General features: G+C 39.7%; 1 pseudogene; it reads left to right on the top strand.

The window, feature by feature from the left end:
* Positions 1-49,995: 49,995 nt before the first annotated feature.
* On the top strand, positions 49,996-50,610 carry LOC112848789 (MICOS complex subunit MIC26 pseudogene; annotated as a pseudogene).
* Positions 50,611-72,089: the final 21,479 nt, after the last annotated feature.

Below are 72,089 nucleotides of genomic sequence, written 5' to 3'. Positions count from 1 at the left end.
CATTACTCTGTCAAGTTAAAAAGGGGGTCTAGAGCAGGCAGTCTTTCCCTTGCTGTCCTGCCTGCTGCTCCCTTGCAGTGTATTCGATAAACTTCTATCTCTTTTAAAAAAGGCAGGCGTAAGGGGCTCTAGTACCTGAATTGAGACTGAATAGGTAATGGAAGCAGTTCTTGGTGCCAGTATTTTTTTAATGTTTATTTATTTTCAGAAAGAAAGAGAGCATGTGAAGCAGGGGCAGAGAGCAAGAGAGAGAGAGAGAATCCCAAGCAGCCTCCACGCTGTCAGCACAGAGCCCCACGCAGGGCTCCATCCCACCAACTGTGAGTTCACGACCTGAGCTGAAATCAAGTGCTGAACACTTAACCAACTGAGCCACCCAGGCACCCCTAAAAATTTTCTTAAATGGAAAATTATACCTTAAAAAATAAAAGACCACTGATAAAAACAGCAAAGGTTATTTAGAACAAGACCATTTAGAATCCCATTTCAGTATTTAAGTCAATTAGTTATTTTGCAGAAAGCCCACTTTACAATTTCTAAGAGGTTTTGAACCCATTTTCTACTTTTTAAAAGAAAAGATATTTATTTTTTGGCCATCAAGACACTGATCCAAAATTATTCAACAATACAAGCTTCGTAATAAATGAATTCAGTAAATTTACAGGACAAAAAGTTAACACACAGCAATTGGTTATGTTTCTATACACTAATAATGAAGTAGAAGTAAGAGAAATTAAGAAAACAGTTCCATTTACAATTGCACCAAAAAGCATAAAATACTTAGGAATAGGAATAAACTCAGCTAAGGGAGTGAAAGACCTGTAATCTGAAAACTGCAAGCATTGATGAAAGAAACTGGAGATGACACAAACAAATGGGAAGATATTTCATGCTCCTGGATTGGAATAATTAGTATTGTTAAAATGTCCATACTACCCAAAGCAATTTATAGATTCAATGCTAGCCCTATCAAAATACCAACAGCATTTTTCACAGAACTAGAGCAAATAATACTAAAAGTTTTATGGAAACACAAAAGGCCCTGAGAAAGAAGAACAAAGCTGGAGGTATCACAATCCCAGATTTTAAGACATACTCTAAAACTATAGTAATCAAAACAATATGGAACTTGCACAAAAATAGAAACAGATCAATGGAACAGAATAGAGAGCCCAGGAATAAACTTACATTGTCAACTAATCAAAGACAAAAGAGGCAAGAATATAAAATGGGGGAAAGATAGTCTCTTCAATAAAGGGTGTTGGGAAAACTGAACAGTTACATGCAAAAGAATGAAACTGGGCCACTTTCTCACACCATACATAAAAATAGACTTAAAATGTATTGAAGACCTAAAGGTGAGACCTGAAACCATAAAACCCTTGAAGAAAACAGGCGCTAATCTCTTGGATGTTAGCCTTGGCAACATTTTTCTAGATCTGTCTTCTCAGATAAGGAAGACAAAAGCAAAAATAAAACTATTGGGACTACTCTAAAATAAGAGCTTTTGCACAGCAAAGCAAATCATCAACAAAATGAAAAGGTAGCATACTGGATGGGAGAAGATATTCACAAATGATATATCCAATAATGGGTTAATATCCAAAATATGTAAAGAACCTACACAGCTCAACACCAAAAAAGCAAATAATGCAATTAAAAATGAGAAGAGGACCTGAATAGATATTTTTCCAAAGAAGATATATAGATGACCAACAGACATGAAAGATGCTCAATGTCAGTAATTATCAGGGAAATACAAATCAAAATGAGATATCACATTACATCTGTCAGAATGGCTAGAGTCAGAAACAAAACAAAACAAAGAAAAAATAGGAAATGACAAGTGTTGGCAAGAGTGTGAAGAAAAGGGATTATTGTGCACTGTGGTGGAAATGTAAATTGGTGCATCCATTGTGGAAAACAGTATGGACGTCTCTCAAAACATTAAAAATAATACCAGGACACCTGGGTGGCTCAGTCGGTTAAGCATCTAACTCTTGATTTTAGCTCTGGTCATGAGCCAAATGAGTCACACAGTTTGTGAGTTTGAGCCCCACATCCAGCTCTACATTGACAGTGTAAAGCAATAAAGACTACAAAGCATCAGAGAACATCATCAGAAACACCAACTCTACAGGGAACACAGTGGCACTAACTTCATATCTTTCAATAATCACTCTGAATGTAAATGGACTAAATGCTCCAATCAAAAGACATAGGGGATAAGAATGGATGAAGAAAAAATACATCTATATGCTGCCTCCAAGAGACTCATTATAGACTTGTAGATAGAAAGTGAAGGGATGCAGAACAATCTATCATACTGATGGACATGAAAAGAAAGCCAGAGCAGCCATAGTTATATCAGACAAACTAGATTTTAAAACAAAGACTGTAACAAGAGATGAAGAAGGGCATTATATCTTAACTAAGGGGTCTATCCATCAAGAAGATATAACAAATGTAAATATTTATTCCCCCAACTTGTGACACCCAAATATATAAATCAATAACAAACATGAGGAAACTCATTGATAATAATACTACAATAGTAGGGGACTTTAATTCCCCACTTACAGTAACGGACAGATCATCTAGGCAGAAAATCAACATGGAAGCAATGGTTTTGAATGACACACTGGACCAGATTGACTTAACAGATATATTCAGAAAATTTCACCCTAAAACAGCAGAATACACATTCTTCTTGAGTGCACATGGAACATTCTCCAGAATAGATCACATACTTGGTCACAAATCAACCCTCAACAGGTGAAAAAGATCGAGATTACACCATGCATATTGTCAGATCACAACGCTATGAAACTTGAGACCACAAGAAAAAAATTGGAAAGCCCTCAAATACATGAAGGTTAAAGAACATCCTACTAAAGAATGAATGGGTTAACCAGGAAATTAAAGACATAATAAAAAATACATGGAAGTCAGTGAAAAGTAAAACACGATAGTCCAAACACGTTGGATGAAACAAGGGCAGTCCTAAGAGAAAAGTATATAAGCAATTCAGGCCTGTCTCAAGAAGCAAGAAGGGTCCCAAATACACAGTCTAACCTTTCACCTAAGGGAGCTGGAAAAGAAACAGCAAATAAAGGCTAAAGCCAACAGAAGAAGGGAAATAATAAAGATTAGAGCAGGAATAAATGATACAGAAACAACAACAAAACCCAGTAAAACAGATCATTAAACTAATTTGAAAGAATTAACAAAATTGATAAGCCCCTAGCTAGACTTATCAAAAAGAAAAGACAAAGGACATAAATGGATAAAATCATGAACAAAAGAAGAGATATAGCACCCAATACCACAGAAATACTAACAATTTTAAGAGAGTACTATGAAAAGTTATATGCCAACAAACTGGACAATCTGGAGGAAATGGACAAATTCCTAGAAACATACAAATTACCAAAGCTGAAACAGAAGAAATAGAAAATTTGAAGGGACTCATAACCAGCAAAGAAATTGAATCAGTAATAAAAAATCACCCAACTAACAACAAGAGTCCTGAGCCAGATGATTTCCAGGGGAATTCTACCAGATGTTTAAAGAAGAGTTAATACCTATTCTTCTTAAACTGTTCCAAAAACTAGAATGGAAGGACAGCTTCCAAACTCATTCTATGAAGCTGGCATTACCTTGATTCCAAAACCAGACAAAGAACCCACTAAAGAGTAAAATTACAGGCCAATATCCCTGATGAACATGGTTGCAAAAATTCTTAGCAAGATACTAGCAAATCAAATTCAACAGTGCATTAAAAGATTTATTCACCACAATCAAGTGGATTTATTCCTGGACTGCGAGTCAGTCAACGTGCTACACCATATTAATAAAAGAAAAGCCAAGACCTCTATGAACCACTCAATAGATGCAGAAAAAGCATTTGACAACATATAGCAAACTTTCGTGATAAAAACTCTCAAGAAAGTAGGGATAGAAGGAACATACCTCAACATTATAAAGGCCATGTACAAAAGACCCACAGCTAATATCATCCTCAGTGGGGAAAAACTGAGAGCTTTCCCCCTAAGATCAGGAACATGACAGGGATGTCCACTCTCACCACTATTGTTCCAATAGTACTGGATATCCTAGCCTTAGCAATCAGACAACAAAAAGATACAAAAGGCATACAAATTGACAAAGAAGAAGTCAAACTTTCACTCTTGGCAGATGACATCATACTCTGCAAAATCCAAAAGACTCCCCCAAAATCCCGCTAGAACTGACAACATGAATTCAGCAAAGTCGCAGGATATAAAATCATCGTAAAGAAATCAGTTGCATTTCTGTACACCAATAATGAAGCAGTAGAAAGAGAAATCAAAGAATCTATCCCATTTACAATTGCATCAAAAACCATAAGACACCTAGGAATAAACCTAACTAAAGAAGTAAAAGAGATCTGTATGCTGAAAACTATAGAAAGCTTATGAAAGAAATTGAATAAAGCAAAAAGAAATGGGAAGACATTCCATGCTCATAGATTAGAAGAATATATAATAAAACATCTATACTACCCAAAGCAATCTACACATTCAGTGCAATCCCTATCAAAATAACACTAGTATTCTTCGCAGAGCTAGAACAAACAATTCTAAAATTTGTATGTGACCAGAAAAGACCCCGAATAGACAATGTTCAAAAAGGAAACCAAAGCTGGAGGCATCGCAATTCCAAACTTCAAGCTGTATTACAAAGCTATAATCCTCAAGACACTATGGTACTGGCACAAAAACAGACACTTAGGTCTTAGAACAGAACAGAGAACCCAAAAGTGGAACCACAAACGTATAGCCAACAACAAAGCAGAAAAGACAGAAAAGATGGTCTCTTCAGGAAATGGTGCTGGGAAAACTGGACCATTTTCTTATTCCATACACAAAAATAAACTCAAAATGGATGAAAGACCTAAATGTAAGTCAGGAAACCATCAAAATCCTGGAAGAGAATACAGGCAGCAACCTCTTTGACCTTTCCTGCAACAACTTCTTGCTAGACATGTCTCCTGGGGGCAAGACAAACAAAAGCAAAATTGAACTATTGGGACCTCATCAAGATAAAAATTTGCACAGTGAGGAAACAATCAAGAAAACTAACATGCAGTCTATGGAATGGGAGAAGATATTTGCAAACAACATACCTGATAAAGGGCTAGTGTACAAAATCTATAAAGAACTTACAAACTCCACACCCATAAGACAAATAATCCAGTGAAGAAATGGGCAGAAGTTCGGCATGAATAGACATTTCTCCAAAGAAGACATCCAGATGAAGGACACATGGAAAGATGCTCAACATCATTCATCAGCAGGGAAATACAAATCAAAACCACAATGAGATACCACCTCACACCTGTCAGAATGGCTAACATTAACAACTCAGGCAATGACAGATGTTGGCGAGGATGCGGAGAAAGAGGATCTCTTTTCCATTGTTGGTGGGAATGCAAGCTGGTGCAGCCACTCTGAAAAACAGTATGGAGGTTCCTCAAAAAATTAAAAATAGATCTTTCGTACAACCCAGCATTTGCACTACTAGTTATTCATCCAAAGGATACAAAAATGCTTGTTCAAAGGGGCACATGCACCCCAATGATACAGCAGCATTATCAACAATAGCCAAATCATGGAAAGAGCCTAAAAGTATATCAACTGATGAATGGATAAAGAAGATGTGATGTGTGTGTATATATATATATGTATATATATGTATATATATGTATATGTATATATATGTATATGTATATATATATATATGTATATATATGTATATGTACATATATATATACACACACAATGGAAAATTACTTGGCAACCAAAAAAAAAAAAAATGAAATCTTGCCATTTGCAACAACGTGGATGGAACTAGCATGTATTATGCTAAACAAAATAAGTCAGAGAAAGACAAATATCACACGATTTCACTCATATGTGGAATTTAAGAAACAAAACATGAACATAGGGGGAAGGAAGGAAAAATAAGATAAAAACATAGAGGGAGTCAAACCAGAAGAGACTCTTAAATACAGAGAAAAACTGAGGGGCAATGGAGGTATGTGGGTGGGGGGATGGAGTAAATGGGTGATGGGCATTAAGGAAGTCACTTGTTGGGATGAGCACTGGGTGTTATAAGTGATGAATCACTGGGTTCTACTCCTGAAGCCAATACTAAACAGTACGTTATGTAACTTGAATTTTAAAAAGTAAAAAAAGAAAAGAAAAGAAAAAGAATACCATCTTGCCATTTGCAGCAACATGGATGGACCTAGAGGGTATTATGATAAGTGAAATATGTCAGAAAGAGAAAAATAAATGCCATATGATGTCACTTATATGTGGAATCTGAAAAACAAAAAGCAGAAACAGACCCATAAATACAAAGAACAAACGTGTGGTTACCAGGGGGGTGAGGGTATAGGCAAAATTGTGAAGGTGTGGGAGATAACAGGCTTCCGATTATGGAATGAATAAGTCATGGGGAGAAAAGATACAACATAGGGCATATAATCAATTGTATTGCAATAGTGTTGCATGGTGACAGATCACAGCTACACTTGTGGTTAGCATAGCATATATTTATAGACTTGTGGAATCACTATGTTGTATATATGAAACTGATGCGACATTGTCAACTTTAGTTCAATAAATAAAAAGGAATACAAGCTTTAAGTATGTTCTGCAGCTGGTACAGATTCAGCTAAATACTTCAGACTTTCAACTTGTATAGCATGGCATAAGAATTATAACTCTAATCCTTTGACTTCAAAAGGACTTAAATTATAATTTCTATATACTGTAAGTCTTAAAAGGTGAAAAATTCTAAAAAGAACATTAAAAGTGTTAAAATAAAAACATTTTTGAGCCTCATGTGTTCACTTCAGTTATTCAACATGATTAGGAATGTAACTTTGTGGCTATAAGAGAAAATTAATTATACGTTTGGCTGCCTTTTACTTTTTTTTTGTTTCCATTGTCCCCATTCTTAAGAACCCCAAGCCCCATTCTATCTCAGAGACTTTGTAATTGTTGACTCTGCCTAGACTGCTGTTTCTGTGTCGATGTGTTGGGTATTTTTATTTAAGTTCAATTTATTTGTTTACTTGGTTATTGGCAGTCTCCCCTACAAGACTAATTCTACAAGAGCAGTGAACTTTCTTTCTTGTCTGCTACTGTATCCCAGTGCAGACAACTGTGTATCTGCATTTAGTAGATAATAGCTAGCACATAGTACATAATAACTATGTGCAGTACTAAAAAGAAAGAGTGGCTCCAAATGGAGTCACTTGTGCTAAGCCCCACCAAGACTTAATACCTAACCTAACTGCAGTTTTAGCCTCTCTCAGGAGTGGAGTTTTAAACCAATCAGCCTGGAATTTCCTGATCAGCACTAGTGAGGTCATCTGATAAGATCCCCTGCTTTTCCCCTACAGAAAGATAACCTTGCCTGAAACAATTCTTTCTTTTCTTTTGCTAATAACCTCTTTGCCCTGCCCCATTTCTGACTATAAAATCCTTCCATTTTATACGGCTCCTCAGAGCTCCTTTTTATTTGCTAGATGGGATGCTGCCTGACTCAGGAATTGTTGAATAAAACCAATAAGATATTTAAATGTACTCAGTTGAAATTTTTTTTGTTTCACAGATTGTGCCAACAATGGGACCCAAAGCAAACTTCTGATGGTATTTGGAGACAATGAGAAACACAGGTGTGGCACCCTGTCAACCTTGTGAACTCACTGTCTTTCTCACTATTTATGAGGGTCATGGGTAAGTTTTCTTGGTTCTGAGCTCTGCTCTCTTTCCATCAAGCTCCTGATCTAATCGGCTTTCTGGTCAGTGTCCCATTTGATTGGAAACCCCAGACCTTGGTTATGTCCCCAGAATCCCAGATTTCATGTGGCAGCCATAGTTTCCCACTTGTTTGGAATTGGTTCACAGTCCCATTTGTTGTAGTCTGCTGATTCAATCCTTTTTCTCGGTCCAAAGTTCTACAGGACTTGTTGGTGGTTATGTTGCATCCACACGACTCCTGAAACAGAATGCTACAGGCACCAGTGACAGTCACAACAAAATTTATTGCAATGAGAGGCAAGGCCAACCGATCGGGACTGACACTCTTGATCAGAGTGCGGTCTCGAGAGCCAGGGTACAGAGTTTTTATAGCCAACCACATCGTCTGATCATCACCTGGGGACAGAACAAAGGAATAGTTCCCAGGTTGGGGTGGAAACAGTTCAGACACGTCCTTGCCCCAATCCAATCAAACACTAAACCAGTTGATTTCCCTTAAACTTTTGTTCCCTTGATTGATAGGACAAGGCTGTTATCTCTTAATCTACAGTGTTAAAACAAAGCTGTTATTTCTTAAGGCTACAGGTTAGCCCTACACTACAATTTAACCCTTACATTTCCCTTTTCTTGTCCGTGAATCAATCCCTTGATTCATCATTAGGAACTAAGGGGACATAGTTGGACCTAATCATCATAATTTTTATTTCACCAACTCACCTCTTGACATACTGTACTAACCAATTGATAATGCATAGGCCCATAGTTAACCTAAGAAGTAACAATAGCAGTGGCCCAGCTATGGTGGTGAGCAGAGATGTGAGCCAGGGGGACCAAGAGTGATACCAATTATTGCTGGCCTCCCTGGCACGTTCCCTGGCTCTAAGATTGTTCCTTACTAAGCTGAGAGTGTCTCTAATTGCTCCGGAATTGTTGGCATGGGACACTATGCACCAACCCTGCCCTTGGAGGTCCCCTAGGGTTAAAATTGGTTGCGAACCCCAAGGGCACAATGACATCATACATTCGGAGGCCCCAAGTGTGCCCGGTATCCCAGAATGAGAAGAAAGTAGATGAGCTGGTGTTGGGTTACATTTTCCTTGGGCCTCACATTGGGGGTTCGGGGTTCTAAGGAGAGTAATTAGGGGGTCAAGGTCCCGTCCTGTTAACCAGGGGGCTAGTGTCTCACAACCCCATTTGGCATAGTGGTATTGACCCTCTCCTTCACATTCAGTTTTTTTCCTATCTGCATCTTAAGCAAATTTCCCTCTAGTGCCCTATTTCCACATCCATAATTGTTCTCCCCAGTGTTCCTGAGAGCTCTTGCCCAGGTTTGCAACCCCCATCCTTCTCCTACCAGGTCACACAGGTCGAACAAGAAACAAGGCATAGTACGAGAGGCATTAGACGTTACCACCTTCCGTGTGACAATGTCTGAGTTCCCATTGGTATGGCCAAAAAGGCAAGGGCTGCAGTTCTGCACTGTCTCCCAAGCTTATCATACAAACCCAGACAGTTTTTCCAGCATCAGTCTTATCTTTAAAGGATCCTCTGGGTGCCTTTTGACCTTCCATCGCTGTTAGTTCTCTGGCCCCGTATCAGTCCTGGGTGTTTCCGCCTCCACGCAGTTTTTCTTAACCTGAGAGTGATGAATCCAGGTTCGGACGCCGTCTATGTTCACGGCCATTGATGTAGTCAGGATCACAGTGTGCGGTCCTTTCCAGTGCGGCTCCAGGGTTAGCTCGTGCCTCTTGACTCAGACTAAGTATCCTTTACCATGTCAGTTTAAGATGAATCATAAGTTCAAGGTTCAAAATCTCTACATTTCAATTCTCTTAAAACTATGGTAGAGATTACTAAATGAACGGCCAGCACAAATATAAATTAAATATCATTACTGACGCAGCGATATTTCATTCTCTTAAAAATGAAACCCATAAAGGAAAATGATCCCATTCTGCACAGCGTTCTTTCCCCAGAAAGAACCGTGACTCAACAAAACCACATTTTAACAACATGAAGATCTTGTTATTATAAATTTCAAAGCAAAATGGAGGAATCTCCACATAATATTTATAACCTTCAAAGTACAATATTAATACGTGTCTGTCAGTTAGAAATAACAGCAGTTTGTTAGGCTACAGGGTTTAACATAAAACCAATTTGCAAATGTGAAAAGCAACAGTGGTCCAATATTCACCATTACACATGAATCTGTTTCTTAAAATAACACCCAAACATGCCACAATCACTATAACAATAAACTACAAGATTTCCTGAACAGAAATGGTAGGACCCCTGAATGTTTTACAGTGAATATGAGGTAAAAGGGCAAAAGGCAGAACATCAACCCAATTTTCACCAGTCTCAAGGGACAATTTGGTTAAGGTCTCCTTTAGAGTCCAATTCATCCTTTTCCCAATGCTCGCTTGCGATACCTGTGCCGTGAAGGCTGGGCCATTGTCCAATCCTATGCTCAGAGGCAGTCCGAATCTAGGAATTAGTTCATTTAATAATTTCTTAACTGTGACCTGAGCCGTTTCTGATTTAGTGGGGAATGCCTCAACCCACCCGGAGAAGGTGTCCACAAAAACAAGCTGATACTGTATTTCCCTGGTTTAATTTCAGAAAAATCTACTTCCCAAAACCGGCCTGGCTCAGTTCCTCTATCTCTTTAAGCTTCCGAAACCTTCTTATTTGCACCCTGATTTACTTGGGCGCAACTTACACATCTTTCAACCATCTCCTCGATCTCTTTTCCCAGCCCTTGCATCCTGAACTTTTTCCGCACCAATTCCACCATCTTTGCTTTTCCCAGAGGAGTCCTTTGGTGGAGCAGACACACCACGCGTTGCCCAAGTGCCGCGGGTAAGAGTATCTTACCTTCAGGATCCTGAAACCACTTTTGTCCCGGTATCATACTTCCCCCTTTTCTTGAAATCCACTCCAAATCTTTAGGAGTCTAATTGGGCTCCGGCGGAAGCAGGGCGTCTATCAAGATCCGTAGTGCCAAAGCACTTTTACTTTCAGTTAGGGCAGCTTCCCAGGCTGCTGCATCAGCCAGGCAGTTTCCGACTGCCTCTAGAAAGTTGCCTTTTTGATGTCCTGGGCTGTGAATGATCGCGAGTCTCACAGGTTCCCAGATGGCTGTTACAAGGTCTAGAATTTCGGCTTTATTTTTGATGTCCTTGCCCTCCACCGTGAGGAGGCCGCACTCGGATAGATGGACCCGTGCACATGCTCAGTTGCAAAGGCATAGCGGCTACCCGTATAAATATTAACTGACTTGTTTTTTCCGAGTTTCAGGGCTTTAGTTAGCGCAGAAGAGCTCTGCACGCTGGCTGAGGTTGGGTCTGTTGGCAGGGGAAGGGTCTGTTGCCATAAAACCTCGAGGTCTGTCGTAACCGCAGCATCGGCATCCCTTTGCCCTTGAAACACAAAATTACTGCCATCTGAAAACATGTTGATATCAGGATCCTGTAGGGGAATGTCCGTGAGATCGGGGCAGAAGGACGAAACTGTCACTAAGGTCTCTGGGCAAGAATATAGAGGGGGACCTAGTCCTTCAGGCAGCAAAGCAGCTGGGTTTAAGGCTGCGGGGGCACAAAAACGTATCCAAGGCTGGTCGAGCAGCAATGCCTGATACTGGGTAATCCGAACATTTGACAGCCACCGTTCTGGGGGAGCCCACAGTAAGGCCTCCACTTCATGGGGCCCTGTAACAGACAACATCTGTCCCAGGGTTAGTTTATCTGCGTCTTTGACTAGTAGCGCAGTGGCAGGTATCTGTCAAATGCATGTGGGCCACCTGGAAGCAACTGGGTCTAGCCTTTTGGATAAATAGGCCACTGGTCAGCACCAAGGTCCCAGGCGCTGAGTCAGAACTCCCTTGGCTACCCCTCCCTTTCTTGGCTACAAACAAATGGAATGGCTTAGTGGGATCTGGCAGGGCCAAGGCCGGTGGGGTCATGAGAGCCTCTCGTAAAGCTTGGAAGGCTTTAGTTCGAGTCTCCCCCCATATGAAGGACTCCAGAGACCCCTTGAGAGTGGCATACAAAGGGGCTGCCAGTTCAGCAAAGCCAGGTATCCATAGTCTGCAGTAGCCTGCTGCCCCAAGGAACTCGCAGACTTGTTTGCGAGTTTCAGGCTGAGGAATATCAAGTATAGCACGAATTCTTTGTTCACCAAGATAGCGCTTACCTTTTTTTTTTTTTTTTTTTTTAAAGTGTTACTCAGCCATCATGTTTATTATTAATAATAACCTTTGGAATTGTGATATACAGGTTATTATTTTTTTTTAAGGTTTTTCTTCCTTTTGTTTTTTTTTTATTTATATATGAAATTTATTGTCAAATTGGTTTCCATACAACACCCAGTGCTCATCCCAAAAGGTGCCCTCCTCAATACCCATCACCCACCCTCTCCTCCCTCCCACCCCCCATCAACCCTTAGTTTGTTCTCAGTTCTCAACAGTCTCTTATGCTTTGGCTCTCTCCCACTCTAACCTCTTTTTTTTTTTTTTTTCCTTCCCTTCCCCCATGGGTTCCTGTTAAGTTTCTCAGGATCCACATAAGAGTGAAACCATATGGTATCTGTCTTTCTCTGTATGGCTTATTTCACTTAGCATCACACTCTCCAGTTCCATCCACGTTGCTACAAAAGGCCATATTTCATTTTTTCTCATTGCCACGTAGTATTCCATTGTGTATATAAACCACAATTTCTTTATCCATTCATCAGTTGATGGACATTTAGGCTCTTTCCATAATTTGGCTATTGTTGAGAGTGCTGCTATGAACATTGGGGTACAAGTGCCCCTATGCATCAGTACTCCTGTGTCCCTTGGATAAATTCCTAGCAGTGCTATTGCTGGGTCATAGGGTAGGTCTATTTTTAATTTTCTGAGGAACCTCCACACTGCTTTCCAGAGCGGCTGCACCAATTTGCATTCCCACCAACAGTGCAAGAGGGTTCCCGTTTCTCCACATCCTCTCCAGCATCTATAGTGTCCTGATTTGTTCATTTTGGCCACTCTGACTGGCGTGAGGTGATACCTGAGTGTGGTTTTGATTTGTATTTCCCTGATAAGGAGTGACGCTGAACATCCTTTCATGTGCCTGTTGGCCATCCGGATGTCTTCTTTAGAGAAGTGTCTATTCATGTTTTCTGCCCATTTCTTCACTGGGTTATTTGCTTTTCGGGTGTGGAGTTTGGTGAGCTCTTTATAGATTTTGGATACTAGCCCTTTGTCCGATATGTCATTTGCAAATATCTTTTCCCATTCCGTTGGTTGCCTTTTAGTTTTGTTGGTTGTTTCCTTTGCTGTGCAGAAGCTTTTTATCTTCATAAGGTCCCAGTAATTCACTTTTGCTTTTAATTCCCTTGCCTTTGGGGATGTGTCGAGTAAGAGATTGCTACGGCTGAGGTCAGAGAGGTCTTTTCCTGCTTTCTCCTCTAAGGTTTTGATGGTTTCCTGTCTCACATTCAGGTCCTTTATCCATTTTGAGTTTATTTTTGTGAATGGTGTGAGAAAGTGGTCTAGTTTCAACCTTCTAGCGCTTACCTTTTTTAATGTTGTAACCTAAATACATGACCGCAGTGCAACAGATCTGCGCTTTTTTGGTTGACACTCGGTATCCCAGTTTTTGCAGAAGACTCAAGAGTTCCTTGGTGGTGCTCAGGCATTCTGAATGAGAGGGGGCCACCAGCAAGATATCATCAACATACTGCAACAGAGTTACCTGCGGTTTGGAGATTTGAAATGGTTCTAGATCCTGGTGCAGGGCTCCATTAGAAAGAGTAGGGGAGTTTTTGAATCCCTGGGGAAGTCGCGTCCAAGTGAGCTGTCCGGCTTTTCCCTCTTCAGGATCAGTCCGTTCAAATGCCAACAGTGGCTGGCTCTGTGGGGCCAGTGGGATGGCAAAGAAAGCGTCTTTTAAGTCCAGAACTGTATAATACACCTGAGAAGGGGGAAGCAGACTAAGGAGAGTATACGGGTTGGGTATAGTGGGATGAATATCCATTACTCTGGTGTTTACTGCTCTCAGGTCTTGAACTGGCTGAAAATCGGATGAGTTAGACTTTTGGACAGGGAGAAGTGGAGTATTCCATGGCGACTTGCATGGGGTCAGAATGTCCGAGTCGTGCAAACGCTTGATGTGAACAGCGATTCCCCACCTAGCCTCCCGGGACATAGGATATTGTTTCAGTCTTACCGGAAGTGTGGACGCCTTAAGTTCCACAATTATCAGGGCTTGATGAATCGCCAGTCCAGGTGGATTGGTCTCGGGCCATACCTGGGGAAGTCCGCCTGGAGACTTTTAAGGAAGGGATCGACTGTGTGAACATTTTCATTCGGCACCAGGGTAAGTAGGCCCTCTTCCCCAAGTGGCACAGTCACCATTACTATTGTTGGGCCATCCTGGCTGACTTTAACAGGCATACCCCCTCAGTGAATCTCAAAGAAGCCGTTAGTTTCTGTAATAGGTCTCTGCCCAGTAATCCAGGGTAGGGGCACTCAGGCATGATTAAGAAAGAATGTGTAACCGTTTTATGGCCTAAATCTACTTTTCATTCAGTGGTCCATTTACAAGTTTGGGACCTAGTCGCCCCTTGCACCAGGGTTGCTCCTCGCCTGGTGGGGCCAGGATCTTTGTTTTAGGACTGAAAAGGTTGCCCCAGTGTCCACCAAGAAAGTCTTAGGCTGGCCCCCTATATTAACAGTAACCAATGGCTCAGAAGGGACCACTGAGCTGGGCCCCATCAGTCGGAATCGACTTCCATTATAGATGCCTGAAGTGGCTGAGTTTTGCGCTGGGCTAAGTTGGGGCAATCCTTTTTCCAGTGTCCCTCTTGCTTGCAATATGCACATTTTTTTTTTTTCCTAGTGGCGCTCTAACCCTTTGTCTGTCCTTTTTCTTTTGCCCAGACCAGAATTCTTTGGGCGTTTGGGGTCCCCTTCCCTCGCGGGCATCCAGGACAGCCCTACCACCCTAGTCAATTTTTTTGTCTGTCCCTCTTCCTGAGAATACCTATTGTCTAAAACTTTTGGGGCTATTTCAACTAGCTCAGATAAATTTTTCCCTCCAAACCCATCTAATTTTTGTAATTTCTTCCGAATGTCTTGGGCTGCCTGTGAGACAAAGGCCAGGTTTAATGCCCTTCTATTTTCAGGTGCCTCAGGGTCTATAGGGGTAAAGGTACGGTACGCCACCATGAGCCTTTCTAAGAAGGTTGAGGGGCTCTCCTTGGTCCCCTGAACTACTTCAGTTACCTTAGACATGTTTGTGGGCCAGCAGGCGGCCGCTCAGAAACCTCCCAGTAGAGTCTGGCAAAATAGGATCAATGATCACCTACCGTGACGAGTGTTTGGATCCCAATCTTCAGGGTGGGAGGAAGGAAAGACCTCCTTGAGTAAGGCGGGATCCTTGGTGGGATGCCCATTTGGCCCCATCACCAATTTCCAGGCCTCGCGATGGATCTTATGCCATTCCTCAGTAGTGAAGAGGACCTGCAAGAGCTGCTGGCTGTCATCCCAAGTTGGCTGATGGGTCACAAATATACTTTCAAGAAGAGGCCTAGAATAGACAATAGCATGAACCTTATATACCACAGTAAGGTCAAAGGACCCCTGCAGAGGCCATTCGACCTGAAAGCTGGTCCATTCCACCTCGCAGAGAGTTGGAAGGATTGGCTTCTTAACATGGAAGCCAAAAACTGAGGCAGCTCCCCCATAGTCCTGGAAATGAGTTAGTATGAGACTCAGAGGGGTGGGGTGCGTTGATTTTGACCCATGACAAAGATAGGCAAAACCGAGAAGGACGCACAGACAAAGCAACAGAAAGAAAACAATTAAGGCAAAACCGAGAAGGATGCACAGACAATTAACAGAAAGAAAACAAGACACAAAGAGAGCACAAGTTCAAGATCTCGAGGCCAGTAGCCTGCGGCAGCCACATGAAAATAGATCCTTTCTAACAAAAACCAAACCAAATGGGGTCCATCGGCGTCTTGGTAGGAACCCTGATTCTGGGTCTGTATCCACATCCAGCAGACCCTTCTTGAGTCATTCAAATGGCGCGCCCCAATCCCGAGCCTCGTTCCAGGGATTGGCGGAGCAATCCGAGGAAAGGGCCCTGTTTCAGACCTTTAAATTTCCCGGCCAATGCACCAAATGTTGCATCCACATGACTCCTGAAACAGAATGCTACAGGCACCAGTGACAGTCACAACAAAATTTATTGCAATGAGAGGCAAGGCCAACCGATCAGGACTGACACTCTTGACCAAAGTGTGGTCTCAAACAGTGGGGGTACAGAGTTTTTATAGCCAACCACATCGTCTGATCATCACCTGGGGACAGAACAAAGAAATAGTTCCCAGGTGGGGGTGGAACCAGTTCAGATACGTCCTTGCCCCAATCCAATCAAACACTAAACCAGTTGATTTCCCTTAAACTTTTGTTCCCTTGATTGATAGGACAAGGCTGTTATCTCTTAATCTACAGTGTTAAAACAAAGCTGTTATTTCTTAAGGCTACAGGTTAGCCCTGCACTACAATTTAAACCCTTACAGTTATAGTCTAGAGTCAGACTGGGTCTGATTTAAAAAACCAAACTAGGTCCAGGATTGGATTGGGTTTGATTTGAGCTGAAATGGGTCCAGTAAATGCTCTTGCTAACAGGGATCTCAGAAGCCAGAAAGCTGCACAAATTGATGGGGAAGGGTCAAGCGTTTAAAGACTGTTCGAGCACTTGCCACCTCAGGAGCACTCCCATGACCGGGTAAGTTGGTCATATAACCTCAAGAAAATTTCCATGCAATGAATGTAAAACACCCCACAATTCCAACTCCCACAGCATATCCCTCTTAGGTGTTAGTTTGTCTCTGAGAAACTCAAAAGCCTAGCTTAAAAAAATGGGTTCCTTTATATCCAAAGAGTTAAGTGTGCCACCTTTTGGCACACCTGTTTATTTTATGTATAAAGAATATGGTCCTGGAGGCTATAGATATTTTTAGAAATGGCAAAATCTTACTAAACCCACCTAGAATTACAGTGGCCATTATAAGGAATGTTTCAGTTAGGTGTGATCATTTAAGAACTGCACTTGAAAGTAAGGGTTCCCAAATTAAACAGAATGGGATATCTCTTTTAATTGTCATGCAGAAGTCTCCAAAAGGTTTCAAAATTCCAAAATGGTTTCATTGAAAGTTTCATTGCAAAAGGTTAATGAAAAAGAGATAAAAGTTACCTAAAATGAAAGACTATAAGACTATGAGAAGTAACTCCTACTGGTCCCCCTCTACCTTCCTTTATTTGAGTACTCATTCTAGGAATCTTCTTAGTTGCTTTTCCACTCTTAAAAGACTATTAAAAATTACCTTTTAAAATAAGACCCCCCCAAGGCTATAGGCAAACCTCTTTAAGTGTCTTTTACTCCTTGGTCAAAGACAAAAGTAAGGGCTTTAGTTAAAGAATTGTTTTCAACCCATGGAGGATCCCCAGAAGTTTTTATAAATAGATTACTTCCTGGGGTGCCTGGGTGGCTCACTCAGTTAACCGTCCAACTTCGGCACAGGTCATGATCTCACGGTTCCTGAGTTCGAGCCCTGCATCAGGCTCTAGGCTGACAGCTCGCAGCCTAGAGCAGGCTTCAGATTCTGTGTCTCTCTCTCGCTCTCTGCCCCTCCCTCGTTCGTGTGCGCTCTTGCTGTCTCTCTCTCTCTCTCAATAATAAACATTAAACAAAATTAAAAGTAAATAGATTACCTCCTGAGTCTTGTCAAGAGAAGACAATAAAATTTCACATTGGCCCTTCCTTTCCAAACCAGACCAATTGGTTAGTGATCCTTGTCTCCAGGGATTAGATATTGTCTTCTTGCTTGTCTGGTTTTATGTTCTAAGAACTTGTCTTGTATTTCTGTGTGCCTGGGACATATAGGTTGTCGGTTCTGTCTTTGGCTGTCTTTGGGAGTGACTCTAAATCTTGTGAAGATAGTATATTCGCACCTTCTTTGAGGATGCATCTTGGTTCTATGAGGTTGTTTAATACTGCCAGAAATATTTACTGTTTTATCCGACTGAAACCTGACAAGATATTTGAAAGGATTAATACTTTATGATAAGGTATTTGGCCAAATTTGAAGGTTGCATTCACAATCTGATAGGAATATTTTTAAGGTCTTCCTAAGAAAGTATCTTCTTAAGTTGTTTCCTAAGAAAACTGTACACTGAAGGAAAAAGAAATAGTCCAACATAGGGTGTGTCAGTATTTGATATCACTTAGCAGCCCAATTCTTTGAGGAATTAAAAACAGTTATTCTTTTGCAAACCTAGTCTTTACAGGACCAACATTGTGGCTCCAAAAACATTCAAAGTCCACACTAATCATTTTTTAGCAATCTGCAAACCTCCCCTATTTATCTCAAAAGTCTTGTAAGTATTGTAAAAATTCTGGCTTTAAGGAAACAAAACTTTGGGGAGCAGCTTGCATTCTTTTTCTATGCCTTTCATATGTAAATGTTCTACCTTATTTTCTCCAGAATTCTTATGAAGACTGTCTTTGTTATGCATACTTCAGGGAGGTAATTCTTATAAAGAAAAACAGAGTTGGGGAGGTCATTTGGAACTTGATTTGTCAAGGACAAACACAAATCTTGTGTCTGTAGACCTTTGTCTATATTAGATTCTAATCCTGTTCATTGTCTTAGAGATCTTGTTATATGCCTATAAACTGGACCAGATCCTGAATCCAAGTTTCCTCAAATATCTGGCTGTGACTCTCCAAACTAGCATTTCCAATTTTCTCCCAATATGTGATCTTTGTGTCTGGTTTCTGTCATTTAACATTGTATTCTAAGGTTTCATCCATGTTGTAGCACATACCAATATTTTATTCTTTTTTGGCTGAATAATATTGCATTGCATGGTTAAACCACAATTTGTTTATCTATTTACTAGTGGATGGAAATTTGGGTGACTTTAATTTTTATTTTACTTCCTTGGATGTTACAAATAGTGCTATAAACATTTGTGTACATATTTCTGTTTTGGTTTTAATTCTCTGGAATTGCTGTGTATTATGGTAATTCTGTTTTCACATTTGAGAAACTGCTAGTTTTCAACAATGACTGTACCACTTTATATTTTCACTAGCAGTGTATGAGAATTCTAATTTTTTAAAGTTTTTTTTTTAATATTTATTCATTTTTGAGAGAGAGAGAGCGAGAAAGAGAGAGAGCATGAGCAGGGGAGAGGGAGAGAGAGGAAGACACAGAATCTGAAGCAGGCTCCAGGCTCCGAGCTGTCAGCACAGACCCCGACGTGGGGCTCGAACTCACAAACCGTGAGATCATGACCTGAGCCGAAGTTGGACGCTTAACCGACTGAGCCACCCAGGCAGCTCTAATTTCTTTTTTTAATATAATGTTTATTTTTGTGAGATAGAGTGAGCAGGGGAGGGGCAGGGAAAGAGGAGGACAGAGGATCCAAAGCAGGCTCTGCACTGACAGCAGCAATCCTGATGTGGGGCTCAAACTCACAAACTGTGAGATCATGACCTGAGCTGAAGTCAGATGCTCAACTGACTGAACCACCCAGGTGCTGAGAGTTCCAATTTCTTCACATCCTCGCCAACACTTACTACTTTCTTTTTCTTATCATTAGAGTCATAACAGTGGGTGTGCTATAGTATAACATTGTGGTTTTCATCTGCAATTCTCTAATGACTAATGATAATCTTTTCATGTGTTTAGTGGCTATTTGTATATCTTCTTTGGAGAAATGTCTATTCAAGTCCTTTGTTAACTTTTACAATTGGACTATCTTTTTGTTGTTGAGTTGTAAGAGTTTCTTCTTTTTTAAAAAATTTTTTAATGTTTTATTTATTTTTGAGAGAGAGAGAGAGAGAGAGAGAGAGAGAGAGTACAAGAAGGGGAGGGGCAGAGAGAGAGGGAGACACAGAATCTGAAGAAGGCTCCAGGCTCTGAGCTCTGAGCTGTCAGCACAGAGCCCAGTGTGGGGCTTGAACTCACAAACTGCGAGATCATGACGTGAGCTGAAGTTGGACACTTAACCAACTGAGCCACCCAGGAGCCCCAAGTTGTAAGAGTTTCTTACATATTCTCTATACTAGATTCTTATCAGGTATGCCATTTGCAAGTATTTTTAACATGCTTTGCAAATGTTATCTCTAATTCCGTGGGCTGTATCACTTTCTTGGTGATGTGCTTTGTGCAGAAAAATTTTATTTTTGTTAAACCCACTTTGTCTTTTTTTAAAAATTATTTGTTTTTGGAATCTAAGAATCCATTGCAAATCCAAGGTCATGGAGATTTATCCCTATGTTTTCTTCAAAGAGTTTTTATAGTTTAGCTCTTAAATTTAAATATTTGAGCCATTTTGAGTTAATTTTTATCTATGGTGTGAGGTAAGGATCCAACCTCATTCTTTTGTATTTAAATATCTAGTAATTCCATCATCAATTGTGGAAAAGACTATTTCTTTTGCCATTGAATGGCCTTTGCACTGTTCTCAAAAACCAATTTACTATAGAGGTAAGGGTTTATATCTGCACGCTAAATTTTATTTTATTGGTCTATACATTTATCCTTATACTAGTACCACAATATTTTGATTACTCTTGCTTTGTAATAATTTTTGAAGTTGGGAGCTGTGTGTCATTCAATGTTATTATTCTTTAAAAAAATTTTTTTGAGTATTCTGGGTCTCTTGTAATTTTATATGAATTTTAGGATCAGCTTTGCATTTCTGCAAAAACACTATTGGAATTTTGGTAGGGACTATTATGAATCTGTATATTTCTTTTTCTTTTAATATGAAATTTATTGTCAAATTGGTTTCCATACAAACAGCCAGTGCTCATCCCAACAGGTGCCCTTCTCAATGCCCATCACCCACTTTCCCCTCCCTCCCACCCCATCAACACTTAGTTTATTCTCAGTTTTTAAGAGTCTCTTAAGGTTTGCCTCCTTCCCTCTCTGTAACTTTTTTTTTCCTTTCTCCTCCCCCATGGTCTTCTGTTAAGTTTCTCAGGATCCACATAAGAGTGAAAACATATGGTATCTGTCTTTCCCTGTATGACTTATTTCACTTAACATAACACTGTCCAGTTCCATCCACATTGCTGAATCTATACATTTCTTTGGGGAATATTGTCTTAACAATATTAAGTCTTCTAATCCATGAATGTAGATAAATTTTCATTTATTTAGGTCTTTAATTTCTTTAGCAATGTTTTGTAATTTCCAGTGTGCAAATTTTGTACTTCTGTGGTTAAATTTGTTCCTAAGTATTTTTTTCTTTTTCATGGTATTGAAAATGGATTTTTTCTTAATTTTATTTTCAGATTTCATTGCTTATGTTTAGAAATTTATTTTTGTATGTTATATCCTGCAACTTTGATAAATTTGTTCACTAACTCTAACAGCTTTTTTTTTTTTTAATATTTAAAGACTATGTTTTGGGGCGCCTGGGTGGCGCAGTCGGTTAAGCGTCCGACTTCAGCCAGGTCACGATCTCGCGGTCCCTGAGTTCGAGCCCCGCGTCGGGCTCTGGGCTGATGGCTCAGAGCCTGGAGCCTGTTTCCGATTCTGTGTCTCCCTCTCTCTCTGCCCCTCCCCCATTCATGCTCTGTCTCTCTATGTCCCAAAAATAAATAAAACGTTGAAAAAAAAATTTAATAAAGACTATGTTTTATCTTGCCATGTAAATAAGTTTGGAAATGACAGTACATTCAGTATAAACAATTTTAATACTGCAACTTTATATGTGAGAGAGGAATAGAGAAAGAATATTACAGGGATTTCTTCTACAGAGAAATAGTTATCATGGCCCAGGGTGACATGAGGCATCACCATGAGGAAGGAAGTTGGAAAAAAGTCTTATTCCTGCAGGCAGCCCTGAGAATCCTTAGGTGGCACCTGGAAAGACAGGAGGTGGCTGTGGAGACTGGAGAACAGGCTGCAGAGGAGCACCATGCTCTTTGGCTGCCATCTTTTTTTTTTTTTTTTTGGTCTTATATCCACATTGCCACTATTGTTCTTTCATGCCATAATATTTGAGAACATTCAAGATAAGAAGTGATAGCCATTTAATATGTTTTAAAATGCTTTCACTTCTTTTGGCTTCTTTAAGAGTTTCTGTTTGTTGCTTGTATTGCCTCTAGAGTTGTCTGTCACTCCAAACTCACTGTCACATCCTCATCTACATACTAGGGCCTCTCATGGGTCATGTGCTATCACTACCCAATAAGCCTGAAAAGGAACATGGTGGTGGTGGGCCTCAAATAGTTATTTTGTGTGTTGATATGTTATGATTTTCTTTATATAATGTCATTTGCAAATAGAAATACTTTTAGTTCCTCCTTTCTGATTTTGATGCCTTCTATTTCTTTTTCGTGTCTAATTGTCCAGGCTAGAACTTTGAGTACAATACTGAATACAAGGGGTGAGGGTGGACATTGTTGTCTTATTCCTGATCTTAGGGGGAAAAATTTCAGGCTTCATCATTGAAAATAATCTTAGTGATGATTTTTTTCATATATGGCCTCTATCATGTTGAGGAAGTTCCCTTCAATTTCTAGTTTGTTGAGCACTTTATCATGAAAGGCTGTTGGATTTTGTCAAGTGCTTTTTTTCTACATGAATTAAGACACCTATATGGTGTTTTTCCTTATTGCACTAATATATTGCATTGATTTTTCTTTATTAGTTTTTATTTAAATTCTAATTCGTTAACATACAGTGTAATATTAGTTTCAGGTATACAATGTAGTGAATCAGAACTTCCATACAACACCTAGTGCTCATCACAACAAGTACATTCCTCAATCCCCATCACCTAATTTATCCCCCCAACATCACAAACTCCACTCGGGTAATCATCAATTTGTTCTTTATAGTTAAAAAATCTGTTTCTTGGTTTTCCTCTCCCTCATTTTCCCCCTTGTTCATTTGTTTTCCCTAAATTCTACATACAAGTGAAATCATATAGTATTTGTATTTCTCTGACTGAATTAGTTTGCTTAGCATAACACTCTCTAGCTCTATCCATGTCATTGCAAATGGCAAGATTTCATTCTTTTTGATGGCTGAGTGATATTCCATTATATTTATATAATATCATGTGTATATACCACATCTTCTTTATCCATTCCTCAGTTGACGGACATTTGGACTTTTTCCATAATTTGGTTATTGTATATAATGCTACTATAAACATCAGGGTACATGTGTCCCCTTGAATTAGCATTTTTGTATTCTTTGGGTAAATTCATAATAGTGCAATTACTGGATCAAAGGGTAGTTCTGTTTTTAACTTTTTGAGGAATCTGCATCTTGTATTCCACAGTGGCTACATTCCCACCAACATCATAAGAGTGTTTCCCTTTCTCCACATCCTTGCCAATATCTGATGTGCCATTCTGACAGGTGTGAAGTGGTATCTCATTGTAGTTTTGATTCCTGTTTTCCTGATGCTAAGTGATGTTGAGACCTTTCTTTGCGACTGTTGGCCATCTGTATGTCTTCTTTGGAGACATGTGTGTTCATGTCTTCTTCCAATTTTTAAATTGGATTATTGTTTGAGTGTTGAGTTTTAGAAATTCTTTTATAATTTGCTAATTAACCCTTTATTGGATATGTTATTTGCAAATATCTTTTCCCATTACACAACCTGTCTTTTAGTTTTGTTGATTGTTTCTTCACCGTGCAGAAGCTTTTATTTTTATGTAGTTCCAGTAGTTTATTTTTTGCTTTTTTCCCCCTTGCCTTAGGGACACATCTGGTAAGAAGTTGCTATGGCTGATGTCTAAGAAGTTACTGTGTTCTCTTCTAGGATTTTTATGTTTCCTGTCTCACATTTCAATCTTTAATCCACTTTGAATTTGTGTTTGTGTGTGATGTAAGGAAGTGGTCCAGTTTCATTATCTCATTCAGTTTTCCCAACACCATTTGTTGAAGAGACAGTCTTTTTCCCTTTGGATATTCTTCTCTGAATTGACAAAAATTAGTTGTCCATATACTTGTGGGTTCATTTCTGGGTTTTCTATTCTGTTCCATTGATCTATGTATCTGATTTTGTGCCCGTACCACACTGTTTTGATTAGTACAACTTTGTAATATAACTTGAAGTCTGGAATTGTGATGCCTCCAGCTTTGCTTTTGTTTTTCAATGCTGCTTTGGCTATTCAGGTCTTCTGTGGTTCCATACAGATGTTAGGATTGTTTGTTCTAACTCTATGAAAAATGCTAGTGGTATTTTGACAGGGATTGCATTAAACATGTAGTTTGCTTTGGATACTGTAGACATTTTAACAATAGTTGTTCCTCCAATCCATGAGCATGGAATGCCTTTCTACTTTTGGGTATCATCTTCAATTTATTTCATCAGTGTTTTCTAGTTTTCACACTACAGGACTTTCATTCCTTTGGTTAGGTTATTTCCCTGGTATCTTATTGTTTTTGGTGCAGCTGTAAATGGGATTGATTCCTTAATTTCTCATCCTGCCACTTCATTATTGGTGTATGGAAACACAACAGATTTCTGTACATTGATTTTGACTCTTGTGACTTTACTGAATTCATGTGTTAGTAATTTTTTGGTGAAGTCTTTGGGTTTTGTATATAGAGTATCATGTCATCTGCAAAAAGTGAAAGTTTGTCTTCTTCCTTGCCAATTTTGATGCCTTTTATTTATTTTTGTTGTCTGCTTTTTGTGGCTAGGACACCCAGTACTATGTTGAGTACCATTGGTGAGGGTGGACATCCTTATCTTGTTCCTGACCATAGAGAAGTTCTCGGTTTTTCCCCATTTATAATTATGTTAGCTGTGGGTTTTTCATAATTGACCTTTATTATGCTGAAGTATGTTCCTTCTAAACCTGCTTTGTTGAGGGTTTTTATCATGAATGGATGTTGTACTTTGTCAGATTCTTTTTCTACATGTATAAAAATGATCATGCCGTTCTTATCCTTTCTTTTATTGATGTGATATATCATGATTGATTTGTGAATATTGAACCACACTTGCAAACCAGGAATAAATCCCACTTGATAGTGGTGAATGATTTTTTTTAATGTATTGTTGGATTCAGTCTGCTAGTATTTTGTTGAGAATTTTTGCATCTATGCTCATCAGAGATGTTGATTTTGTATATCTACTTTGTCGTGTATCTGATTTTGGTATCAGGGTAATGCTGGCCTCGTAGAATGTGGAACTTTTCTTCCTTTTCTATATTTTGGGATAGTTTGAGAATAGGTATTAACTCTTCTTTTTTAAATGTTTGATAGAATTCACCTGTGAATCCACGTGGTCCTGGACTTTTGTTTGGGGGGAGTTTTTTGATTATTGACTTAATCTCTTTGCTGGTTATCAGGCAGTTCAAGTTCTCTGTTTCTTCCTCTTTCAGTTTTGATAGGTGTTATTTCTCCTCTCTCATTTGTGATTTCGTGTGTGTCCCTTCTCCTTTCTTTTTGATTAAGTCTGGCTAGACAATGATCAGTTTTATTATTTTTTTTCAAAGAACCAACTCCTGGATTCATTGATGTGTTCTGTTGTTTTTTAGTTTCTATATGATTTATTTCTGCTCTATTTATTATTTCCTTCTTTCTGCAGGCTTTAGACTTCTTTTGCTGTTCTTTTCATAGATCCTTTAAGCGTGAAGTTAGGTTGTTTATTTGAGATTTTTCTTGCTTCTTGATGTAGGCCTGTATTGCTGTAATCTTCCCTCATATGACCACTTTTGCTGCATCCCAAAGGTCTTGGACCATTGTGTTTTCCTTTTCATTTGTTTCCATGTATTTTTAAATTTCTTCTTTTATTTCCTGGTTAATTCATTCACTGTTTAGTAGCATGTTGTTTAACCTTCATGTATTTGTGATCTTTCCAGATTTTCTATAATTGTTGACTTCTAGTTTCATAGCATTGTGGTCAGAAAAGGTGCATGGTATGACTTTAATCTTTCTGTATTTGTTGAGGCTTGTTTGGTGACCTAATATGTGATATATTCTTGAGAAGGTTCCATGTGAACTTGAAGAGAATGTGTATATTGCATTGTTTTATGGTGGATTGTTCTGAATATTTTTGTTAAGTCCAACTGGTCCTGTGCCATAAAGTCATTGTTGTCTTGTTGATTTTCTATTTAGATGATCTCCCATCAATGTAAGTGGGGTGTTAAAAAATTCCCAATTATTATTATTATCATTAGTTCCTTTATGGTTTTTTTTTAAATTTTTTTTTCAACGTTTATTTATTTTTGGGACAGAGAGAGAGCATGAACAGGGGAGGGGCAGAGAGAGAGGGAGACACAGAATCGGAAACAGGCTCCAGGCTCCGAGCCATCAGCCCAGAGCCCAACGCGGGGCCCAAACCCAGGGACCGCGAGATCGTGACCTGGCTGAAGTCGGACGCTTAACCGACTGTGCCACCCAGGCGCCCCAGTTCCTTTATGTTTTTTATTAATGGTTTTATATATTTTGCTTCTCCTATGTTGGGTGCATAAATATCTACAATTGTTAGATCTTCTTGTTGTATTGTCCCCTTTAATACTATATAGTGCCCTTCTTCATCTCTTCTTATAGTCTTTGTTTTATAGTTATCTTTGTTTTATAGCTATGTTTTATAGTTATACTAGTTTATCTAGTATCAATATTGCTACTCTGGTTTTCTTTTGACATCCATTTGTATGATGTTTCTCCATCCCCTCATACTCAATCTGCAGGTATCTTTAAGTCTGAAATGAGTCTCTGGAAAGTAGCATATGGATGGTCTTGCTTTTTTTTTAAATCTACTCTGTCATCCTGTGTGTTTTGATTGGAATGTTTAGTCCATTTACATTCAAAGTAATTATTGGTAGGTATGTATTTATTGCCATTATTTGTTTTATTTGTTTTCTTTTTGTTTTGTTTTCTTTTCTTCTTTCCTCCCCGTGGTTTAGGTATATATTATTATATTTTAAGCCCCACTTTTGTGAGTTTCTTGACTGATTTTTTTACAGAAGTATTCATTTTTACTGCTTTTGTGTTTTCCTGCATTTGTACAGTCACTTTTGGTCTCTACTTTCCACTAAAAGAGTTCCTTTTAATATTTATTACAGGCATGGTTTAGTGGTCACAAACTCCTTTAGTTTTTATTTGTCTGGGAAACGCTCTATCTTCTTTTATTCTGAATGATAGCCTTGCCAGATAGAGTATTCTTGGCTGCAGATTTTCCCATTCAGCACTTTTATATATCATGTCACTACTTTGTGGCTTGTCAAGCTTCTGTTGAAAAATATCCTGCTAACTTTATGAGTTTTCTCTTGTAAGTTAAGGACTTCTTTTGTGTTGCTGCTTTTAAGATTTTTTCCTTATCACTATATTTTGAAATTTTAATTACGATATGTCTTGGAGTGGGCCTGTTTTTATTTAATTTTTTTAAATGTTTATTTATTTTTGAGAGTGAAAGACAGAGTGTGAGTGGGGGAGAGGCAGAGAGAGAGAGGGAGACACACGATCCAAAATAGGCTCTAGGCTCTGAGCTGTCAGCACAGAGCTGGACACGGGGCTCGAACTCAGGAACAGCAAGATTATGACCTCAGCCAAAGCTGGACACTTAACCAAATGAGCCACGCAGGCACCCTTGCTTTTATTGATTTTGATGGGAGTTCTTTGTGCCTCCTGGATGGATGTCTGTTTCCTTATCCAGATTAGGGAAGTCTTTGGCATTACTTCTTCAAATAAATTTTCTGCCCTCTTTTCTCTCTCTTCCTTTTCTGGGACTCGTATATTATGGGTATTATTACATTTGATGGAGTCACTAAGTTCCCTAAGTCTCTTCTCATGTTGCATTACTCTTCTTTCTCTCTTTTGTTCAGCTTCATTGTTTTGTATCACTTTGTCTTCTAGGTCATTAATTCATTTCTCTTCTTCCAGCCTGCTGTTCATTGTATCAAACTTATTTCTCATCTCATTTATTGCATTCTTCATCTCTGATTGATACTTTTTTAACTCTTTTATCTCTAAGGTAAGAGTCTCACTGATGCCTTCCACTTTTTTCTGAAGTCCAGTGAGTATCCTTATGATCATTGCTTTAAATTCTCTATCAGGCGTGTTACTTGTATCTGTTTTGCGCAGATCTCTGTTGATGGCCTTATCTTTTTCTTTAATTTGGGATAGAGTTCTCTCTGTTCTCATTTTGTGTAAGTCTCTGCCTGCTTCTGTGCATAAGAAAAGCCAGTTATGTCTCTTGTTCCTGAGAAGTAATGGCCTTGTGACGAAGAAATCATATAGCGCCCAAGGCCTGGCACTTCAGGAAATGTCTCCAATGCATGCTGTGTGCGGTCTGCTCTTGTGTTCTGGCTGCTGTGTCCTTCAGGCCAGTCATCGGCAGAGTCTCTCCTTGCCTGCTGCGGGCAGTGTTTTGTTAAAAGTGGCCTGAGTGGCAAGTTTTAACTAGGTGGGTTCTGATCTGCTTTTGAAATGAGACCTGTCACCACTCCACTGGAATTGAGGCATTGCAAAAATGTTTGTGATTTGTGATATGGGCAGGGGTTTCTGGGGAAGGGGACCACAATGCTGGGACTGAGGCAAGCTTGACTGAGCAGGGCAGTTCCACCAGAGTGCAGGGGAGTGGCCTTAGTGTAAGCAAGTTAGGCAGCCCGTGTCTGTGTTGAGGTGCATCCTGCAGGTGGCTCTGCTTTTATGCTGAGGGGCAGGGGTGGGAAATGGCACCTGCCATCTCCTTTGTTCCCAGAGAGTTATCTCCATGAACACTGCCTCTCAGGGAAATCCTCCAAGAAGAGCAAATTAGTCTCCCTACTGTGTGCCCCAGGTACCCTTCAGATCACTGTTTTCACACTGGGTCTGTCCCCAGGTTGTTTGCCTACCTTCTGTCCAGAAACAGCACAGTGCCCTCTGGGCTCTATCCCAGCCAAGACTATTGCCCTTTAAAACTCCAGGCTTTCAGCCTAGCTGGCTGCTAGAATTCACAAAATTCAGCCCCTTTTGCTTTCCAAGTCAACAGCTATGGGGAAGTGTTCTCCTTAGGCATTCCCCTCTGTGCTCCTCTTTCTCTTGCCCTTCTCTGTGACCATAGCTCCACCCCCTGTCGGAGCTAGGACCCATTTCTCTCCTAAACCACATCTACACACTTCTTACCTTCTTTGATCTGACCTCTTCTCTCCCTTTATTTGTGGAATTTCTTCGGTCATTCTTCAGATTGATTTCTGGGGTATTTACGATGATTTGATAGTTATCTAGTTGTATTCATGGGAAGAGGTGAGCTAAGGTCTCTCTGCTTTCCATCATCTTCTTCCTAAATCCTCTACATTGATTTTCATAGGTAGAGCCACACTGGCATTACTGGGATAAATTCTACTTGGTCATGGTATTGTAATCCTTTTTTAAGGTTTTATTTTATTTTATTTTATTTTTATTTTATTTCAACTTTTTATTAAAGTCTAGTGAGTTAACATATAGGGTAATATTGGAATTATGGATAGAATTTAGTGATTCATCACTTGCATATAACATCCAGTGCTCGTCACAACATGTGCCCTCCTTAATACCCATCACCCATTTAGCCCATTCCCCACCCACTTCCCTCCATCAACCCTCATTTTGCTCTTTACAGTTAACAGTTTCTCTTTTTTTGAAGCTTATTTATTTATTTTTAGTGAAATAGAGAGAGAGAGAAGGGGAAGGGCAGAGGAAGGGAGAGAGAGAGAGAGAGAGAGAGACAGAGAGAGAGAATCCCAAGCAGACTCTGTACTGTCAGCACAGAGCCTATATGGGGCTTGATCTCACTAACCGTGAGATCATGACCTGAGCCAAAACAAAGAGTTGGGTGCTTAACCAACTGAGCCACCGAGGTGCTCCATAGTTAACAGTCTCTTATGGTTTGCTTTCCTCTCTTTTTTTCCCCCTTGCCCTAGTTCATATGTTTGGTTTCTTGAATTCCACATATGAGTGAAATCATATGGTATTTGTCTTTCTCTGACTGACTTATCTCATTTAGCATAATATACTCTAGCTCCATAGTTGCAAATGGCAAGGTTTCTTTTTGATGGCTGAGTAATATTCCATTGTATATATATACTGTATTGTCTTTATCCATTCATTAGTTGATGGACATTTGAACTCTTTCCATAATTTGGCTATGGTTGATCATGCTGCTATAAACATTGGGGTGCATGTGCCTTTTTGAATCAGTATTTTTGTATCCTTTGGATAAATACCTGGTAGTGCAATTGCTAGGTAGTTCTATTTTTAACTTTTTGAGGAACTTGCATCCTGTTTTCCATAGTTGCTGTGTCCATTTGCATTCTCATCGATAGTGCAAAAGAGTTCCCCTTTCTCTGCATCCTCACCAACACTTGTTGTTTCCTGAGTTGTTAATTTTAAGCCATTCTGACAAATGTGAGGTGGTATCTCATTGTGGTTTTGATTTGCATTTCCCTGATGGTGAGCAATGTTAAGCATCTTTTCATGTGTCTATGGGCCATCTATATGTCTTCTTTAGAAAAGTGTCTATTCATGTCTTCTGCCCATTTCTTCACTGGATTCTTTGTTTTTTTTTGGATGTTGAGTTTGATAAGTTCTTTATAGATTTTGGATACTAACCCCTTATAAGATATGGCATTTACAGATATTTTCTACCATTCCATAGGCTGCATTTAGTTTTGTTGATTGTTTTCTTTGCTTTTTGGAAAGGTTTTATTTTGATGAATTCCCAATAGTCTATTTTTGTTTTCATTTCCCTGCCTCAGGAGACATATCTAGTAAGAAGTTGCTTTGACTGATGTCAGAAAGGTCACTTTCTGTGTTCTTCTCTAGGATTTTAATGGTTCTCTGTCTCACGTTTAGACCTTCATCCATTTTGACTTTATTTTTGTATACGGTGTAAGAAAGTGGTTCAGTTTCATTCTTTTGCAGGTCACTGTCCAGTTTTCCTAACACCATTTGTTGACGAGACTGTCTTTTTCCCATTGGATATTCTTTCCTGCTTTGTCAAAGATTAGTTGACCATATAGTTGTGGGCTATTTCTGGCTTTTCTGTTCTGTTCCATTGATCTATGTATGGTTTTCCCAAGTTTTTCACGTGGTTGGCTTCAAGTTTCATAGCGCTGTGGTCAGAAAATATGCATGGTATGATCTCAGTCTTTCTGTACTTGTTAGGGCCTGATTTGTGACCCAGCATGTGATCTAATCTGGAGAATGTTCCAGGTACTTTTGAAAAGAATGTGTATTCTGCTGCTTTATCTTGAAATGTTCTTAATATGTATGTTAAGTCCATGTGGGTCAGTATGTCATTCAAAGCCATTGTTTCCTTGTTGATTTTCTGCTTAGATGATCTGTCCATTGTTGTAAGTGGGTCTTAAAGTCCCCTACTATTATTGTATTATCAATGAGTTTCTTTATGTTTGGCGTTAATTGACTTATATGTTTGGGTGTTTCAAGTTGGAGGCATAAAGATTTACAATTGTTAGATCTTCTTGATGGATAGACCCCTCAATCATGACCTAGTGCCCTTCTTCATCTGTTGTTACAGTCTTTGGTTTACAGTCTACTTTGTCCAATATAAGTGTGACAACTCCCACTTTCTTTTGACATCCATTTGCTTTATAAATCATTCTCCATCTCCTCACTTTCAATCTGCAAGTGTCTTTAGGTCTAAAATGAGCCTCTTGTATGCAGCATATAGATAAGTCTTATTTTTCTATCCAAGGTATTTTGATTGGAGCATTGAGTCCATTTACATTAGAGTGATTATTGATAGATATGGATTTAGTGCCATTGTATTACCTGTATAATTAGTGTTTCTGGAGATTTTCTCTGTCCGTTTCTACTCTTTGTTGCTTTTGGTCTTTCTTTCCCACTCAAAGAGTCCCCTTTAATATTTATTGCATGACTGGTTTAGTGGTTATGAACTCTTTTAAGTTTTGTTTGTCTGGGAAACTTTTTATTTCTCCTTGTGTTGTGAGTGTTAGCCTTGCTGGATAAAGTATTCTTGGATACATATTTTTCCCATACAGCACATTGAATATATCATGCTACTCTCTCTTTCCCTGCTAAGTTTTTGTGAAGAGATATACTGCAAACTTCATTTGTCTTCCTTTATTGGGTTAAGAATTTTTTTTCCCTTGCTTCTTTCAAGATTCTTTCCTTATCTCTATATTTTGCAAATTTTACTATGATATGTCTTGGTGTTGGCCGCTTTTGTTGATTCTGATGGGAGTTCTCTGTGCCTCCTGGATTTTGATGTCTGTTTCGTTTTCCAGATTAGGGAAGTTTTCAGGTATGAATTGCTCAAATAAACCTTCTGCCCTCTTTTCTTCTTTTGGGACTCCTATTATGCAAATGTTATTACACTTTATGGAGTCGCTGAATTCCTTGAGTCTAAACTTGTGATTCAATAATTCTCTTTCCCTCTTGTTTTCAGCTTTATTTTTCCCCATAATTTTATCTTCTATATCACTGATTCATTCCTCTGCTTCTTCCATCCTTGTCATTACATTTAGTAGGTTTTGCGCCTTGGTTATAGCATTTTTTATTTTAGCTTGACCAATTTTTATGTCTTTTAACTCTGCAGTAAGGGAATCCCTCGTGTTTTCTGTTTTCTCAAGCCCAGCTAGTATTCTTATGATTGTTGTTTTAAATTCTGTTTCAGGCATATAACTTATGTCTGTTTTGATTAGATACTTACTTGGCCATGACCTCTTCTTGTTCCTTTTTGGGGGATGAATTCCTCCATCTTGGCATTTTGTCTGGATCTCTGTCCTCTGTGTGTTCGGAAACCCTATTTCATTTCCTGCTCCTGACAGTAATGGCTATATTAAGAAGAGGTCATATACTGTCCAGGGCCTGGCACTCCAGGAAGTGTTTTTGATGTATGCTATGTGCACTTTGCTGTTGTAGTTTGGCTGCTCTTTCCCTCAGGTCAGTCCTCTGCAGAGTTTCTCTTTGCCTGCAGTGTGGAGTGTTTAGACGTTGTCCATTTGTGGACTTATGGACCTGTGTATGGTGAGTTTTAACTAGGTGTGTTTTGGACTGCTTGCTAAAGATTCCTGGATCCTATTTCCCCTAGAACTTAAGTGTTGCAGCACTCTATGATCAATAGACTTGCTACATGCAGGGAGTTTGTGCCTGTCTTCTGGAGTGGGAGCCTGCTGCCACATGGGCTCTCAGCCACTCTTGCCCTTAGTAAAAAACCAACCAAAACAAAACAAAAAACAAACAAACAAACAAAAACAAAACACCTGCAGAGTGCAGAAGGGCAGGGTCTGGTGTAAGCGGCTCAAGCCTTCACTCTGGGTATTGTGTTTCTCTCTGAAGTCCATCTGTGCTGATGGGAGTGGTAAAAAAAAATAGCACCTGCCCACCCTAGGCCCTGGAGAGGGGAGTTCACATTTGCTGGTGTTCAGGAAACCCTCATGGAAGAGTGAACAAAATCCCCTCTTGTTCCCAGGGTTCTGTCAGATCCCTGCCTCCACCCTGTCTTTTTCTGAGCCATCTGTCCCTCCAGCAGCACAGTACTCCTGTGCTTTATCTCAGGCATGTGGCTGGGTTTCAAAACTTCAAATTTTAGGGACACAATATGGCACGGACCCATACTGATCCTCCGAAGGAGGTTCTTGCCATGTTGTGGCCGGTGCTGGTTTGCTCCAGAAAAGCAGTCACAGGACTGTTCAGGGGCACAGAATATGTGGTAAAGCACAGCAGACATCCCACACAGGTTAGCCGCCCTCAGCAGCTCAATGGTGCCTGCTGGGTCTTTTGTCCGCTGAGAGACAGTGACACCTCTCCCAAATGAACTCCCAAGAAGGGGAACTGTCTCTCCTGGTGCAATCCAGGGGATCCTCAGACCATGCTGTCTGCTCCTGGGCCTCTGCCCTCCTCTGCAGGAGCACCACTAAGTGCACCATGTTTGACCCCAGTGACGGCATGGACTTCTAAAACTTTAGACTTTGAGCTCTGCTGCTGGTCAAAACTTGTGATAATTAGCCTTTCTCATTTTCCCAGTCAGTGGTTCTAGGGAAGTGCTCTTCTTGTACAATTTCCTGCGCGCTGCATGCTCTCTCTCTCTCTCTCTCTCTCTTCTGTCTGTGATCAGTGCCCCCCCCTGCACAGCACCCACAATGCTGTTGTCCCCCAAATCACCTCTCAGCACCTCCTACCTTCCATGATCTTGCTGCTTTTTGTCCCTCTGGCTTTGCGGTTTGTCTTCTTAGTCCTCAGATTGATTTCTTGGGTGTTCAGAATGATTTAGTATTTATCTAGCTGTGTTTGCGGGAGAAAGCAAGCATAGGGTCCCCCTAATACTCTGCCATCTTCACTTTATAATCCTTTTACTATGTGGCTGGATTTGGGTTGATAGAAGTTTGGTGAGGACCTTGCATCTCTAGTCTTTAGGGATTTTGCATTTTTATTTTCTTGTCTGTCTGGCATTGATATGGGTAGTACTGGCCTCATAGAATTAGTTCTAAAGTGTTCCCTTTCCCTCTGCTTTTGGAAGGGCTTGAGAATTGGTGTTAATTCTATAAACATTTAATAAAATTCACCAATGAAACCATCTGGCCCTGGGCTTTTCTTGTGGGAAGTATTTTGATTGCTGACTCAATCTTTTTCCTTGTTACAGTTCTATGCAGATTGCCTTTCTCTTCTTGAGTAAATGTTGGAGGTTTCTGTGATTCTAGGAATTTGTCCTTTTCATCTGAGCTATTGAATTTGTTGGCAGACAATTGTTTATAGAATTTTTTTTTTAATCTTTGTAAGATTATTAGTGATATCCCCTGTTACTTTTCTTTTTTATTTTAGGAATTTGGATCTTTGTTCTTTTTTCCTTTCCAGGTCAGGCTAGCTAAAATTTGATCAATTTTTTATTGATCTTTTCAAAGAGCCATTGTTTCTCCCTTCTCTATTTTGTTTATTCATAATCTTTATTCTTGCCTTCCTTCTGCTAGCTTTGGGGTTGTTCACTTTTTTTTTTTTTTTCTGTTTCCTTAAGGTAGAAGATTAGATTATTGATTTCAGGGATTTCTCTCTCTTTTTTCTAGTGTAGATTATTATAGCTATAAATTTCCCTCTGAGTCCTTCTTTTGCTGCATTCTATACATTTGGGTATGTTGTGTTTTTGTTTTTATTTATCTTAAAGTTTTTCCTAATTTCCATTGTGATTTCTTCTTTGGCTTATTGGTTGTTTAGGATTGTGTTGTTTTATCATATATTTATATGAGTGTTCCCGTTTTTTTGATTTAAAAAAATTTTTTAATTATTTATTTATTTTAAGAGAGGGGGTGGGGGGTAGGGACAGAGACAAAGAATCCCAATCAGGCTCCATGTTTTAACATGGAGCCTGATAAGGGGCTTGACCTCATGAACCAAGAGATCATGACCTGAAAAGAAATAGAGTCAGATGCTTTACCGACTGAGCCCCCAGGTGCCCCACCTGCTATTGAGTTTTAATTTTATTCTCTTGACTTGGAGAAAATACTTTGTGTGATTTAAATCTTTTTAAATTTATCGAGACATTTTTGTTGCCTGATATGGCCTATCCTGGAGAATGCTCCTTGTATACGTGAGAAGAATGTGTATGCCTGCTATTGTTGAGTTGAATGTTTTATAATGTCTGTTGGGTCAAGTTGGTTTGTGGTGTTTTGCGTAGGTTCTATTTCTTTGTTTATCTTTTGTCTGGTTCTTTCAGTCATTATTTAAAGTGTGGTGTTGATATCAGAAGCTACTATTCTTAAGTGTTTAATTCTCCCTTCAACCTGTCAGTTTTTATTTCAGATATTTTGGGGCTCCATTTTAAGTGCATACATGTTATATCTTTATGGATTACTTCTTTTATCAATATATAATGTTTTTCTGTATCTCTCAAAACAATTTTTGTCTTAATAGCTACTTTGTCTGATTTTTAAAAGACACTTGTGGGGCGCCTGGGTGGCGCAGTCGGTTGAGCGTCCGACTTCAGCCAGGTCACGATCTCGCGGTCCGTGAGTTCGAGCCCCGCGTCAGGCTCTGGGCTGATGGCTCAGAGCCTGGAGCCTGTTTCCGATTCTGTGTCTCCCTCTCTCTCTGCCCCTCCCCCGTTCATGCTCTGTCTCTCTCTGTCCGAAAAATAAATAAATGTTGAAAAAAAAAATTTAAAAGACACTTGTATTTATTTTTGAGAGAAAGAGACGGGGAGGGGCAGAGAGAGAGAGAAAGAGAGAGAGAGAGAGGGACAGACGATTTGGAGCGGGCTTTGTGCTGACGATAGAGAGTCCGATGCGGGGCTTGAACTCAGGAGCCATGAGATCATGACCTGAGCCAAAGTCAGGTGCTTAACAAACTGAGCCACCCAGCCACCCTGCTTGATATTAATATAACTACTTTAACTGTTCTTTTGGTTACTGTTTGCATGGTTATATTTTTAACTTGTTTGTATCTTTAGACCTAATGTAAATCTCTTATGTACAGCATATAGTTGGATCATTTTTAAAACTCATTCTTCTAATCCCTGCCTTTTATTTGGATAGTTGAATACATTTATATTTCTGGTGGTCAGTAATAATGTGAGGCTTCCTTCTATCATTTTACAATTTGTTTTTCATATACCTTAAATATTTTTTATTCTTCAGTTCCTTCACTGCTATCTTCTCTTGTTTTCAATATTTTCTAGTGTATCATTTTGGATTCCCCTCTTGTTTCTTTTAGTACTAAATTTCAAGTTATTTTCTTGGTGATTGTCAGTGGATTACAATGTACATCTTATATACAACATTGTAGTTCAAATAATACCAACTTAATTTCAATATAATACATATGCTTTGCTCCTATATGCCTACCTTCCCCCTCACTTTTCATTTTTACAATCACAGTTATGTCTTTATACATTGCGTGCCCACTCACTTAAGTTCATAAATTGTTTTATGGAGTTTTTTGTAAATCTCATGGGGAAAAAATGAAATTACAAACTAAAAATTCACTGATACTGAGTTTTATATTTACCTATGTAATTACCTTTGCTAGCATTCTTTATTGTCTAATTGTCTATTGTCTCTTCAGCCTGAAGGATTCCCTTTAGCATTTTTTGTACAGCAGGCTACCAATCACATGTTTCTTAGTTTTTGCCTATTAGGGAATGTTTCATTGATCTGTTCTATTGTATTTTTAGTTTCTATATCATTTATTTCTGTTCTAATCTGTATTATTCCCTTCCTTCTACTGGTTTCAGGTTTTGTTTGTTGTTCTTTTTCTAGGTCCTTCAGGTATAAGGCTGGGTTGTTTATTTGAGATTTTTATTGTTTCTTGAGATAGGCCTGTGTTGCTCTATACTCCTGTCTTTGAACCACTTTTTATGTATCCCAAAGGTTTTGGACCATTGTGTTTTCATTTTTATTTGATTTTGTGTATTTTTTACTTGTTCTTTGATTTCCTAGTTGACCCATTCATTGTTTAGCAGCATGTTGTTTAACCTGCATGTATTTGTGGTCTTTCCAAATTTTTTTCGTGTGGTTGACTTCTAGCTTTCAAGTGTTGTAGCCAGAAAAGATGTATGGTAGGAATCTGATCTTTGATAATTTGTTTAGTCTTGTTTTGTGGTCTAATATGTTATCTGTTCTGGAGATTATTCCATGTGCACTTGAAAATAATGTGTATTCTGCTGTTTTAGGATGGAATGTTCTGAATGTATCTATTAAGTCCATCTGGTCCAGTAGGTCATTTCAAGCTACTGTTTCCTTGTTGATTTTCTGATGACTTTTCAGATGTGATGATCTTTCCATTGATGTTAGTGGGTATCAAAGTCCCCTACTATTATTTTATTATCAATTCATTCCTTTTTGTTAATAATTGTTTTATATATTTAGATGTTCCATACTGGGTGCATAAATATTTACAATTGTTATATCTTCTTGTTGGATCGTCATCTTTATTATGATATAGTGCCTTTCTTCATTTCTTCTTATAGTCTTTATTTTAAGGTCTAGTTTGTCTAATGTAAGTATTGCTACTCCAGCTTTCTTTTGATGTCCATTTACATGATAAATGCTTTTCTATGCTCTTCTTTTCTTTTCTTTTATTCATTTTTTGTTTATTTTTTTCATGCCCTTACTTTCAATATGCAACTGTCTTCTTTAGGTCTGAAATGATGAGTGTCTTATAGGAAGCAGATGTATGGTCTTGTTTTATTATACACTCTATCATCCTGTGTCTTTTGATTGGGACATTTAGTCCATTTAACTTCAATGTAATTTTTGGTAGATATGCATTTATGGCCATTGTGTTATATGTTTTGTGGTTATTTTTATGGATTTTTAATAATCTTTTCCTCCCTTTCTCTCTTATGGCTTGTTGGCTTTCTTTAGTGATCAGCTTAGATTCCTTACTCTTTTATTTTTTACACATAAATTATTGGGTCTTTTTGGTTTGTGGTTTCCATTCATTTTATTTATTTTTTATTTCTTAAGCTTATTTATTTATTTTTAGAGAGACAGAGGGAGGGAGAGAAGGAGAGACAGAGAGGGAGAATCCCAAGCAGGCTCTGCACCACCAGCACCGAGCGTGACGTGGGGCCCAAACCCATGAACTGTGAGATCATGACCTGTGCTGAAACCAAACATCTGACACTCAACTGCCTGAAACACCCCAGTGCCCCTTGTTTTATATATGAGATCTGCACTTAATGGTCTATATTAAGCTGATGGTCACTTAATTTTGACCTTGTTATTTACTCCTCTCCCCTCCATGTTTCTGATATTTGGCATCATATTTTTACACCCTTTTACTTATGAATCTTTTGAGTGATTTTTTTTACAGAAATACTTATTTTCACTGCTTGTGTGTTTTTTACTTTTTATACTCTTACTCATGGTTTTTCCACTCAAAGGCTCCCCTTTAATATGTCTTGTAGAGCTGGTTAGTGGTCATGAACTCCTTTAGTTTTTGTTTGTCTGAAAAACTCTTAATTTCTCCTTCTATTCTGAATGATAGCTTTACTAGATAGAGCACTCTCTGCTGCAGATGTTTTCCTTTTAGCACTTGGAATGTATCATGCCACTCCCTTCTGGCTTCTGACTTTTCTGCTGAAAAATCAGCTAATAGTTTTATGGAATTTCCTTTGTAAGTTACTATCTTCTTTTCTCTTGAGACCTTTAAAATTCTTTATCATTGTTTTTGGCCATTTTAATTACTATGTGTCTTTGTGTGGACCTTCTTGGGCTGTATTTGTTGGGGGATCTCTGTGCCTGCTAAATCTGGATCTCTGTTTCTCTCCCCAGATTCTGGAAATTTTGAGCTATTATTTCTTCAAATACATTATGCCCCCCTCTTTCTCTCTCTTCTCCTTCTGGGATCCCTATAATGCTAATGTTATTACATTTGATGGAGTCACTGAGTTCTTTAAGCGTATTGTCGTTAGGCACTATTTGTTTCTTACCTCATCAGCCTGATTGCTTTCCACTACTCTGTCTTCCAGGACACTAAGGCATTCCTCTGCGTCCTGTAGCCTACTGCTTATTTCATGTAGTATATTTTTAATTTCATTTATTGAGTTCTTCATCTCTGATATGTTATTTTTTATCTCTTTGTCAAAGGTCTAACTGATGTCCTCCACCCCTTTCTGAAGTCTAGTGAATATCTTTATGATCACTTTAAATTCTCCATCAGGCATACTACTTATTTCTGTTTCACTTAGATCTCTTGCTGTGATTTTGTTCTATTCTTTCACTTGGGACAAATTTTTCTGTTTCTCATTTTGTTACCTCTCTCTTTTTCTGTGCACCAGGAAAGTCATTTTTGTGGCCAAGTGACACATGAAAAAATGCTCAACATCACTCATCATCAGGGAAATACATAGCAAAACCACAATGAGGTACCACCTCACACCTGTCAGAATGGCTAACATTAACAACTCAGGCAACAACAGATGTTGGTGAGGATGCGGAGAAAGAGGATCTCGTTTGCACTGCTGGTGGGAATGCAAACTGGTGAAGCCACTCTAAAAAGCAGTATGGAGGTTCCTCAAAAAATTAAAAATAGAACTACCCAACGACCCAGCAGTTGCATTACTAGGTATTTATCCAAGGGATACAGGTGTGCTGTTTCAAAGGGGCACATGCATCCCCATGTTTATAGCAGCACTATCAACAAAAGCCAAAGTATGGAAAGAGCCCAAGTGTCCATAGATGGATGAATGGATAAAGAAGAAGTGGTATATATATACAATGGAGTATTACTAGGCAATCAAAAAGAATGAAATTTTGCCATTTGCAACTACGGGGATGGAACTGGAGGGTATTATGCTAAGTGAAATTAGAGAAAGAGAAATATCATATGACTTCACTCATATGAGGACTTTAAGAGACAAAACAGATGAACATAAGGGAAGGGAAGAAAAAATAATGTAAAAACAGGGAGGGGGACAAAACATAAGAGACTCTTAAATATGGAGAACAGAGGGTTCCTGGAGGGGGTGTGGAAGAAGGGATAGGATAAATGGGTAAGGGGCTTAAGGAATCTACTCCTGAAGTCATTGTTGCACTATAAGCTAATTAACCTGGATGTAAATTAAAAAACAAAACAAAACAACAACAACGAAAAAGAAAGTCATCTATGTCTTCTGCTCTTAAAAGTAGTGGCTTTATGAAGAAGAGGTCCTATAGTACCATGTGGTGCAGTGTCCCCTGTTCACCAGAACTCTGCACTTCAGAAGAGTCTCCGACGTATGTTGCTTGCTTCTCGTATTGTGTCTGAGTAACTTTTCCTTTAAGTCCAGAATTCTTCACTGACTGCCTATGGCAGGCTGTACTTGCTGTCTGTGGTGTTACTGAGATGCAGGCCAGCCAACTCTGATGGGGTGGGACTGCAGGAAAGCTTGGGGGTAGGGCAGCGGTTTTATCAACATTCTCACCGAGCTGCTAGTGCTGTCAGCTCCCCCCAAGCTCAGCTGCAGCCACAGGCCCTGCACGCTTTGGTGGCAGCAGGTGGTGAGGGATGCCACAGCAGCTGGACATGGTATCTGTGCATGGGGGTGAAGATCTGCTGAGTGGGGCATGTGCCGCATTAAAAAATTCACCCTGAGCCCAGGGCTGAGGCCAGTGGCTTGAAGTGGGCCAGTCCTAAGGAGAACGCATTCTTTTTTTTTTTTATATGAAATACAATTTATTGACAAATTGGTTTCCATACAACACCCAGTGCTCATCCCAAAAGGTGCCCTCCTCAGTGCCAATCACCCACTTTCCCCTCTCCCCCACCCCCCATCAACCTTCAGTTTGTTCTCAGTATTTAAGAGTCTCTTATGGTTTGCCTCCCTCCCTCTCTGTAACTTTTATTTCCCCCTTCCCCTCCCCCATGGACTTCTGTTAAGTTTCTCAGGATCCACATATGAGTGAAAACATATGGTATCTGTCTTTCTCTATCTGACTTATTTCATTTAGCATAATACCCTCCAGTTCCATCCACGTTGCTACAAATGGCTGGATTTCATTATTTCTCATTGCCAAGTAGTATTCCATTGTTTATATAAGCCACATCTTCTTTATCCATTTGTCAGTTGATGGACATTTAGGCTCTTTCCATAATTTTGCTATTGCTGAAAGTGATGCTATAAACGTTGAGGTACAAGTGCCCCTGTGCATCAGCACTCCTGTATCCCTTGGGTAAATTCCTAGCAGTGCTATTGCTGGGCCATAGGGTAGATCTATTTTTAATTTTTTGAGGAACCTCCACACTGTTTTCCAGAGCAGCTGCACTAGTTTGCATTCCCACCAACAAGAGGGTTCCCATTTCTCCACATCTCTCCAGCGTCTGTAGTCTCCTGATTTGTTCATTTTGGCCACTCTGACTGGCGTGAGGTGGTATCTGAGTGTGGTTTTGATTTGTATTTCCCTGATGAAGAGTGGCGTTGAGCATCTTTTCATGTGTCTGTTGGCCATCTGGATGTCTTCTTTCGAAAAGTGTCTATTCATGTTTTCTGCCCATTTCTTCACTGAGTTATTTGTTTTTCGGGTGTGGAGTTTGGTGAGTTCTTTAAGATTTTGGATACTAGCCCTTTATCCGATATGTCATTTGCAAATACCTTTTCCCATTCCATCGGTTGCCTTTTAGATTTGTTGGTTGTTTCTTTGCAGTGAAGAGGCTTTTTATCTTGATAAGGTCCCAATAGTTCATTTTTGCCTTTAATTCCCTTGCCTTTGGAGATGTGTTGAGTAAGAAATTGCTGCAGCTGAGGTCAAAGAGGATTTTTCCTGCTTTCCTCTCTAGGGTTTTGAGTATTTCCTGTCTCACATTCAGATCCTTCATCCATTTTGAGTTTATTTTTGTGTATGGTGTAAGAAAGGGGTCTAGTTTCATTCTTCTGCACGTTGCTGTCCAGTTCTCCCAGCACCATTTGTTAAAGAGACTGTCTTTTTTCCATTGGATATTCTTTCTTGCTATGTTAAAGATTAGTTGGCCATACATTTGTGGGTCCAATTCTGAGGTCTCTATTCTATTCCATTGGTCTGTGTCTGTTTTTGTGCCAATACCATACTGTCTTGATGATTACAGCTTTGTAGTTGAGGCAAAAGTCTGGGATTGTGATGCCTCCTGCTTTGGTTTTCTTCTTCTTCTTTTTTTTTTTCAATATATGAAATTTATTGTCAAATTGGTTTCCATACAACACCCAGTGCTCATCCCAAAAGGTGCCCTCCTCAATACCCATCACCCACCCTCCCGTCCCTCCCACCCCCCATCAACCCTCAGTTTGTTCTCAGTTTTTAAGAGTCTCTTATGCTTTGGCTCTCTCCCACTCTAACCTCTTTTTTGTTTTTTCTCCTTCCCCTCCTCCATGGGTTTCTCTTAAGTTTCTCAGGATCCACAAAAGAGTAAAAACATATGGTATCTGTCTTTCTCTGTATGGCTTATTTCACTTAGCATCACACTCTCCAGTTCCATCCACGTTGCTACAAAGGGCCATATTTCGTTCTTTCTCATTGCCATGTAGTACTCCATTGTGTATATAAACCACAATTTCTTTATCCATTCATCAGTTGATGGACATTTAGGCTCTTTCCATAATTTGGCTATTGTTGAGAGTGCTGCTATAAACATTGGGGTACAAGTGCCCCTATGCATCAGTACTCCTATATCCCTTGGGTAAATTCCTAGCAGTGCTATTGCTGGGTCATAGGGTAGGTCTATTTTTAATTTTCTAAGGAACCTCCACACTGCTTTCCAGAGTGGCTGCACCAATATGCATTCCCACCAACAGTGCAAGAGGGTTCCCGTTTCTCCACATCCTCGCCAGTATCTATAGTCTCCTGATTTGTTCATTTTGGCCACTCTGACTGGCGTGAAGTGATATCTGAGTGTGGTTTTGATTTGTATTTCCCTGATGAGGAGCGATGTTGAACATCTTTTCATGTGCTTGTTGGCCATCGGATGTCTTCTTTAGAGAAGTGTCTATTCATGTTTTCTGCCCATTTCTTCACTGGGTTATTTGTTTTTTCGGGTGTGGAGTTTGGTGAGCTCTTTATAGATTTTGGATACTAGCCCTTTGTCTGATATGTCATTTGCAAATATCTTTTCCCATTCCTTTGGTTGCCTTTTAGTTTTGTTGGTTGTTTCCTTTGCTGTGCAGAAGCTTTTTATCTTCATAAGGTCCCAGTAATTCATTTTTGCTTTTAATTCCCTTGCCTTTGGGGATGTGTCGAGTAAGAGATTGCTACGGCTGAGGTCAGAGAGGTCTTTTCCTGCTTTCTCCTCTAGGGTTTTGATGGCTTCCTGCCTCACATTCAGGTCCTTTATCCATTTTGAGTTTATTTTTGTGAATGGTGTGAGAAAGTGGTCTAGTTTCAACCTTCTGCATGTTTCTGTCCAGTTCTCCCAGCACCATTTGTTAAAGAGACTGTCTTTTTTCCATTGGATAGTCTTTCCTGCTTTGTCAAAGATTAGTTGGCCATACGTTTGTGGGTCTAGTCCTGGGGTTTCTATTCTATTCCATTGGTCTATGTGTCTGTTTTTGTGCCAATACCATGCTGTCTTGATGATTACAGCTTTGTAGTAGAGGCTGAAGTCTGGGATTGTGATGCCTTTCTGCTTTGGTCTTCTTCTTCAAAATTACTTTGGCTATTCAGGGCCTTTTGTGGTTCCATATGAATTTTAGAATTGCTTGTTCTAGTTTTGAGAAGAATGCTGGTGCAATTTTGATTGGGATTGCATTGAATGTGTAGATAGCTTTGGGTAGTATTGACATTTTGACAATATTTATTCTTCCAATCCATGAGCAGGGAATGTCTTTCCATTTCTTTATATCTTCTTCAATTACCTTCATAAGCTTTCGATAGTTTTCAGCATACAGATCTCTTACATCTTTGGTTAGATTTATTCCTAGGTATTTTATGCTTCTTGGTGCAATTGTGAATGGGATCAGTTTCTTTGTCTTTCTGTTGCTTCATTGTTAGTGTATAAGAATGCAACTGATTTCTGTACATTGATTTTGTATCCTGCAACTTTGCTGAATTCATGTATCAGTTCTAGCAGACTTTTGGTGGAGTCTATCAGATTTTCCATGTATAATATCATGTCATCTGCAAAAAGCAAAAGCTTGACTTCATCTTTGCCAATTTGGATGCCTTTGATTTCCTTTTGTTGTCTGATTGCTGATGCTAGCACTTCCAACACTATGTTAAACAACAGCGGTGAGAGTGGGCATCCCTGTCATGTTCCTGATCTCAGGGGGAAAGCTCTCAGTTTTTCCCCATTGAGGATGATGTTAGCTGTGGGCTTTTCTTCTTCAATATTACTTTGGCTATTCGGGTCTTTTGTGGTTCCATACAAATTTTAGGATTGCTTGTTCTAGCTTCAAGAAGAATGTTGGTGCAATTTTGATTGGGATTACACTGAATGTGTAGATTGCTTTGGGTAATATTGACATTTTAACAATATTTATTCTTCCAATCCATGAACATGGAATGTTTTTCCATTTCTTTGCATCTTATTCAATTTCATTCATAAGCTTTCTGTATTTTTCAGCATACAGATATTTACATCTTTGGTTAGGTTTATTCCTATGTATTTTATGATTCTTGGCACAATTGTGAATGGGATAAGTTTCTTTATTTCTCTTTCTGTTGCCTCATTATTGGTGTATAAAAATGCAACTGATTTCTGTACATTGATTTTGTACCCTGCAACTTTATTGAATTCACGTAACCGTTCTAGCAGACTTTTGGTGGAGTCTGTCAGGTTTTCCACGTATAATATCATGTCATCTGCAGAAAGTGAAAGTTTGACTTCATCTTTGCCAATTTTGATGCCTTTGATTTCCTTTTGTTGTCTGATTGCTGACGCTAGGACTTCCAACACTGTTAAACAACAGCAGTGAGAGTGGACATCCCTGTCGTGTTCCTGATCTCAGGGGGAAAGCTCTAAGTTTTTCCCCATTGAGGATGATATTAGCTGTAGGCTTTTCATAAATGGCTTTTATGGTGTTTAAATATGTTCCTTTTATCCTGACTTTGTTGAGGGTTTTTATTAAGAAAGGATGCTGTATTTTGTCAAATGCTTTTTCTTCATTTATTGGCAGGATCATGTGGTTCTTATCTTTTCTTTTATTAATGTGATGTATCACATCGATTCATTTGCAAATATTGAACCAACCCTGCAACCCAGAAATGAATCCCACTTGATCATGGTGAATAATTCTTTCTGTTCCAATTGAATTGGATTTGCTAGTATCTTATTGAGAATTTTTGCATCCATATTCATCAGGGATATTGGCCTGTAGTTCTCTTTTTTTGCTGGGTCTCTGTCTGGTTTAGGAATCAAAGTAATGCTGGCTGCGTAGAATGAGTCTGGAAGTTTTCCTTCCCTTTCTATTTTGGTCCAGGAGTCTTATTTGTTGGGAGATTTTTAATGAATGTTTCAATTTCTTCACAAGTTAAGGTTCTGTTCAAATTTTCTATTTCTTCCCATTTGAGTTTTGGTTAGTGTGTGTGTGTTTAGGAATTTTTCCATTTCTTCCAGGTTGTCTAGTTTGTTGGCATATAATTTTTCATGGTATTCCTTGATAATTTCTTGTATTTCTGAGGAATTGGTTGTTATAAATCCATTTTGATTTGTGATTTTATCTATTTGGGTCCTCTCCTTTTCTTTTTGAGAAGACTGGCTACAGGTTTATCAGTTTTATTTTTTTCAAAAAACCAACTCTTGGTTTCATTGACCTGTTCTACTGGTTTGTTTGTTTGTTTTTTGGGTTTTTTTGGATTCTATATTGTTTATTTCTGCTCTGATCTTTATTATTTCTCCTCTTCTGCTGAGTTTGGGGTGTCTTTGCCGTTGTGCTTTTAGTTCCTTTAGGTGTGCTGTTAGATTCAGTATTTGGGATTTTTCTTGTTTCTTGAGATAGGCCTGGATTGCAATGTATTTTCCTCTCAGGACTGCCTTTGCTGCCTCCCAGAGCATTTGGATTGTTGTATTTTCATTTCCATTTGTTTCCATATATTTTCTAAATTTCTTCTCTAATTGCCTGGTTGACCCATTCATTCTTTAGTAGGATGTTCTTTAACCTCCATGCTTTTGGAGGTTTTCCAGACTGTTTCCTGTGGTTGATTTCAAGTTTCATAGCATTGTGGTCTGAAAGTGTGCATGGTATGATCTCAGTTCTTTTATACTTATGAAGGGCTGTTTTGTGATCTATCTTGGAGCATGTTCCCTGTGCACTCGAGAAGAAAGTATATTCTGTTGCTTTGGGATGCAGAGTTCTAAATATATCTGTCAAGACCATTTGTTCCAATGTATCATTCAGGGCCCTTGTTTCTTTATTGATCCTGTGTCTAGATGATCTATCCATTGTTGTAAGTGGAGTATTAAAGTCCCCTGCAATTACCACATTCTTATCAATAAGGTTGCTTATGTTTGTGATTAATTGTTTTATATTATTTGGGTGCTGCCGAATTCGGCACATAGACATTTGTAATTGTTAGTTCTTCCTGATGGATAGACCCTGTAATTATTATATAATGCCCTTCTTCATCTCTTGTTACAACCTTTAATTTAAAGCCTAGTTTGTCTGATATGAGTATGGCTACTCCAGATTTCTTTTGACTTCCAGTAGCATGATAGATAGTTCTCCATCCCCTCACTTTCAATCTGTAGGTGTCCTCAGGTCTAAAATGAGTCTCTTGTAGGCAGCAAATAGATGGGTCTTGGTTTTTTTGTCCATTCTGATACCCTATGTCTTTTGATTGGAGCATTTAGTCCATTTACATTCATTGTTATTATTGAAAGATATGGGTTTACAGTCATTGTGTTATCTGCAGGTTTCATGCTTGTAGTGGTGTCTCTGGTACTTTGTGGTCCTTGCAACATTTCACTCACAGAGTCCCCCTTAGGATCTCTTGTAGGGCTGGTTTGGAGGTGATGAACTCCTTCAATTTTTGTTTGTTTGGGAAGACCTTTATTTCTCTTTCTATTCTGAATGACAGACTTGCTGGATAAAGGATTCTCAGCTGCATATTTTTTCTGTTCATTGAAGATTTCCTGCCATTCCTTTCTGGCCTGCCAAGTTTCGGTAGATAGGTCTACTACTCCCCTTATGTGTCTGCCTTTGCATGTTAAGGCCCGTTTATCCCTAGCTGCTTTCAGAACTGTCTATTTTTGTATTTTGCCAGTTTCACTATGATAATATCGTGCAGAAGATCGATTCAAGTTACATGTGAATGGAGTTCTCTGTGCCTCTTGAATTTCAATGTCTGTTTCCTTCCCCAGATGGGAGAAGTTCTCAGCTATGATTTGTTCAAGTACACCTTCAGCCCCTTTCTCTCTCTTCTTCTTCTGGAATTCCTATGATAGGGATATTGTTCCATTTGATTGCATCATTTAGTTCTCTAATTCTTCCCTTGTAATCCTGGATTTTTTTAATCTCTTTTTTTTTTCAGCTTCCTCTTTTTCCATAATTTTATCTTCTAATTCACCTATTCTGTCTCTCCTCTGCCTCTTCAATCCGAGCTGTGGTCGCCTCCATTTTATTTTGCACCTCATTTATAGCATTTTATTTCATCAGGACTATTTTTTAGTCTCTTGATCTCGTAGCAATAGATTCTCTGCTGTCCTCTATGCTTTTCAACCCAGCGATTAATTTTATGACTATTATTCTGAATTCTTGTTCAGTTATATTACTTAGATCAGTTTTGATCAATTCATTGATCACTACTTCTTGGAATTTCTTCTGGGGAGAATTCTTCTGTTTCATCATTTTGGCTAGTTTTCTGTCCCTTAGGTATTTTAAAAGCTTGTTGGGTGCTCTGCACCTGCAAGCCCTGCTATATTAAAGGAGGGTCATACACAGTCCAGGGCCTGGCCCTTCAGGAGGTGGTTTTTTTTTTTGAGAGTGTTACTTTCTCTCTCTTGTGACTTTGGTTATTTTATTTCCCTCCTCGCAGTGATATTTTGGACCCTCCACCAAGTGTGCTTTGATTTGTTCCTTGGGGTTTTCCTGTAAGGGAAAACAAACAGACAGACTAATCTGGGGGAGGAAACAGGCATCCAAGTCCAAGGGCCAAGGGAACACCCTCACATAGTTTCTGCAGATCAGGAATCTGAGAGCAGCTCAGCTGTTGGTTTTGGGTCTGTGACCTGGGCTGCAGTCATCTGAAGGCTAGACTGGGGGCTGGAGGATGCACTTATAAACTCATTCAAATGGCTATTGGCAGGGGTTTCATTTCCTCACCACCTGGGCTACTCCTCACAATGTGACAGCTGGCCTCCCTCAGAGTGAGTGATCTATTTCTGTCTCCAAACTCCTGCTCACTGGCCGCTGTTAGGTCACCACTGCCACTGCATGGTAGCCGCCTCTGGAACCCACGTGGACTCGAGGATGCTTGCAGGAGGGCCCCGAACTCATTCTGAGTTAGGCACACTGCTAGCAGATTAGGTAGCAATTGTCTGTGCAGCACCACCTATGGCAGGTGGCTCTGCATTTATGCTGGGTGCAAGGGAAGGAAATGGCACCTGCCAGCTGCATTGTTCCTGGAGAAGACCCCTAGCATGCTCTAAAATCCTTATAAATGGATCTTCCTTATCTTTGCCCCAGGCACTGTGCAAACTGTTGTTTCTGTTGCTTCTCCTGTGGCTGTTGTGTCTTTAAGAGTGGGGACCCAGCCATCACTAAGCCTCCTGGTTTGCCCAGTGCTGAGTCAGCAGCCTTTTAAAGCGGCAGGCTCCAAGACCCACAGGTTATACAAACACAGAGCTCAGCCCTTTCTAGTTTTCAAAGCCAGACGTTATGGCGATTCATTTTCCCTGTGTGGGTTCCTTGATGTTTTCCATCTTTGTGCCTGCAGCTTCCTCACTCCTGGGGACAACTTCTGACCGCTGTTTCTGCTCTTCCTAAACTCTCCAGTACGGTTTCTTTTCTACATGTAATTGTGGAATTTTTTCCACAGATCGCTCTTTTGTTTATTCACTCAGATATCTAGTTGTAAATGTGGGATGGAATGAGCATCAGGTCCTACTACTTCAGCAACTTCCCAGCATCTGTCCTGCCCTTACATTGTTCTTTCTAAAAACATTTATTGAGGTATAATTGACAGATGATATTATATTAATTTCAGGTGTACAACATGTCATTTTATAGTCATATACATTTATAGTCATATACATTTTATAGTCATATACATATAGGCAAAATGGTCACTACAACAGGTGTAGTTACCTTGTCATTCACAAAGTTAATACAATATTATTGATCATATTTCTCATGCTGTATACTACATCCCCATTATTTATTTTACAGCTGGAAGTTTGTACTTATTAAATTCTCTACCCACTTTGCCATCCCCACCACCAAGCAACTCCCCTCTAGCAAACACCAATCTGCTTTCTGTATTTATAATTAGAAGTTTTGTTTTGTTTTATTTTTTTTATATTTCACATATAAATGAAGTCATATGGTATTTGTCTTTGTCTGCCTATGTCATTGATATGACTATAGCTAAACCAGTTTTTGTTTTGTTTCCATTTGTATGGAATATCTATTTCCATCCCTTCACTTTCAGTCTGTGTGTGTCCTGACTTCTGAAGTAAGCCTCTTGCAGGCAGTATATAGATGTGTCTTGTTCTTTATCCACCCAGGAACCCTATGTCTTTTAATTGGAGAATTTAGTCTATTTACATTTAAAGGAACTATTGATATGTGTGAGCCAGAGCCACCTCTGCCAACAACATGTTCAAGGTAATTCAGAGTTCTGTGGGGCCAGCCAGCCTTAAGTGTGCACACCGTCAAAGTCTATGCATCACCTAACAAGGACTCACTTCACAAAACTGCCATGAAGGTTAAGGAGCTTTCACTCTACTCCATTTCTGAGGGTCGATCTAAATATGTAGAGGAGCCAAAGGACCCATCTTGAAGAAAGCATCTCACATCTCTGACATTATGGTGAGCCATATTCAAGGTGGTGTCAGGAAATGTACTCACAAACTAAGCCCAAGATGCAGAGCTTGGTTCAGTAGGGGTTAGACACGCCAGACAAGTATAAATATCTCCCAAATGCACCTCCTGGATTTTTTCCAAGACTTGGTGTTATTGGTTTTGCTGGCATTGTTTAACTTCTTTTGGCTAGAGGTTCAAAAATAAAGAAGCCAGTGTATCCACCTGGGTTCATGGGATTAGCTGCCTCTTTTTATTATCCACAACAAGCCATTGTATTTGTCCAGGGCAGTGGGAAGAAATTATATGACTGGGATTTACAAGGATACATAGTCACAGAAAATTTGTGGAGGTGAACTTTCAAAAGACAGGAAATGTGAAGAATTCACCTGGAAATAAGTAGTATGCTCAATGCTCTGCCCATTTTAATCCGTGTAGTAAACCAGTATTTCAACAGAAAAATGGCAGAGAAGTCAGTACTAAATGTAGTAAATTGGCTTTCTTCTTCGGGAAAAACGCTAGGCCTCTTGTTATCTTGGGTCATCACCCAAGACATAAGACAGACATAATATTGCTTATATTGGATTTTTAATAATAATATATGAGAGCTCTTTTATCATATCTCAGACAATTTTATCATTTTTAAAAATTCTCATTTAAGTAGAAGATACATAACATTTTAACCATAGTTTGTTATAGTTCTGTGCTTATAGCTATTTAATCTATACTTAAAAAATTAATTTAAAAAAAGGGGGTGCCTGAGTGGCTCAGTTGGTTAAGCATCGGCTTAGGCTCAGGTCATGATCTCACACTTCATGAGTTTGAGCCCTACATCCGGCTCTCTGCTGTCAGCACAGAGCCCGCTTCAGACCCTTTGTGTCCCTCCGTCTCTGCCCCTCCCCCATGCTCTCTCTCTCAAAAATAAACATTTAAAAAAAATTAATAATAAAGTAGAATCTTTTCCATAAGTGTGTAGATAATTTACAAATTTTTATGTGAAAACTCTACCTTTTTACTCCTTTTGCTACGCCTTTTATGTTATTTTTTATATTCATATGAAGTTTTTGTTTAAATTCCACTTAGTTACCATACATGTAATATTAGTGTCAGGTGTTAAAAACAGTGATTCAACACTTACATATGACACTTGGTGCTCATCACAAGTGCACTCCTTAATCACCGTCACTGATTTTCCCCATCCCCCCACCTACCTCCTCTCTAGTAACCATCAGTTTCTTCCCATAGATAAGAGTCTGTTTCGTGGTTTTCCTCTCTTTTCTTCCCATATCATTGTTTGTTTTTGTTTCTTCAATTCCACATGTAAATAAAATCATATGGTGTTTGTCTTTCCCCACTGACTTATTTCACTTAGCTCGATACACTCTAGCTTCATTCACATCATTGCAAATGGTGAGATTTCATCCTTTTTGAAGGCTGAGTAATATTCCATTGTATATATACACGACTTCTTCTTCATCCATTCGTCAGCCATTGGACATTTGAGCATTTTCCATAATTTTGCTTTTATCGATACTACTACTATAAACATTGGGGGGGTGTGTATCCCTTTGAACTAGAATTTTTGTATTCTTTGGGTAAATACATAACAGTACAAGTGCTGGATCATAGGGTAGTTCCGTTTCTAGCTTTGTGAGGAACCTGCATCCTGTTTTCCACAGTGGCTGCACCAGTTTGCATTTGTACCAACAAAGGAATCCCCTTTTTCTACATCCTTGCTAACATCTGCTTCTTGTGTTGTGATTTTAGCCATTCTGACAGGTGTGAGGTGATATCTCATGACAGTTCTGATTTATATTTCCCTGATGATGAGTGATGTTGAGCATCTTTTCATGTGTCTGTTGGCCATCTAGATGTGCACTTTGGAAAAATGTCTATTCATGTCTTCCGCCCATTTTTACCAAATAATTTGTTTTTGGGTGTTGAGTTTTATAAGTTCTTTATATATTTTGGATACTAACCGTTTATCCGATATGTCATTTGCAAATATCTTCTCCCTTCTGTAGGTTGCCTTTCAGTTTTGTCGATTGTTTCCTTTGCTTTTTAGGAGCTTTTCATTTTGATGAAGTCCCAATAGTTTATTTTTGCTTTCATTTCCCTTGCCTCAGGAGACATATCTAGTAAGAAGTTGCCACAGCTGAGGTCAGAGAGGTTACTGCCTGTGTTCCCCTCTAGGATTTTAATGGTTTCCTGCTTCACATTTAGGCTTTTCATCTATTTTGAATTTATTTTTGTGTATGGTGTATAAAAGGGGTCCGGGGGCGCCTGGGTGGCGCAGTCGGTTAAGCGTCCGACTTCAGCCAGGTCACGATCTCACGGTCCGTGAGTTCGAGCCCCGCATCAGGCTCTGGGCTGATGGCTCAGAGCCTGGAGCCTGTTTCCGATTCTGTGTCTCCCTCTCTCTCTGCCCCTCCCCCATTCATGCTCTGTCTCTCTCTGTCCCCAAAATAAATAAACGTTGAAAAAAAATTTTTTAAATAAAAAAAAAAATAAATAAAAGGGGTCCAGATTTATTTGTTTGCATGTTGCTGTCCAGTTTTCCCAACACCTTTTGTTGAAGAGACTGTGTTTTTCTCATTGGATATTCTTCCCTGTTTGTCAAAGATTAATTGACCATACAGTTGTGGGTTCATTTCCAACTTTTCTATTCTATTCCATTATCTGTCTGGTTTTTGTTGTGTTTTCCATTTCTTTGTTGAACTTCTAATTTTGTTCTTGAATTGCTTCCCTGATGTTATTAAATTATCTCTGTTCTTTTGTAGATCTCTGCCCATATGTGGAACAAATAACTTGAATATTTTTGTAGGGTAATTTCTGGATCTTCATTTCTTTGGGACCCAGTACTGGAGATTTACTGGAGACTCCTTTGGTGGAGTCATGTTTCCCTGATTCTTCATGATCCCTATAGTCTTGCATGTGTGCTTGTACATTTGAAAAAGCAGTCACCTCTTTCAGACTTTATGGACTTCCAGACTTTATTTATTTATTTATTTTTTTAAATTTTTTTTTTCAACGTTTATTTATTTTTGCGACAGAGAGAGACAGAGCATGAACGGGGGAGGGGCAGAGAGAGAGGGAGACACAGAATCGGAAACAGGCTCCAGGCTCTGAGCCATCAGCCCAGAGCCTGACGCGGGGCTCGAACTCGCGGACGGCAAGATCGTGACCTGGCTGAAGTCGGACGCTTAACCGACTGCGCCACCCAGGCGCCCCTGGACTTCCAGACTTTAAAGGAAACCTTCACTCATGCTGGATCATAGATCTAGGGTACAGGGTGCCAAGTGTGTGGATATGTGGTGGCACTGGGTTCTGGGGGACATGATAATCTGCGGTTCAGGCCAGTGGACTTCACAGCATTGACAATTGTATGGTCCTTGGCTAACACTACAGGAGGGCTGCAGTGGCTGTAAGGGCAGTTGGGGGTCCTCAGCAGCACCTCCAAATCCAGTAGCTAGGGACCAGGGTAAGCAGCAGTGGTGGCTAGAGCCAGCGGTGTGCACACACTTGGCTACAGGGGCCAGCTTCTGGTTCCTATGTAGTGGCAGGAGCCATTTGCAGAGACACACGTGGTGATGGAGGCCAAAGCAAGTGGCAAGAGCCAAGGTCAACTATGGACTTACTGGTAGCTGTAGAGGCCCTGGCTGCTCGCATGTGCTCCTGTGGCTGTGTACGCTTTCCATCTGGGTGCGCATATTACAATGGAGGTTGATGATGGGGGGTGCTGGGCTGGGGGCATGCAGATGCATAACTGGAGGGACTTGCAACAGGTGGGCACAGTAATGCTGGCTGGAGACAGAAGTCAGAACTGATCTGGGCTCACAAGCAGCTGTGAAGTCCTTGGTTGTTGGTGTGCTCACCTGTGGCTGTACACTTTTCCCTGGGGCATGTGTGCTATAGTGGAGGTGGTTGATAGGCAAGTGTGTGGAGGTGCACAGCTGGAGGGGCTGTGAGCATGAGCATAAGCATGAACATGAGCATGGCAGTGAGGGTCAGTGGGGAGAATCTAGAGTGTCATCTTCCACTCACACAGCCATAGAGGGCTTGGATGACTGTTGGCGTGCTTCCGGGGATCCAACAAGGAAGTGGAAGGGAGCAAGGAGAGACTCATATGGCTGGCTTTAACAAACATGAATATTTATGGGGCAGAAAACTGGAAAAACCTGGGTCTGTGGTGGTTGTGCTGGCCATTGGCTTTGTTGGTGGCAAAATGTGCTGAGTTTGTCTGCAGAGCAGGTCTCTCTGAACTGCAATTATTCTCACTGTGCATCTGTTAATAATAGCTTCTGCTTTTCTTTCTTCTTCCTAACCAACTCTCTGTGTCTCAGCTTTGCCAGTCTGGCTGGGGTGAAAACAGTGGGACCTTTGCACAGTGCCTTGGGAGACTGGGGAAGCTGGTCGCTCGCTTCAGTATTGCTTTCCTGGGGAGAACTCTTTCTAGCTGGGAAGTTAGTTGTTGGTGCTGAACAGTGCTGGCTTGTGGGATGGGATGATGAAGATAAAATGAAGATGTCTGCTTTCTCTTTCAAATTTTTTGTTTGTTTGTTTCACTGTGTTGCTTAAACTTCTTAGGTGGACTCTGGAAGTCTTCCAGAAATGATTAGTTTTTTTTTTTTTTTTTTAATGGATAGCTGTCCAATTGTGGTTCTTTGAAGAAGATCATGGAAGCTGGGTTCTTCTACATTGTCATTTTTCTACTTCCACATTCTTTGTCTTTTTTTTTTTTTTAAGAGAGAGAGAAGGCGTGCAAGTGGGGGAGATGGGCAGAGGGAGAGAAAGAGAATCTAAAGCAGGCTCCATGCCCAGGGCAGAACCTGATGTGGGGCTCAATCCCACAACTCTGGGATCATGACCTGGGCTGAAATCAAGAGTTGGATGCTCAACCTACTGAGCCACCCAGGTGCCCCCACATTCTTTGTCTTAATGCAAATGTGTGTGTGTGTGTGTGTGTGTGTGTGTGTGTGTGTATTTCTGTGTTTTCTCTCTTGTTCTATGAGTCTATTTCTTTATGTGTTAGCCAATATCAGCACCTTATCAGTAGCTTTTATACATTATTGGCATATATTCAATAGAGCAAGTCCTGTGCCTGTCTCTTTAAATACAGTCCTAGCTATTCTTGACCATTTTTGTACAAATTTTATAATCAGGTTGTTATGGTCCACATATATGTGTGCACACACACACACACACACACACACACACAAGGAATTGGGACTTTGAGTTTTATGAATCATGAATATGATCTCTTGCCATTTATTTAGGTCTTTACTAATTTCACTCACTAATTTATTATAGTTTTTTTTTCCATAGGGATCTTGTACATTTTTAAAGATTTGTTCCTAGGTACTATATGTTTTTTGCAGTTTCAACTATTTTAGTATTTTGTTTGCTGCACATATATAAGCACAAAGTTGATTTTGTCTATTGTATACAGAAATTTTGCTGAGCTCATTTTTTAGTTGTAATAATTAACTATTGATTCTTTTGGAATTCTTACATAGAAAATGATATGATCTATGAAAAATGACAGACTTGTTTTTGTTTCTGAATATACATCCAATATAAATTTAATCTCTTTTTTAAAAAAATTGGGAGGGCCTGGCTGGCTCAGTTGGTTAAATGCTCAACTCTTGATTTTGGCTCAGGTCATGATCTCATGGTTGGTGAGATGGAGCCCCTCATGGGGCTCCGCAGTGACAGTACAGAGCCTGCTTGGGATTCTCTCTCTCCCTGTCTTTCTGCCCCTCACCCCCAATAAATAAGTAAACTTAACAAACTGAGGGTTGCTGGAGGGGTTGTGGGGGGGGGGATGGGCTAAATGGGTAAGGGGCATTAAGGAATCTACTCCTGAAATCATTGTTTCACTATATGCTAACTAATTTTAAAAAATAAAAAATTAAATTAAAAAAAGGACTTAAAGCTTTTTTGTAATAGCTAGAGTTTTATTTTAAGAGTTTTATCTTTTTTTAAGGAGAATTTATTTTTTATTTATTTTTTAAGTTTATTTTTTAATTAAAAAAGATTTTTTAGTGTTTATTTTTTTTTGAAGTTTATTGTCAAATTGGTTTCCATACAACACCCAGTGCTCATCCCAAAAGGTGCCCTCCTCAATACCCATCACCCACCCTCCCCTCCCTCCCACCCCCCATCAACCCTCGTTTGTTCTCAGTTTTTAAGAGTCTCTTATGCTTTGGTTCTCTTCCACTCTAACCTCTTTTTTTTTTTTTCTTCCCCTCCCCCATGGGTTTCTGTTAGTTTCTCAGGATCCACATAAGAGTGAAACCATATGGTATCTGTCTTTCTCTGTATAGCTTATTTCACTTAGCATAACACTCTCCAGTTCCATCCATGTTGCTACAAAGGGCCATATTTCATTCTTTCTCATTGCCACGTAGTACTCCATTGTGTATATAAACCACAGTTTCTTTACTCTACTACAAAGCTGTAATCATCAAGACAGCATGGTATTGGCACAAAAACAGACACATAGACCAATGGAATAGAATAGAAACCCCAGGACTAGACACACAAACGTATGGCCAACTAATCTTTGATAAAGCAGGAAAGACTATCCAATGGAAAAAAGACAGTCTCTTTAACAAATGGTGCTGGGAGAACTGGACAGAAACATGCAGAAGGTTGAAACTAGACCACTTTCTCACACCATTCACAAAAATAAACTCAAAATGGATAAAGGACTTGAATGTGAGACAGGAAACCATCAAAACCCTAGAGGAGAAAGCAGGAAAAGACCTCTCTGACCTCAGCCATAGCAATTTCTTACTTGACACATCACCAAAGGCAAGGGAATTAAAAACAAAAATGAACTACTGGGACCTTATGAAGATAAAAAGCTTCTGCACAGCAAAGGAAACAACCAACAAAACTAAAAGGCAACCAATGGAATGGGAAAAGATATTTGCAAATGACATATCAGACAAAGGGCTAGTATCCAAAATCTATAAAGAGCTCACCAAACTCCACACCTGAAAAACAAATAACTCAGTGAAGAAATGGGCAGAAAACATGAATAGACATTTCTCTAAAGAAGACATCCAGATGGCCAACAGGCACATGAAAAGATGCTCAACATCGCTCCTCATCAGGGAAATACAAATCAAAACCACACTCAGATACCACCTCACGCCAGTCAGAGTGGCCAAAATGAACAAATCAGGAGACTATAGATGCTGGCGAGGATGTGGAGAAACGGGAACCCTCTTTCACTGTTGGTGGGAATGCACTCTGGAAAACAGTGTGGAGGTTCCTTAGAAAATTAAAAATAGACCTACCCTATGACCCAGCAATAGCACTGCTAGGAATTTACCCAAGGAATACAGGGGCACTTGTACCCCAATGTTTATAGCAGCACTCTCAACAATAGCCAAATTATGGAAAGAGTTTTATCTTTTTAATAGAACTCAATACTGTATTCATAGCATAACTAAGTTAGGCACAAAAACAGAAGCTTTTCCTTTACTGAATCGAAGAGAATTAAAGGTAGAAGTTCAGTACCTGGGACAGCTCACTGGACCCGCGGCTTGTTTTGGCTCTGTGGAAAACAGCTTTTATCCTAAGAATGTGAGATTTATGTGGTTGGCTATATCTAATTAAAACAACATTATTAGATCATTCTTGACATTTTTTGCCATCTTTTTCTGCTGGAGCTATGGAATAAACTTTATAGTCACAAGCTTTTCTTTGAAATAGGGGTCAATTTTGTAAACTAAAAGTCAGAGGCAAAGGAGATTAAACCAAAGGAAGATGTTGGTAAACATCAATCAGAATCTTGGGGAGTAGGGAAATTGTTGCAGGATTTTATTCCACTTGCCTTTGTCCAAACACAGCATTCAGATATGATGTTTTTAATCTAAGACTATTCTAGATGTCAGTAGGGAGTTTGTTTAAAACCCCTGGATATATGTGATCTTGGCATGTTTCTCAGACTTTAATAACAATCTTGATAAAAAGCTATTTTCTTTCTTTATCCATTCCTTTCATTCTTTTTCTTTTTTGTTCTATAGTTACTTTCCATTCTCTGAGGGCACTGTGAGAAAAATACTGCTGTAGAAGAGGAAGCTGAACTTCTTATGTATTTGGACAACAACTGCCCTAATGATGTTATGCTTCAATCACACTAAAGAAGGCCAAGGTAAGCAAGAATAGAGTTTTACATTAACTAGACTTTTAAAAGATTAAAAATCTTTTGGGGACCAGAGGGCCATTTAGTTTCCTTTTGGAAAGTAAGTTGGCTAATCATAATTAACAAGAGAGAAATCTAAATTCTCCAGGAAATATTTTTAAAAACATGGCCCAAGCCATACTGCAATAAGGAGAACAATCTTATGCTAAGTTTAGTGGATTGAAAAGATACAAAGAAGCCTGGGTTCTTGTGCTGTCTGTAATCCATGATATTATCTCAGAATGCTTACTTCTGGATTTCTCAATATTTTAGAAGAAACAAATTTTTAAGGCACTTAAGAAATAGAATTTTAAGGCACTTTTGAAGGTTTCTCAAGCTCCCAGCTAAATATTTTCCTCTTAAGAACATAAGGTAAGGTTCAGGAAAATGGGACTATCAGTACCCTAGGCTCATCTCATCCCATGAAACACAACTGGATAACTACCAAATCATACTAAGTACCCCAGAAATTGGCCTGAAGACTGACAGAACAAACTCCACAACTAAAGGGAGAGAAAAAGGCAAATCAAAGAAAGTAGGAACTGTGGAGATGTGTTTAGGGGAGAAGCAGATCACAGGTAGTATGGAGAGGATGGAGCCAGGGTCACAGAACGGGAAAGTGAGAGAGGAGTCCACAGGGGAACGCACAAGGAGAATGTTTATCCATTGGCTTGCATACAAGAGGGGCTGAATTTCATGAGTTCTTGCAACCAGCAGGTTTAAAGCCTGGACTTTAAAGGTTGAGAAGCTTGTCTGGGATAGAGCCTGGAGGGCACTGCACTTCTTTTGTAGAGAAGGCAGGCAACAACCCGGAGACAGACAGCATGGTAACAGTGATCTGAAGACAGCCTGGGGCACACTGGGGGAGATTATTCTGGTCTTCTTGGAGTGCATCCCTGAGAGGCAGAGTTCAAGGAGACACAACTCTTTGGGAAGAAAAGAGCCAGCCAGAGCCATTTCCTTTCCCTGCCCCTCAGTGTAAACACAGAGCCACCTGAGGGAACCAGCTCAGCCCTGACACTGGCCGCCTAACTTGCATATACAAAGACCCCTCCCCCTTTGCTGTGGTGGGATTGCCCTTCTCATTCAAGCTTGCCTCGGTCCCAAGGTGGTAGGCCCCTCCCCAAGAAGACCGGCACAAGCCCGTGCCCACACCACATTCCTTGACCAGAGAGTTCTGCAGGGTCTCAGTTCTGGTGGAGATGGTATTGGGTATCATTTCATAAGCAGACAAGAGCACACCTGGTTAAAACTTGCCACACGCAGGCCAGGGACCACACACTGCCCACAGCAGGCTAGAAGATTCTCTGCAGATGACTGGCCTGAGGGTAGACCAGCCAGAACACAACAGCATAGCACATGCAGCACACATTGGAGATGTTCCTTGAAGCACCAGCCCTGGGCACTACGTGGCCTCTTTTTATAAAGCCATTACTTTCAGGAGCAGGCAATATAACTGGCTTCTCTAACACAGAGAAGAAGACAGAGACAAAAGGCAAAAATGGAGGAATTCATCCCAAAGGATAGAACATGACAAGGTCATGGCCAGAGATCTAAGTAAAACAAAAATGACATGCCTGATGGAGAATGTAACGCAACAATCATATAGATATTCACTGGGCTTGAGAAAAGAATGGAAGGCATAAGTGAGACCCTTACCACAGACACAAATAGTTAAAAAGAATCACTCAGAGATGAAGCATGCAATAAACAAGATTGGAAACACACCTGATGTAGTGAACCGCAGGCTAGAGGAAGCAGAAGAATGAATTAGTGACCTAGACAACAAAGCAATGGACAGTAATGAAGCTGAACAAAAGAGGGAGAGAAGTATGGAACAGGAGAGTAGGCTCAGGGAACTCAGGGACTCCATCAAACCTAATAACATTCATATTATAGGAGTCCCAGAAGAAGAGAGAGAAAAGGGGGCAGAAAATTTATTTGAGGAAATAATAGCTGAAAACTTTCCTAAACTGGGGAAGGAAACAGACTTCCAGATCCAGGAGGCACAAAGAACTCCCATAAAAATACACAAAAGCAGGCCAACACCTATACATACAGTAATTAAATTTACAAAATATCATGATAAAGAAAAAAACCCTAAAAACAGCAAGACAAAAGAACAAGGCTAGCTGCAGAACTCTCAACAGAAACTAGGCAAGCCAGAAGGGAGTGACATGATATATTCAAAGTGCTGAGTGGGAAAAATCTGTAGCCAAGAACACTCTATCCAGCAAAGCTATCATTCAGAAAAGAAGGCAAGATCAAGAGTTTCCCAGACAAACAAAAACTATAGAAGTTCATGACCGCTAAACCAGCCCTGCAAGAAATATTAAAAGGGACTCTGAGTGGAAAGGGAAGACAAAAAGTGACAAAGACAAGAAGGGATCAGAGAAAATCTCCACAAACTGATAAAACAAGTAATAAAATGGCAATAAATACATTGCTATCAATAATTACTCTGAATAATTACTTTGACTGGACTAAATGCTCCAGTCAAAAGACATAGGGTGTCAGACTGGATAAAAAAAAACCCAAGATCCATCTATATGCTGCCTACAAGAGACTAATTCTAGACTTAAAGACACCTGCAGATTGAAAGTGAGGGGATGGAGAAATATTTATCATGAAAATGGATGTCAAAAGAAAACTGGAGTAGCAATACTTACATCGGACAAACTAGATTTTAAAAATAAAGGCTATAAGAAGTCATGAAGAAGGGCACTATATCATACTAAAAAATATATCCAAAAAGAATATATAACAATTGTAAATATTTATGCACCCAACATGGAGCACCCAAATATATGTCAGTTAACAAACATAAAGGAACTCATTGATAATAATACCATAATAGTAGGGGACTTTAATACCCCACTTACAACAATGGACAGATCATCTAAGCTGAAAATCAACAAGGAAACAATGGCATTAAATGACACACTGGACCAGATGGATGTAACAGATACATTCAGAATTTGAATTAAAGCATTCCATCCTAAAGCAAAAGAATACACATTCCTTTTAAGTGCACATGAGACATTCTCGAAAATAGATCACGTTTGGGTCACAAATCAGGCCTCGTCAAAAACAAAAAGATCAAAGTCATACCATGCACTTTTCTGACCACACGCTATGAAACTAGAAGTCAACCACAAGAAAAACTTTGGAAAGACCACAAATACATGCAGGGGCGCCTGGGTGGCTCAGTTGATTAAGCAACTGACTTCAGCTCAGGTCATGATCTCACAGTTTGTGAGTTCGAGCCCCACGTCGGGCTCTGTGCTGGCAGCTCAGAGCCTGGAGCCTGCTTCAGATTCTATGTCTCCCCCTCTCTCTACCCCACCCCTGCTCATGCTCTGTGTCTCTCTGTCTCTCAATAATAAATAAACATTAAAAAGAAAATACCACAAATACATGCAGATTAAACAACATGCTGCTAAACAATGAATGGATCAATCAGGGTATCAAAGAAGAAATAAAAAATTAAATGAAAAGGAAAACACGATGGTCCAACACCTTTGGGATGCAACAAAAGTTGCATATAAAAGTCTATATGCTTCCTAAGAGGGAAGTATCTAGATAGGTCTACCTCAAGAAGCAAGAAAAATCTCAAACGAACCACCTAACCTTATACCTAAAGGAGTTAGAAAAAGAACAAGAAATGAAGCTTAAAGCCAGCAGAAGGAAGGAAGTAATAAAGAGAGGAAATAAATGATATAGAACCAAAATAAAACCCAATAGAACATATCAATGAAACCAGGAGCTTATCAAAAGGAAAAAAAGCAAAGACCCAAATAAATAAAATCACAAATGACAGAGGAGAAATAACAACCAACATCACAGAAATAGAAATAATTATAAGGGAATATTATGAAAATCTGTATGGCAACAAATGGGGCCACCTGGAAGAAATGGATAAATTCCTAGAAATATATAAGCTACCAACACTGAAATCATAAAATAGAGAAAACTTGAACAGACTGATAACAAGCAAAGAAATTGAGTCAGTAATCAAAAATATTCCAATAAACAAAACTCCAGGTCCAGACGGCTTCACGGGTGAATTCTACCAAACATTTAAAGAGGATTTCATATGTGGATCTTGAGAAATTTAACAGAAGACCATGCTGGAAGGGAAGGGGGAAAAAAAAGTTACAGAGAGGGAGGGAGGCAAACCATAAGGGACTCTTAAAAACTGAGAACAAACTGAGGGTTGATGGGGGTGGAGGAGAGGGGAAAGTGGGTGATGGGCATTGAGGAGGACACTTGTTGGGATGAGCACTGGGTGTTGTATGGAAACTAATTTGACAATAAATTATATTTTAAAAAAATAAAGAGGAGTTAATACCTATTCTTCTCAAACTATTCCAAAAAATACAAATGGAAGGAAAACTTTCAAATTCATTGTATGAGGCCACCATTACCCTGATACCACAACTAGATAAAGACTCCACTAAAAAGAGAACTACGGACCAATATCCCTGATGAACGTGGATGTAAAAATTCTCAATAAAATACTAGAAACCGAATCCAGTAGTACATGAAAAGAATCATTCACCATGGGCAAGTGGGATATATTCCTGCTTTGTAAGGGATGTTTGATAATTGCAAATTAATCAACATGATACACCACATAAATAAAAAGAGAGGATAAGACCATATGATCCTCTCAATAGATGCAGAAAAATCTTGTGACAAAGTAAGACATCCATTCATGATAAAGTCCCTCAACAAAGTAGGGTTAGAGTGAACATACCTCAACATAATAAAGGCCATCTATGAAAAACCCACAGCTAACATCACCCTCAATGGGGAAAAACTGAGAGCTTTCCCCTAAAATCAGGAACAAGATCCAGGTGTCCACTCTCACCACTTTTATTCAACATACTACTGGAAGTCCTAGCCACAGCAGTCACACAACGAAAAGAAAAGGCATCCAAATCAGCAAGAATAAGTCAAACTTTCACTGTTTGCGGATGACATAACACTTTACAGAGAAAAACCTGAAAGATTCCACCAGAAAACTGCCAGAACCAGTACACAAATTCGGTAAAGTCACAGGATACAAAACCAGTGTACAGAAATCCGTTGCATTTCTATACACCAATAACGAAGCAGCAGAAGGAGAAATTAAGGAATTGATCGCATTTACAATCGCACCAAAAACTATGGGATACCTAGGAATAAGCCTAGCTAAAGAGGTAAAAGATCTGTACTCTGAAGACTATAAAACACTAATGAAAGAAATGGAAAATGACACAGTGAAATGGAAAAACATTCCATTCTTATGGATTGGAAGAACAAATGTTATTAGAATGTCTATACTAGCCAAAGTAACCTACACATTTAACACAATCCCTATCACACTACCAACAGCATTTTTCACAGAGCTGGAACAATTATACAATTTGTATGGAACCACAAAAGACCCTAAATAGCCAAAGCAGTCTTGAAAAAGAAAAGCAAAGCTGGAGGCATCACAATCCCACACTTCAAGTCATATTACAAAGCTGCAGTGATCCAAACAGGCATAAAAACAGACACATGGGTTAATGGAACACGATAGAAAAGCCAGAAATGAACCCACATCTATGTGGTCAGTTAATCTTTGACAAAACAGGGAAGGATATCCAATGGGAAAAAGACTGTCTCTTCAACAAATGGTGTTGGGGAAACTGGACAGCAACGTGCAAAAGAATGAAACAGAGCCCCCTTTGTACACCATACACAAAAATAAATTCAAAATGGATGAAAGACCTAAATGTGAGGCAGGAAACAACCAAAAATCCTAGAGAACACAAGCAGTAACCTTTGTGATATGGGCCATAGCAACTTCTTTCTAGATATGTTTCCTGAATCAAGGGAAACAAAAGCAAAAATAAACTTTGGGACTTAATCAGAATGAAAATCTCTGAAGCTTTTCATGAAGGAAACAATCAACAAAACTGAAAGGCGACCTACAGAATGAGAGAAGATATCTGCAAATGACATATCTTATTAAGGGTTGGTATCCAAAATGTATAAAGAACTTATAAAACTCAACACCTAAAAAATAAATGATGTAATTACAAATGGGCAGAAGACACAAACAGACATTTTCAAAGAAGACGTCCAGATGGCCAACAGAGACATGAAAAGATGTTCAACATTACGCATCATCAGGGAAATCCAAATCAAAACTACCATGAGATATCACCTCACACCTGTCAGAATGGCTAAAATCAATAACGCAAGAAAAAACAGGTGCGGAGAAAGGGGAATCCTCGTACACTCTTGGTGCAAATGCAGACTGGTACAGCTACTATGGAAAAAAGAATGGAAGTTCCTCAAAAAGTTAAAAATAGAACTACCCACTGATACATAGGGGCACTTGTACCCCAATGTTTATAGCAGCACTCTCAACAATAGCCAAATTATGGAAAGAGCCTAAATGTCCATCAACTGATGAATGGATAAAGAAATTGTGGTTTATATACACAATGGAGTACTACGTGGCAATGAGAAAGAACGAAATATGGCCCTTTGTAGCAACATGGATGGAAGTGGAGAGTGTGATGCTAAGTGAAATAAGCCATACAGAGAAAGACAGATACCATATGGTTTCACTCTTATGTGGATCCTGAGAAACTTAACAGAAACCCATGGGTGGGGGGGGGGGGGGAAGGAAAAAAAAAAAAAAAGGAGGTTAGAGTGGGAGAGAGCCAAAGCATAAGAGACTCTTAAAAACTGAAAACAAACTGAGGGTTGATGGGGGGTGGGAGGGAGGGGAGGGTGGGTGATGGGTATTGAGGAGGGCACTTTTTGGGATGAGCACTGGGTGTTGTATGGAAACCAATTTGACAATAAACTTCATATATTGGGAAAAAAATAGGACTACCTTACGATCCAACAATTGCACTAGTAGGTATTTATCTAAGAATACAAAAATACTAGGGGCGCCTGGGTGGCGCAGTCGGTTAGGCGTCCGACTTCAGCCAGGTCACGATCTCGCGGTCCGTGAGTTCGAGCCCCGCGTCAGGCTCTGGGCTGATGGCTCAGAGCCTGGAGCCTGTTTCCGATTCTGTGTCTCCCTCTCTCTCTGCCCCTCCCCCGTTCATGCTCTGTCTCTCTCTGTCCCAAAAAAATAAATAAACGTTAAAAAAAAAAAAAAAAAAAAAAAAAAAAAAAAAAAGAATACAAAAATACTAATTCAAAGGGATACATGCACCCCAGTGTTTATAGCAGCATTATCTACAATAGCCAAATTATGGAAACAGCTCAAGTATCCATCAACTGATGAATGGATAAGGAAGATGTAGTATATATATATATACAATTGAATATTATTCAGCAATAAAAAAATGAAATCTTGCCAATTTACAACAGTATGGCTGGAGCTACAGAGTATGGTGCTAAGCAAAATCAGTCAGAAAGGCAAATGCCGTACGATTTCACTCACATGTGGAATTTAAGAAACAAAACAAATGAGGAAAGGAAGAGAGAGAGAGAGAGAGAGAAGAAAACCAAGGAACAGACTCTTAACTATTGAGAACAATCTGACTGTTGCCAGAGGGGAGGTGGGTGGAGGGATGAGTGAAGTAGGTGATGGGGATTAAGGAGGGCACTTGTGATGAACACCGGGTGATGTATGGAAGTGTTCAAACACTATATTTTACACCTGCAGCTGATATTATGCTGTATGTTAACTAAGTGGAATTTAAATTAAAACTTAAAAAAAAGAATGTAGGGTAGTCACTATTGTATAACTGGGTTCATTAAATACTTATTTATTTATTATGTACTTTCTATATGCTGGGCACTGTGTGATTCCTATGGATACAAAGAAGGTTGTTCTGAGTTTTTGAAATGTACCTGCCTTGCCTCTTTAACTTTTGGGAGGCTATGATGGAAGAGATACTCCTTTGTCTTACCAGTCTTTGTGGGGTTTTAGAACAAAAAGAGTACTGTGAGTTTGGAAACAAATTTAGAGAGAGGTTACTTACTCCGGTCACAAGTATTCTTTGCTGTAATAAGAAGGAATTGACATTACATGGTGGGAAGGAGTATGGACTTGGGAATCATAGTAGGAGGTTCAAATTCTGACTCTACCACATATGAATTGAAGGACCTTGAGTCAGTGAGTTGACCTGCTAACCCTCAGTTTCTTCATCTGTAAAATGGGAATAACAAGTACATACCTCATGGAGCTATTGGGTGGATTAAATTATCTAAGGTATGCAAAATGCTCAATAGTGTCCCTGATGTGAGCTAAGTGCTCAAAATGTGAGGCATTATTATTATTACTCTTATTATTATTATTGTTATTGTTATTTAGAAACATGAAAATATTGTTACTGTCCACATGCATTACAGAAGAGATGGATCATGGATTGTTCTAGAAGATGAGGAAGCAGAAGGGATGGATTAGGGAAAACTTTCTGAGAACAGCTGTGCTTCAGTAGCATCAATCTGATGTTGGGCCATTTTGACTCTCAGCATCAGGGATCTAAACAAAAGCTGTAAAAGACTTTTAAATACAGAGAACAAACTGAGGGTTGACGGCGGAGGCGGCGGCGGTAGGACGGAGGGGCAGGGAAAATGGGTGATGGGCACCGAGGAGGGCATTTGTTGGGATGAGCACTGGGTGTTGTGCATAAACGATGAATCATGGGAATCACTCCCAAAGCCAAGAGCACACTGTATACACTATACATTAGCTAATTTGACAATAAAGTATGAAAACATAAATAAACCAAAACCTGTTTAGCCACATTCCATTCTAGCCATCAACTAAGCTGTTGGCCATAGTGAGTGATGCACATCTTGGAGAGCTGGAGACCAGCCCTGAGACTCATGATGTAGTGACCTCATTGCCATCTGGCATCAGTATCAGAGGGATCAATCACCAGATTTTCCACCACATGTCTGTTTTGTAATTCCTGAGGGTGTCCTGTTTCTTCAGAGAAGGAAGGTCCTTAATTGGAACTGCTCCATCATTCACAGTCCCTCAGGACCCATATTTTGTAATTTCAAGAACCTGCCCATAGAGGATTACGTTTAATCACTCAAGTAGTGTGTAGAAGAGAAGTTGATTCCTAAATCTTAATTATATATACATAATTATTGGACCACTTTCTCAGTAAAACCAGGTAAGTCTGAACAAATCTACATTCCCTTGGTGTTTAAAACTCTTGATTTTTAATGAAGCCCCTCAGGCTTTCAGGTCAATTTAAACAAAGAGAAAAGCATGAAACTTTTAAACAATGATTCCTGGAACTCATTTTAATTAATTATCTAATCCCCTCCCCTGCCATTTACCAGTGTGTTCTAAGATAATCAATTGTTAAAAGCTGTCAACCCTGCTCTCTTCTTAGACCAAGATGTTCCAGGTTGGGGGCATATAAATGTCTGGAAAAGATCCTCCCACCCTCATCTGTGCTCTTTGCACCAACCTTCCCTCTCTGGTCCATAAGCGTGGGGTAGGAAGGTTCTGGATGATTATTGACGCTATCCCCATAGGACAGAGGTAGGGTTTCTTCAGCAATTCAGCCACACCCACACCAGAGCTCTAAGATACCTTCTCAGCAAGTCTTGGCTTTCTCAGTGGTTGCAAGACTGCTTCAGTAGCCCCACACATTTAAAAAAAAAAATCCCTTGAGCAACTATACACAAAAGCAGAAATGAAGAGGGAAGGTTTCACCACATCCCTCATCAGGGAGGAAATCTCCCTAGAACTCTTCCAGGAGACCTCTCCTTCTGTCTCAGCCACAATGAGATCAATCCCACATACACAACTTTGGCAGTTGACTCATCAATGTAATTTTAACATATTTTATGAAAACTTCAATGTCAAAACATCCTAATTTCTTGGCATCCATTTTTCCTTTGGCCATTGTATTCCCGACCACATGTTATTCTTTATCATGATCCATCTCTGAAATGATGAATAGTGATAACTAAGCCTAACGAACACCTAGTTATCTCGCCCTCTTACTGTCGTCATGCCTACAGTCTGATCACGACATCCGATCACTGTGCCTTTGCCTCCTGCTTGTCCTCAGGATTTAACAGTGCCCTGCAATTTTTACTTTTGTCCCTCTCCAGCTGGGAGACACCCTCTGTGTCACTATGAACATGCAGATTGGTGCCACTTCAAAAATATGGTGTCAGTTCTCCACTGCATGGCTTGGCAATTCTCTTAACTAGCAGAAGTCAGCTTTTACTCATATTTTCAGTGGCTATTCAAAATATTTACTTCTCTCCCTAACCCTCAAACATCGTATCTGTTTCCTATCTCTTGGCAGATAGGCTTGCTTCCATTTCACAGAAAAAGTAGGAACGTCTTTTGTACTAAATAGCAATAATTACTCATATACATAATTAATAAGATAATGTATCCACAAGAGTCTTCGCTTTGTTTATAGGGACTTTTTCTTCTTCTAAGATTTTATTTAAATTCAAGTTAGTTAACAAATAGTGTAGTAGTAGTAGTTTCAGGAGTAGAATTTAGTGATTCATCACTTACATACAACACCCATTGTTCATCCCAACTAGTGTCCTCCTTAATGCCCATCACTAATCTAGCCCATCTCCCCACCCAACACCCCTCCAGCAACCCTCAGTTTGTTCTCTGTATTTAAGAGTCTCCTACGGTTTGCCTCCCTCTCTGTTTTTATCTTTTGTTTTTCCTTCCCTTCCCCTTTGTTCATCTATTTTGTTTCTTAAATTCCATATATGATTCTTCTAAAAGAAGGTAAAATAAATTATATTTCTATCAGATCTGTGTGTCAGATCTGTCTGTCTACCTACCTACTTACCTATCAATCTATCAACATCAGCAATTTACCATGAAATGCATAAAGAATAAAAAGACTGCTAAATAAATAGACATGTGAATAGATGTGGCAAAGCAAATATTGTTATTAATAGAATCTAGGTGGTGGATATGCAAATGTTCACCGTGAAAATTATTTCAACTTTTCTGTAGGTTTGAAAATTTTCCTTATATAATGATGGAACTAATTTAGATCTTCAGAAATCAGAGATACCCATTTGAATATTATCCAAGAGATACCAATTATCGAACAGCATATAAAAGCAGATTTTAGGGGCGCCTGGGTGGCACAGTCGGTTAAGTGTCCGACTTCAGCCAGGTCACGATCTCGCGGTCCGTGAGTTCGAGCCCCGCGTCGGGCTCTGGGCTGATGGCTCGGAGCCTGGAGCCTGTTTCCGATTCTGTGTCTCCCTCTCTCTCTGCCCCTCGCCCGTTCATGCTCTGTCTCTCTCTGTCCCAAAAATAAATAAACGTTGAAAAAAAAAAAAAAGCAGATTTTAGGTTACATTTTATCGGACACAGCACTCATTTCTGAAGGAGGCTGTCACAGAAATATCTCCTTTGGGGTGCACACAATGGAAGACCAACTTTTATTTGTTACTGGTTAGTATTCTAACAGGAAAGGGAACAGAAGCGTTGCAAATTTTAAATGTTAACACAAGTACCCCTACTGGACAAAACAGTAGGTTCAATATTATTTCAAGGTTTTTAGTCCCCAACTTTATTTAAAATTTTTTTCCTAAATGGCTTTACCGCTTGAAATTCCACTTTCTTTCACATCTGCACCAGTAGGCCTTCCCTTCCTCTTGTCTTTGCAGAATTTCCTTCACCAGGAGCTGCTAATTAGATAGGCCATATTCTCAAAGTTATGCCCAGGAGTCCAGTTTGTTAGCCCTGGATGAAAGAGATCAGGTTTAAGGCAAACGAACTGACAAAAGGAAGAAGTGGGATTTTTAACAAATGGGATGTGGGGCAAATAATGTTCTATCTGCACCCGTAGGAGCAGGTCTGGAAGCAGTGAGAGCGCAAAGAGGTTTCTGGGAGAAGGTGGAAGAAGGGACAAGTTTGGAGAAGGTGAAGGCAGACAAATAATGCTGTACCAGATGGGTCTGGAATGATAGCTAAGCCACCTTAAATTATTTGGGGAATAAGACAGAGCACGTATAAATAGTTGGCCTTCACGTTTGTTTTTGTTCTGAGAATCTTTGATTCTGTGAGACGTTGTGCTCCATGAGATAAGCCCAGCATTAGCAGTCCTGGGTCACGCTCAGACAAAAAGGAGCAGAGAATGGTCAGGGGGCCACCCAGGCCACAAAAACCTATCCTTCCCCTCTCACAGGTGAACTTTTTGTGGAACAGAATAATTAGCCATTAGATCAAACTCCTTAATCTGTATCCTTGTGTTTTCTTCTCTCTCATCTTCTATGAATACTCAGGAAAACCTCAGTTTTTATATGGCGAGAGAAGCAGAAATGGCTTAACTTCTCTTGAGCAACGGGTCTAGATATTTGCAGGATGTCCGGGCCCCCTATTGATACTTACAAAAGCTCTAGGCAGTACAGCACAGTGGCTAGGAGCCCAGAGCTGAGAGCCCACCCTCCTGCATTCAAATTCCAGTTCCACCACCTCCTGGCTGGGTGACCTTGGGCGAGTTACTTAACCTCTCTATGCCTCAGTTTCCTCTGCAAAATGGCAATGATGGTAGTGCTTACCTGATTAGGGAGCTTCAAGGTTTAAAAGCACTCAGTCAACAGTTGGCCCGCATGTAAAGCTTATCTGCTGTTGTTGTCTTTCTCCCCAGAAAATGTACTTTGAATCCCTGAATCCCCTCATTGTTCCTCCAAGGAAGAACTGTTGGCTTCAGAGTGGGCGTCCTGAGGACTTTTTTATTCCTATTATCTTAATCCTTCTCTTCCTTCTGACCCAGAGAGACAGCAAGCATGGTCGTTAGGGGACTAGACGCTGGAAATACAGTACTTGGATTAAGATCCTCACTTCATCCTCCGCGTGACCAACTGTAGGACAGTTATTTAACCTGCAGTGCCTCAGTTTCTTTATCTGTGAAATGAGGATGGTAACGATGACAATGATAATGCATAAGGATGTACTGAGTGTTACATGAGATCATCCGCGTCACGCCCTTGGAAGACTCCCGGGCATATTGTTAAGTGCTTATTAAGTGTTAGTCATTATAGTTCTGCATTCTACACCCCACGGGCATGTACAGTGGACCTGCCAAGTGCAAAGCATGGTGAGACACTAGTCACCATTGAAATGATTCCTGTCCTCAAGGAGCTTAAGAGTTTCCAAGTTAAAATTTGTGAGCCCTTGATTCATCTTGTGGAAGCCATTGATTCCAATCTTAGTTGAAGACAGGCCCTCAGGGAGGTCCACTCAGATGACACTTGCAGTGCAGAATGTTTCAGAGAAGACACCCAGCCTTGACTTTTTCCCTTGGTGGGATCCAGGAATCCTGCTGCTCCCTCAGGGGGTTCCAGTTTCTAGCTCTCTGCATCCAGGCCCTCAGCCTCCACCGATCTCCTACTCTGAGTCAGGAGAAGTAACAGAAGCAGGATAGGAGGGGAATTAATAGATGCCCTAGGTTCGAACCTCAGCTCTGCTGCTTCTACCTATTTATTTAACCTCTCTGAGCCTGTTTCCTCATCTGTACAGCAGCACCCACCTCACAAGGCTGTTGTCAGCATTTAAATGTGTAAACGTGCGACAATAACCTAAAAAAAAATTTCCAGGCACAGAGTAAGTAGGCCCTATAGAAGAATTTGCTGTTATGGTTTTTATACACTATAAGAGGGTCCACATAGCATGAAATCTACCTGATCAACCTGGAGCATTCCTCCCATAAGTGTGGCCAAC

This window comes from Puma concolor, chromosome C1 (assembly GCF_028749965.1).
Source record: "Puma concolor isolate L17-30 chromosome C1, mPumCon1.1.hap2, whole genome shotgun sequence".
Lineage (NCBI taxonomy): Eukaryota > Metazoa > Chordata > Mammalia > Carnivora > Felidae > Puma > Puma concolor.
Note: the sequence above shows the minus strand (reverse complement) of the source record. Positions and strands in the feature narration are given on the sequence as shown.